At 36.4% G+C, this 53480-nt stretch overlaps 4 protein-coding genes, 1 long non-coding RNA gene and 2 pseudogenes across 6 annotated transcripts; 4 read left to right on the top strand and 3 right to left on the bottom strand.

Annotated features, from left to right (window-relative positions):
• Positions 1-439: 439 nt before the first annotated feature.
• LOC143599328 (putative ascorbate-specific transmembrane electron transporter 1 pseudogene) lies at positions 440-1133 on the bottom strand (annotated as a pseudogene). The gene is made up of 3 exons (XR_013147280.1): positions 906-1133; positions 734-782; positions 440-640 (listed from the first exon to the last, which is right to left on the bottom strand). The product of XR_013147280.1 is annotated as a putative ascorbate-specific transmembrane electron transporter 1 pseudogene (transcript).
• Positions 1134-9301: 8168 nt separating this feature from the next.
• On the top strand, positions 9302-9895 carry LOC143599327 (secreted RxLR effector protein 161 pseudogene; annotated as a pseudogene).
• Positions 9896-17999: 8104 nt separating this feature from the next.
• On the top strand, positions 18000-31151 carry LOC143599325 (uncharacterized). The gene is made up of 2 exons (XR_013147279.1): positions 18000-18098; positions 30717-31151. It is a non-coding gene; the product is annotated as an uncharacterized LOC143599325 (long non-coding RNA).
• Positions 31152-32733: 1582 nt separating this feature from the next.
• On the top strand, positions 32734-34380 carry LOC143599326 (uncharacterized). Its single transcript, XM_077077310.1, has 3 exons — positions 32734-32846; positions 32897-33530; positions 33808-34380. The coding sequence occupies exons 1-3, from the start codon at positions 32734-32736 to the stop codon at positions 34378-34380; spliced, it is 1320 nt and encodes a 439-aa protein (XP_076933425.1).
• Positions 34381-37346: 2966 nt separating this feature from the next.
• LOC143599323 (putative transmembrane ascorbate ferrireductase 3) lies at positions 37347-38662 on the bottom strand. The gene is made up of 4 exons (XM_077077309.1): positions 38436-38662; positions 38305-38353; positions 38026-38225; positions 37347-37721 (listed from the first exon to the last, which is right to left on the bottom strand). The coding sequence occupies exons 1-4, from the start codon at positions 38598-38600 to the stop codon at positions 37452-37454; spliced, it is 684 nt and encodes a 227-aa protein (XP_076933424.1). The 5' UTR covers positions 38601-38662; the 3' UTR covers positions 37347-37451.
• A 5952-nt stretch (positions 38663-44614) lies between these two features.
• LOC143599329 (putative ribose-5-phosphate isomerase 3, chloroplastic) lies at positions 44615-45562 on the top strand. The gene has a single exon (XM_077077312.1). It carries the CDS (start codon positions 44615-44617, stop codon positions 45443-45445), a length of 831 nt encoding a protein of 276 aa, XP_076933427.1. The 3' UTR covers positions 45446-45562.
• LOC143599330 (anthranilate synthase beta subunit 2, chloroplastic-like) lies at positions 45496-48674 on the bottom strand. Its single transcript, XM_077077313.1, has 7 exons — positions 48376-48674; positions 48190-48260; positions 47598-47635; positions 47383-47493; positions 46456-46552; positions 46072-46207; positions 45496-45664 (listed from the first exon to the last, which is right to left on the bottom strand). The coding sequence occupies exons 4-7, from the start codon at positions 47414-47416 to the stop codon at positions 45560-45562; spliced, it is 372 nt and encodes a 123-aa protein (XP_076933428.1). The 5' UTR covers positions 47417-47493; positions 47598-47635; positions 48190-48260; positions 48376-48674; the 3' UTR covers positions 45496-45559.
• Between the last annotated feature and the right edge of the window lie 4806 nt (positions 48675-53480).

Genomic DNA, 53480 nt, shown 5'->3' with positions numbered 1-53480 from the left:
ACTTTTGGTTGGTTGAAACAGTTGTTTATAACTAAAAGCAAGAAAAATCAAATATTTTTTTGTGAGAAAAAATCATGTTAGAAAATATATGTTACTTCCTCAGTCCCTTTGAAAGTGTCCACATTTCCTTTTTAGTCTATCCCATTACAAATGTTCACTTTCAAAATTTATTAATTAATTTCCAAGTTTACCCTTACATAAATGCAACCATTCAAACTTTCTTAAATTTTGTCTTTTTATATATGTCGGGCATTATAGTCATTTGTTATGCAAAAAGTGCAATCATTCCAACTTTTTTAAATTTTGTGTTTTTTAAACCATGAGGGACGGGGGGAGTATAATCCTGATATAGGAATACGATGCCACAATGTTACCATTTTTCTAATGTAATTTACTCTTTTCAAGCAATATAATCGGCATAAAATATGTATTTAAATACCTGTAAACCAAACAAGCAGATGGTTGATAGGCCGATCCAAGAATGTAGGGTGTACATATGTGGGATGTGGAGTTCATGATGGAACTTGAAAACTGCATAAACACCCAAAATTCCAGCAACAAGTGCGATAAAATGCAATATCAAGTGCATTACTTTTTGTGCTTTTCGGTTGGCAGGTATCCGCCTTGTACACGATGATAGCTGATTCAAAGACCATTATCGCTAATTAGCATCCGTGTATAGATTGTTTCAAACAATTAAAACACGAAAACTTGAAACTATAGCATATGTTACCTTCTCCGGAAAATATAAGGAACCCAAGAATCATGAGAAGCGGATGCAACTACAAAACATAGGCAAGGTTTAATTAATCAATTAATTAAACCAATTAACGAAAACCAAAACCAAAACCAAAACCGAAACCCTAAACACAATATTACATATATATTTAGTTATGAAAAGTTACATTGAAAATCTTGGCTTTGACATGGGACTTGAAAGCGAAACCTTCACGGAACTTTAAGAGCCAGACAAGGGTAAGGGTCACAATAGATATCACTAATAAGTGTACGAAAACAGTCACAGGAGCCGCCGACATCTGATAACTATAGCCACCCTTCGCCATGAAAGCAGGACGGGCTGAACCAAAAATATTAGTCTTGTAATTGATCTTATAAGAAGAATTGCAAAGACATATATATGTAGTCATAGAGTTCGATAAGACCAAAACAAATGTTGTATTGTTTTTATCGGTAAAACATTGGGAAATATTAAACTATATAAGTTAACTATTATATATTATTAATTGTTGGTAAGCATTGTGTTGGTACTGGCCACGTACATGGGCAAAGTTCTTATTTGGAAAAAGTTGAGATGGACAAAAACAAGAAATGATAAAATCAATAGATTTATCATTGTTGATTGATAAATCAAGAGAGGGAGAAGTTTTAAACGGGTTGTGAAGAATAACAAGATTCTTAGACCGAATGTTAATATGATATGATCACTACAAATGCTATAATCCAAAGTGCTATTACAAGGAAAAGCAATGACATTATAGTTGATTAACTTTTGTAGGGTACGGACGTCAATTAACTTTTATGTGACTAACATTGAACCAGCTTTAATTGTTTTTTTAGGCTAGCCATATCTTGACCATCTACTAATATTGGTATTTTGTTGAATTGTTTTATATTTTTATTTTTTTATATTTTATAGAAGTGTATCATAAATTATTAAATGATTTTATCATATGTAACACATATTAAACTAAATAGACTAGGATTTTTATTAAGGTTTATTATTATTAGTTAGAATATTTATTATTACTATTATTATTATTAACTTACGAGTTTTGCTATTATAATTATTACGAATATTATCGTTAATTTATGATTTATTATTATTATTTAGGATTTTTATACTAACATATATATTTTATAATTTCATCATCTTATTCATAACCCCCTATTTGAGATAGAGGATTCCATGTGTCCTGTCACCTCATATCTACCGTCATTTGGAAAGGTTATTGTGGTGTCATCTTAATCATCTATCTTAGATAGTAATTTGCCTATAATCACTTAAAATAAAGCCAGCCATCTAAAATCATTCTTTTTTTATTTCAAAACCACATATTTAATAAAAAAAAATCGGTTGTGCGCACATATAAAGTGAACAGTCTTTGACTCAATGAAGCACTTAATGATATCTCTGGCCCTTAATCTAATTAGGTCTTCTCATCTAATACCGGTGGATGTATCTTTACAAGCAAGAATGATCAGAAAACAAGGCAAGCTATGAGGAAGTTGTAGTTGAGTCCTATTTGGTAGTGAACTATCCTGCTATTGCTCCCTATATTTGATCCGCGGATGAAAACAAGACATAATCATGTGTCAAGAAAGTTTGGTTTTGACATCTTTACTACTTTGGCTCATGACGATCGACTAAGCATATTCAATGTCTAGTCAATATTATATGATCAGGGCCGACTTTGAAAATTCACGTGCCTCGGCCGAGCTGAAAAAATATGCCCCTTAAACCTTAACATACTAAATAATGTAAATACATTTTTATACGCCGATTAAAATTATAGCGATTAGCATAAAAATTAGATAATCATGATATTATAATGAGTTTATGACAGAGTTAATAAATTAATAGCTAATTGAGGATTTGTGAAGCTCTCATAACATTATTTATAGCAAATTGGTGAATTAACTCTTCGCAGTTTATACTCACTAATGTTCCGTTCTTGATAACTTTCATCACCAACCCGCTAAAGTCTTTCTTGAGGCATTTTGGGTCGAAAATAGGATTTCAATAACTATAATTTTGAAAAACTCATATTTTCATATGCTACCGTGACTGCTGGTGTTCGAAGTCGACGTGACTGCTGGCCTTCGAAGTCGATTTTGCTATTATCTCGCCAATTCGTTTCTTCTATTTATTTAACATATATTGATTAATTAGAACTACTTGGGCATTTTTCAAATTTTAGTGGGCCTATAAGTCTTTGGTTAATCCAAAAAATGAGGTCTAAAAGGTGTTTGAGTAATATAAAAAATAATGATTATAAACATTCGGGTATTCTACGTATATAACATCAGGAATTTTTAAAAATTTTGTGCCTCCGAAAAAAACGTGCCCCGGCCGGTCGCCCGCTTTGCACACCCAAGAGCCGCCATGTATATGATAATTAAGGCAGGAAACTTAGGAGGCTCAATGATCATGAAATATATAAGATCCACACATACCCTTTCATTACATTGTATGTTAACGTATACCTTACAAATATCCAAATGTTACTAGTGCAAATGTGGATCAAACTAAAGGAAAAAGGGTTTGCTACTTGGTTTACCAAACATGTATCACAATTTCATAAATACAACCCCTAAATTCATGTGTTTTTTAATTTACTTATTGGTGTTTTATTTTATTTCTAGCTTCATCACTAAGTGATCGATCGAATGAAGCTTTAGCAAGCGGTAATGTTAATTTAGATACTATGTCAGCTTCCATAGAAATCCGTAGATAAGCCCTTATTAAATTCCCCGCTGGTAATCCCTCTGTAAATTCACTCTTAATCAAATTACTCGGACCCTTATTGCTGGCAGACTCTCCCCGACGGATACACGTTAGTGATGACTTTTGTTGAAATATTAATTCAAAGTTTATGTCTATATTATTATTGTTATTTAGGGATTATCTTGTTTAGTTTTTTAAATTAGTTTTATATTTATCTTGTTTAGAAGTTTGATAGGGTTAAGTTTTATTTCCTTGTTTGAGTCGGTTTGGGTTTCCTCTCCTATATAAGGAGATTTATGTTTAATGAAAAATATTGTCGTTCTTTGAGTAATCCGACTTGGTTGTTCTTGGTTGCCATATTCCAAACATTGTGGTATCAGAGCAAATCCGGGTTGCGATTCAAGCACTTCGTTCTTTAATCAATAACATGGCCGGAAAAGATTCAATTTCAGCGATCCCTATCCCAGTGTTCAAAGGGGATGGGTATGATTTTTGGCAGATCCGCATGAATACCATCTTAATTGCTCAAGATTTATGGGAGTATGTTGAAACAGGCTTTGATGGGGGTGATGATGACCATGACCGATTAAGGGAGAATAGGAAGAAGGATGCCAAGGCTCTGGCTATTATTCAGCAAGGGGTCCATGATGAGGTGTTTTCTAGAATTGCTGCTACAACCCAATCGAAACAGGCATGGAATCTTCTCAAGAACGAGTACCAAGGTGACACCAAAGTGAAGACAGTAAGACTTCAAGGTCTTCGTCGGGAATTCGAGACGAGTCAGATGAAAGAAGGAGAACTGGTTGCAGATTACCTATAAAAAGTTATGAAGATTGTTAATCAACAACGGGCGTATGGTGATGATGTTACTGATCAAACGGTGGTCGAAAAACGCGGTGTTAACCGTGGTCGTGTTAGAGGTAGAGGACGAGTTTTTGGCAGAGGAAGAGGAGGCGTGCAATGTTACAATTGCAATCGTTTTGGTCATGTTAGATCGGAGTGTTTGGAGTGAACCTCAAGCAAACGCTGCCCTAGAAGGAGAAGATGGTGATGATGAGGGACGACTCTTCATGGCGGTTTCTGGTTGCTATGATCAAAGTGAGGCTTTCATGGCAAATAATAATGAAGGAACATCCACGAGTAATGTATGGTTTTTTGGACAGTGGATGCTCAAATCACATGACGGGTCAAAAGAAATTATTTAAAACCCTAGATGATACTGAAAAGGTAAGGGTTAAAATGGGTAATGGAAAAGGAATACAGGTGGAAGGTCGAGGTGATGTAAAAGTTAAAGTCATCACTGGAAAATATAGGACCATTGAAGGGGTTCAATTTGCTCCAGACCTAAGCTTTAATCTCCTTAGTGTGGGACAATTGATGAGGATTGGTAACTCAATATTGTTTGACAATGGAGTATGCACTATCACAAACAAACGAAGTGGAGAAGTCACATATAAGGTGCCCATTGCAAACAATTATACTTTTCCTCTTGACATCACACAGGTACAATCTGTACTAGCTTCTTTTGATGATCAAGATTCCTTACTATGGCACCTTAGGTATGGGCATCTCAATGGACAAAGTGTAAAAGTACTACGAGATAAAGGTATGGTAAAAGGGTTACCGACAATACAAAATTGGAGTTCGGTGTGCGAAGGGTGTGTTTTTGGAAAACAAACCAGACAAGAGTTTCCTCATAATGCATCGAGGGCAACTCATATCATGCAGCTGATACACACTGATGTTGTTGGACCAATGCCGGTACCATCGTTAGGAGGCAGTAGATATTTCGTGTTAATTTACCGACGATTATAGTCGAATGACTTGGGTATATTTTCTAAGGGAGAAATCAGAATTGTTCAGAAAATTTAAAATTCTCAAGGCTAAGATTGAAAACGAGACGGGAGAGAAGATAAAAGCCATACGATTGGATAATGGTGGAGAGTTTTGCTCAAAAGAATTCAAACATGTTTTGCGATAATGAAGGAATTCGACATAATCTCACTACCCCATACACACCGCAGCAAAATGGTGTGTCAGAAAGAAAGAATCGAACAGTGTACGAGATGGCTATGAGTATGTTGCATGGAAAGGGTCTAAGCAAACAATTTTGGGGAGAAGAAGTAGCCACGGCTGTGTATTTAAGGAACCTATCATCGACTAAGGCTGTTAGTGAGCAAACTCCATATGAGGTGTACTACGGGACGAAGCCCTCAGTGCATCATCTAAAGGTGTTCGGATGCGTGGCCAATGCGTTAACACCTGTACAACAAAGAAGAAAGCTAGACCCTAAATCAGTTAAGTGCATATTCGTTGGATATGCTCCCAACAGCCAAGGCGTATAGGCTGTATGACCCAAGTAAGAGGACCGTAATTACCAGTCGAGACGTTGTATTCGAGGAGATATCGGAATGGCATGCAATCAAGAATAAAAGACATGTTTTACCAGCAGAGTTTGTACAACCAGAACTAATAACTATCGATAATGATCATGAAAGTACTAGTGGGTCAGAGATGATCATGCAAAAAGTATCGAGAATAATAGTGGGCCAGAAGATGATCATGCAACTGATGAGGAAGAAAGTTTAGATACGGCTGCAAATAATCCAGAAACAAGGAAGAGTAGCAGAACAAAAAGACCATCCACACGTCTAAATGACTATGTTGTAGGGTCTACTAGTAGAAAAACTACTGATGATCAAACGGGTGAACTAAATACATGCCAACTAGCTCTTACTTTATTGGAACCCACTAACTTTAATGAAGCAATTCAACATGAAGAGTGGTTAAAAGCAATGAAAGAAGAGTTAAAGTCCTTGGAAAGTCATGAAACATGGACGTTAACAAGTTTACCAAGTAACAAAAAGGCCATTGGGTTGAAGTGGGTTTATAAAATAAAAGGTGGAGCTGATGGAAAGATTCAGAAGTACAAGGCACGTTTGGTTGCTAAAGGGTATTCGCAAGAGTATGGAATTGACTACGAAGAAACTTTTTCACCTGTAGCCCGGTTCGAAACAATTAGAGTTATACTATCTATTGCAGCTCAACAAGGCTAACGTCCAACAACTTGATGTGAAGTTAGCCTTTCTTAATGGCCCCCTTCAAGAAGAGGTATATGTCGTTCAACCCCCAGGATTTGAGATTGAAGATCAAGAAGAAAAGGTGTCACACCCCAACCTACGGCGGAAATGCTGGGGCGCGAACTGATTGTCACAGCTCTCAAGGTTACTATAATGCACAATATAAGTTTCAATATCTATTTAATTATTTCAAACAATATTCATGTACATCAAATTTATAAATAAACAATTACATTAAACATCCAAAATTAAGTTCTTGTATCTTTTCTCTAACATGCATCCTAAATTTCTTCAAACAATCTTGATAATCACGTCACACGATAACCTGCATATGCGTTGAAAATAATATAGTTTGTCAGCACAAGGTTGAGTGAGCAACACACCAGTTTAAATGTACATATAGTATATAACAAAAATATGTAGTTGCAACAAGTCAAATGAGGATAACAAATTAACCAAATGAGCAAGTATAAATGAGCAACTAACGACTGGCGTATGATCATACTAGACTGAGATTATGTTGGACCTCTCCGAATGCGAAAGCATACAAAGCAAATAAGCACATAAACAAGTAAGGTATAAGTTGTTAACACATAAGACAAAGTTGCAGTTTTAAGTATAAGTATGTAATGAGAAATATATTTACGCATATGTCCCCAAAACGTTTATGAAAATCGAGTAAAATAGGGGAATGTGGTACTCACCTCGATAGACGAACAAAAGTGAAAATGGAATATTTAGAGTGATGATCGCGGATCATGCGTTGACGATAAAGCCTAATAAGGATAGAATACAAAGGTACTAAGTTAATGAATCGAATAGGAGAGTCGATAGTTATAATATTTATTAAGTTTACATTGTATTATTAGTTCGTAAAAATCATTTTAAAAATACATCATGAATATATTATAATATTTTATTATACAAAAAAATATTATATAAGTAAAATACATCATTTGAAATTAATTAATTTGCCAAAAATATAAGTATAAGAATTTCCCTTTTTAATATATATTAACCCTACAATCCAATATTACATGGTATTAATTATACATGTCTATACAGATATGTATATCTATATATACATATATATAAAAAACGAATCTTTATTCATAGTCGGTTTTATAAAATACTAAAGTATAATATATATTTTAATTATATTCTTTAAATAAACATCCTTTTTAAATTAAAACCTTTAGCAAACTTTTAATAATCCAACATATATACTTATATGTAAATATATAATTTTAACAAAGGTTCGGAAAAAGAATCAGTTAACATGTCGGTTTTTAAGATAAAATACTGCTAAATTAAATACGAGTATTAATGAAGTTAGTCTTTATTTAAAATAATCTTAATTAGTTAATATTATTATTAATATATTTATTAATTGTTTTTATAAAATAAAAATAACCAACATTATCGAAAATATCGAGGTGCAGGGGTCGAACCCGCGACCTCCACCCCGTAACCCTTGAGTTTTTAACCAAATGGGCTATCAAACACTTGCATCAAAACCCAGTTCTTATTATTTATAAACAATAATAGAAATAAACAGATTTAGAACAAAACCCTGGAATAATCAATCGCGTAAATCCGTAATTGTTAATCGAAATAAGGTTAGGGCTTTTGATATATATGTAAATGCGATTCTACTCATGTGTTTTATTATCTCATATGATGATCAGTGATGGGTTAAAGAAGCTCAACAGGGGACGACTGAGGATGATGATGAACGAAGAGAAATAAGTGTTTATAATCAGATTGGTTGGAGGGGTTTAGATGTCGATGGTTAGGGGATCATGGCTGCAAGTTAAATTGAACAATTATAAACGTTTACATACATATTAAGTTAGGGTTAGGGTCGGCTGGTTGATTTACGAATTGCAGATTCGTTTTGATTTGATTAACATATTAATAACGTCGGTTAGGCCGAGAATGCTAAGTATAACATGTAACGTGATTCAATTACCATAAAAACGACGAGGATTGTGGTCCAAGTTAGGCAGATTTCAATCGGGTATGAACAATGGGTCGTGGGTTGGGGGTTTGGATCAGGATACGGGTAAAAAAATCAGATGGGTAAATAATATTATATAAATTGCACATTAGTTCCTGGATATAGAAGGTGGAAACAAAATTGGACCAAAGTTTAGTGTCGAGTTATATTTGCCAAACCTTGGAAGTTATAAAATATATATATTAAATGAATAATTAACAATAATATTATAATAATGAATTACACTCGAAATATATATATATATATATATATATATATATATATATATATATAAACGTGATAAAACTTCCAAATCATCGAAACGGGTCGAGTATTTAATAATATTTATTTGAAAACTAGAGTTGTTACAAAAGGTGTACAAATTACACAAGGCATTATATGGTTTAAAGCAAGCCCCGCGTGCGTGGTATGAACGAATTGACAAATATCTACAAGAACAAAGGTACTTCAGAACTCAAAGTGAACCAATTGTGTATGTGAAGAAAGCCAACAAAGATATTATAATTGTATGTCTATATGTTGATGACATAATTTATACAAGTTCATCAAAGGAATTATTGTTGGAGTTCAAAACCTTGATGCAAAAGGAGTTTGAGATGTATGATCTAGGAGACTTATCATATTTTCTTGGGTTAGAAGTATTAAATAGGGCTGATGGTATTTTTGTATCACAAAGGAAGTATGCCGGGGATCTGCTAAAAAGGTTTGGAATGAAGTAAGTCCTCTTTGACTCCTATGAATTGTGGAGAAAAATTTATAGTTGATGTAGTCGATGAACTAGCTGATGCCCGTGTCTTCAGAAGTCTTGTCGAAGGTTTATTATATCTTTCACATACGAGGCCTGACCTTGCATATTCAGTAAGTTTGATCTCAAGGTACATGCAAAATCCCACAACATGTCATCTAGGTGCAGCAAAACGAATTCTCAGGTATGTAGCTGGGACAATAGATTACGGTTTGTGGTATGAATATGGAAAGGAGATAAAGTTGGAAGGGTACATAGATAGTGATTGGGCAACATCTGTAGAAGATAGAAAGAGTATCTCGGCGAATGTGTTTTCTTTAGGTTCCGGAGCAGTGTCTTGGAGTTCAAAGAAACAACCAATTGTAGCCTTGTCCTCGACCGAAGCCGAATACGTGGCAACAACTGCGGCAGGATGTCAGGCAGCATGGCTGAGGAAATTGCTAAAAGAATTAGGGTATGAACAAGAGGTACCAACCCCTATATTCTGTGATAATCAATCTGCTGTGTTTCTCTCTAAAAATGCTGCATTGCATAACAAAAGCAAATATAGATATAAAGTATCATTACATAAAGAGTTTGGTTGAAACAAAGCAAGTGGAAATCTTGTCATGCTACACAGAAGATCAAGTGGCAGATGTTCTTACAAAGGCTTTGGGAAGTGAGAAATTTTGCTATTAAGTTTGTTGGGTGTTAAGAGACTTTGAATTAAGTGGGGGTGTTGAAATATTAATTCAAAGTTTACACTACGTGAATATCGACCTTCGGCCACACATGTGGTCTGGGCGATTTGCCACACTTCGGCTTAAATGTGTGGCTAAAAGGTCTTTGACCATGTTTGAAAACCTTCCAGAATGTTTTGGCCACACTTATTATTCTTCACGTGACCATTTTATACCTACTCAGGTACTTTTCGCCACACTTTTAAAAAAAGTGTGACAAAAACTAGCCACATTATAAAAACGTGTGGCGAAATGTAACCTACAGTCATAGTTTGTTTCATCTTTGATACATGTGACTAAAAACACATGCATTAGCCACAAACTGTGACATTTAACTAGCCACATTTTTAAATAGTGTGGCCAAATTTTACAAACGGCTACTGTATTGATAAAAGATGTGTCTAAAAGATAAAAGATATAGCCACTTATATTACGTTGTGTGACCTAATGTCACATTTTCTAGCCACATATTAAATAAAGTGGCGAAATATGACGAACAACCATTGTATTTATTAGTTATGTGGCTAAAACGTTTAATATATATGGCCACTTAGACGAGGTTGTGTGACCAAAGAGTAGTTTACTTTTATTTTTCATAAGTTTTTTATTGTCACGGAAACACATATTATGTGTGGCTATAAGTAATAAATGGTCACACTAAAATATTATTAAGTGTGTCCAAATGTAATTCATGGCCACTTATACGAGGTTGAGTGACCAAAGAGTATCTTAGTTTTGCTTTTTATAAGTTTTTTATTGTCACAGATACACTTATTATGTGTGGCTATAAGTTATAAATTGTCACACTTAAAGGATGTTTTAGTGTGTCCAAATGTAATTAATGGCCACTTATACGAGGTTGTATGACCAAAGAGTATCTTAGTTTTACTTTTTATAAGTTTTTTATTGTCACGGATACACTTATTTTGTGTGGCTATAAGTTATAAATTGTCACACTTAAATGATGTTTTAGTGTGTCCAAATGTAATTAATGACCACATATTCGAGGTTGTGTGACCAAAGAATATCTTAGTTTTATATTTTCTAAGTTTTTTATTGTCACGGATACACTTACAATGTGTGGCTATAAGTTATAAATGGTCACAATATAATATTTTTAAGCGTGTCCAATCGTCATAAATGGCCACACGTTGATTTGACGAATGGCGACGTCATCATTGCCTTTACAGTTTCTTGTGCCGCCAAATTCAAATTGTCAAGGAGATGTACAGGCGGTTTCCGATGGTGTTTAAATACCAGTCACAATCACAATCACAATCCACAATCACAATCACAATCCATAATCAGAATCCACTATCACAATCACAATCTACCTTTCTTCCGATTATAATTTCCGATAATGGCTGCAGCTTGGCTCGAACGTGCACCGGGTGCTCAAGCCCCCATCTACGACGACCCCACATTCTTCACGATACGATTCCACTTTTTTTCCGGCGCCTTCCGGAGGAATCAAAGGGTTAGATATATTGACTATGTCAACCCTCAAACCTTCTCGTACCAACAACTTAACCGAATGGTTAGGTGGCTTGGGTACACGACTCTTGATTATTTCAGCACTGAAATGGTAGTGCCGGGGATCGAGGTGGCATACATTGAGTTGGAAGACTTGGAGCACTTAAGGGCGGTGTCCGTTTATGTGGCATTCCATTCTCAGGTGAACCTTGGCCTCCATAGGCTTAGGGACTCCACCTACACCTCCGATGGCATGTACCAGAGGATCATGCCCTCTCATACTCCAGAGGATTCGGATTCGGATTCGGATACGGAATCTGATGGCAGGACTCCGGATGTAGATATGGATATCGATGTAGATTCCGATTTGGAATCGGATGCTAGGAGTTAATTTTATATGTTTGATTTTGGTTTTCTATATATTAATGTAAAATTTAATATTGTAAATGTTATTATATTTTGGTTTTCTATATATTAATGTAAATTTTAATATTGTAAATGTTATTATTAACTGTAGTGAAAAGATCCAATACACTAATCCTTAACGTACATTAACGTAAACGAATCCATTTTTTCACGAATCGATCCATGAAATCACATCCAAACATCTCGGAATAATCAATATATCATTTGTTCTCCGAAAAAAACAGTTAATCGATCAATTTTTCAATTTGTTCACGAAGACCGTTTTTTGAGCGTTTGCCTTTAATAAAATTTTAATTAGGGAATGACTTCTATGTAAATGTTATTATTATATTTTTGTTGCGTTTTTTAAGCGTAGTTGATGTTGATTTTTTATAAATAACTTTAAAATAGATGTTAGTGTGAGTGAATAACAAAATAGAACTGAAATTTAATTTTTGGGAGTTGAGACAGTAATTTGTTGTAGTTCAGTTGATTTGTAGCGTATCTAGTAAGATAAACTAGTTTTTTTATTTTAATTAACTTGAATGTAGGCTATTATTTCATAAATATATTTCAAAGATTTTCTGACAGGTATTAAAAGCGTAAAAAGCGTGTGATATACTAGTTTTTATTATTTTAATTAACTTGAATGTAGGCTATCATTTCATAAATATATTTTCAAGATTTTGGACAGGTAGTATGTATAAATGTAATTAATTTTCAGGATTAATTAGCTACTGTGCGTTTCCAAAGCGTGTGGAAACTATTTTGACAGGTAGTATGCAGTTATACACTCAATAACCAACTATATAACAACAGAGACTTTAATGACTGCAATAAAACTGGTGACTGAAATTTATTACACTTCTATATATGTTATGTGAATTCCAAACTTGGCCAAGCAGAAAATATCTAAGGTTTCCACATATCTTAAACTTCCCAAAGATGTTAGATTTTGATAAAATCCTTTCCAAAACTCAATGCCATCACCAAATCTTAAATCTAAGGTTACTGGTGATGGCATTGAGTTTGGAAAGGATTTTTCAAAACTGAATTTTATTTGTTCAAAGACTTCTTCAAAGTCTGGAGGGTACAACTTTGGTATGCAGGTTAGTGAAAATAAGGGTATAATGGTCTTTTTTTATAAAATGAGTTGATAATGTTTTGCAAGAAACCAGCTGTTGAAAAGTATGTTGAAACATAACCAAATTGAGGTTGTGCAAGAAACAAAACCATCAGACGAGAAATGATTACTGTCACCGAACACCCTAGACAACATGATGCATTTTTGGGCTTTCTTTGTATTAATGTAACTTTGATATAGCACGAGTCAGTTATGAGTGTAATGACTTTATTGATCTTACTATGGTACACTACAAGTCAATTGTGACTTTTATCGATGTAACATGATGTATGTTTGAACTTGACACCAATTGACCAAAATAGCCAGAAGATTAAATGAATTCAACAAACCGGCCTGTACGTATAAGTAGTAATAGTATTAAAAAAAACCAATATTTCTTTAGTTTGGATTAATAAGTACAAAGTAAAGAAGGAAGATATCATGTATCACAACTATATTTAAACATTATTTACATCTAACTAGCCGAACGAACACAACTGTTGGGTCGATAACCCCGACATCGGTGTCAAACTCCATCACGAATAGTTGTAGGCTTTTTCCCGGGCCGCAAGTAATCATCCGGGGACTCATTACGAAGCAGTTGATTTGGTTGTACAAGTGGCAATGTATTACCCTCATGAGGGAAAGTTACCGTACTAAATTCCTCATTGATCTCGTCATACGAATGCCTATAATTCTTGGGTGGAGTCATGAGGACAACATGCTTTTTTCTATCCAGCTGATCTTGAACATAAAACACCTGGCGTGCTTGTGAGGCCAATATGAACGGATCATCCTTGTGGCCAAATTTGTTTAGGTCGACCGACGTGTAACCAAGAATATCATGTTTGACATGTTTACGGTCAACCCATTGGCACATGAAGACCGGAATTCTTTTAGTATGATAATCTAGGACCCATATCTCTTGCAAAACCCCAAAATAAAAGTTTTGTCCATACGTCACCACGTCTTTTTTGATGTTCATGTCATCCGCCTCTACACCAACCCCGCTGTTCTGGTAAACTCTACCATCATGAGATTTTGTACGAAATTCAAACCGTTGATGTTGTACGAGTCGTATTTGTAAACGTTGCGGTGTGCTCCGTGTGCAATCCACTTTACGGTTTCCGATACAGAACCTGGGGAGCCCGCTAGCTCTCTTTCAACCTGAATTTCATTAAGGATTAGATTCTTCACCTACATTGCAGAAACTATAAAAGAATTTTAAAAATTATAGAAGACTTAATAAATTGATCTACCTTGTCGCGTAACCAGTCACCAAACTTTAAAGTATGCTCCTTCTCCAGCAATGCTTGTCGTTTACCAGGCATTTGGTTTTTCAAAGAGGTCTTGTGTTGTCTGCAAGTAAGAGTATAATATATTGCGAATTAATATATATATATATATATATATATATATGTATGTATATATTAATTTTGTGTGCGTTTGCTTAGCGTTCTAGGTTTTTAGCTTTGTTTTTTGCCTTTGAATGTCTCGCGTAACTACCGTACGTTAGGGCATTAGCGTACAGTAACTGCACCCTATATATATATATATATATATATATATATATATATATATATATAATTTAGAGTATATATGTTAGTAATACTTACTCGATATACGGCGCTATTTCAGGCGCATTCTGCAGCACATAGAAATGTGCTCTCTTGAAAAGATCAGGAGAAACTTCAACTGATTTAACGCCTGTGACAGGAATTGTCTCCCCATTATCATAATGCTTATCATGTGAAATACCAACAGTACTCTTGATGTTTTTTTGGTATTCGCTCAGAAACTCGATTGTTTCTTCCGCAATGTTCTCCTCAGCAATGCACCATTCTGGATAAGTTTTGTTTCGCACATGCCCTTTGATAACCTTCATACACCTTTCAAAGGGATACATCCAACAAAACCATGGTGGCCCACATAATTTTATCTCTCTAACAAGGAGCACGGTTAAGTGAACCATGACATCAAAAAATGATGGCGGAAAGTACTTCTCCAGCAGGCACAGTGTAACTATTTGCTCTTCCTGCATCTTATCAAGCTCTTCTACAATGATTTCTTTGCTACAAATTGACTTGAAAAAAAAACAAAGCCTGATTATAGCATTTCTCATTGGTTCTGGCATGATGGACCGTATTGCAAGGGGCAGAAATTGTTACAAAAGCATGTGATAATCATGTGATTTAAGGCCTTGTAGCTTCCTTTCTTTTAAGATTCACCAAACTAGAGAAGTTAGAACAATACCCTAGTGGAGCCTTCAGTTTATACAATGTTTCAAGAAACATGTCTTTTTCTTGCGCTGATAATGTGAAGCATGCTGCAGGCATTTCTGTATTGTTGCCTTTTGCTTTCGGTTGCAACTCCTTTTTAATCCCTAAAAACTCCAAATCCTTTCTAGCTGCCAATCCGTCTTTTGTCCTACAGGGAATGTTCAGCAACGTCCCGACAATACTTTATGCCACATTCTTTTCAACATGCATCAAATCAATACAATGTTGGACAGGTAAATACTTCCAATAGCTGAGACGTTGGTACCATATGTTGAACTTCTTCCAATATTGGTGCGGCGTTGTGTTATCCCTTTTCCTTTTACTCCCACTTAGGGATTCAGATTCCTTTCCCCATTCATTGTTAATGTTTTTGACCTCGTCGTATATCTCTTCCCCTGTCATAGGCTCTTTAGCGGTTCTCATCTCCTCTTTACCGTTGAACGTCTTTGTTTGTTTTCTGAAAGGGTGGTCATGTGATAAATACCTTCTGTGGGCAGCATAACTCTGCTTCTTTGTGTGATAAAGTCGAACACACTGAGTGTCGCCTCGACACACCACACAACCTTTGAATCCACTGTAAGGGCAACCACATAGTGTACCAAGAGCAGGGTAATTATTAATCGTCCATAACACAACTGCACGTAGTGTAAACATTTCTTGTGTATATGCATCATATGTTGGCTTCCCGACCTCAAATAAAGATGCTAGATCGTCAATTAAAGGCTGTAAAAACACATCAATATTGTTTCCTGGCACTCCGGATATTAATAAGGAAAGCATGATGAATTTTCTTTTCATACACATCCAAGGTGGAAGGTTGTAAATGACTGCTAAAACAGGCCAGACACTGTGGTTTCTGTTGCCTCTATGTATGTCGACCCCATCAGTGCAAATCCCTAGACGAAGATTTCTTGGATCTCTTCCGATGGTATCGGAGTACCTGTCATCTATGGCTTTCCATGCCAGTGAATCTGAATGGTGGCGTAAAACACCGGGTTTATTGGTACTCGTGGCGTGCCATGTTAAATTCTCTGTTGTGGTCTTTGATTGAAAGATGCACTTGAATCGTGGAATAATGGGAAAGTACCACAGTACCTTAGCGGGCGTGTTTATGTAAGTTTTGTTAGTCTTCTCATCCACCTTCCACCTTGACTTGTTACAAACTGGACATGCTTCCAAACCCTTGTAATCCTTATAGTAAATAATGCAGTCATTGATACACACATGTATCTTTTCGTATCCTGAGCCCATTGCCTTCATCATCCTTTTGCCCTCATACATATTATTTACCATTTCGTTATCTGCAGGTAGCATCTTTTTCAACAATTTCAGAAGTTCATCAACGAACTTATGAGATACCCCGTGCTTGCTCTTCAAGATGAGTAGTTGTACTAATGCAGAAAACTTGGTGAAGTCAAGACATCCTTTATATAGGGGCTTCTCAGCGTCAACGAGTAGTTGTAGAAACTCTTGATACTTCTTGTCGCCTTTGAAATTGTCTTTTGTAGCATTTACCATTTATACAGTTTCACAGGCATCTGTTGGAATGTTGGTGTCAACAAACCCATTATTATTATCATAATTAGTTGGAATGCTGGTGCCGGCAAACCCAGTATTATTAACATAATTAGTTGGAATGTTGGTGTCGGCTTCTCCAAGTTTTATCCAAGTAGTATAATTCTTATCAATTCCAAACCTGTACAAGTGATGTTCTACCTCGTCTACACTAAGAGATACGTGGTTCACACACTTAACACATGGACATGAAACATAAATTGGTGGTGATGTCTCCTTGCAATTACGAACTACAAAATGTAGAAATGCCTTATCACCATCTCTATATGATTTACTGCACCTGTCGCCTACTGACATCCAAAACTTATCCATCTTCCAAGAATTTTTTTATTATCTGTGTCATCAACGATATATATATATATATATATATATATATATATATATATACTAATTAACGCCAATAAATGTAACTGACTAAAAGCAAAAATATTTGGTACTCACCTGAGATTAATGAAGCTGTTTGGTAGGATTGAGATTGATGAGAGTTCAATAAATACACTAGCAGATCATTTATTAGGGTTTGGTGAGATTGTGAGATTTTATTTGGTCAATACTAATTGATTTGTGAGTCTTCTAGAAGATAACTCAATTAATTGGCGGGTAAAAATGAAAATTTTAAACTTCTAAATTTCGTTATATAAATATTAGAAGAGGTTCTATTACGTTCTCAGGGTGTAGCTCAAACGGTTGAGGCGCTTGTGATTAAACATAGATTGCAAATATCGCGGGTTCGAAACTCAGGAGGGACATATTTTTATTGATTTTTGATAATAACCTCTTTTTAATGAAATATTATAATAACCTCTTTTTAATGAAGTAAATACACTGTGATTTTGGAAACACTCAAACTAAACTACGGAAACACTCAAACTAAACTACTCATTAAGCCTTTAATTGCGTTCAGAAACATAAAAATACATCATAATAGCTGGTCTAAAATCATAACAAAGTTTCTTAGCTTTTAATTACAAAATTAATTAAAAGCCCTAAAAACAACAATAAGCAAATAAAATACAATAACTTCACTTTTTTTTCTGATTCAATCCTTGAAGCTACACTCCTTGCAAGTTGATCCTCTAATGACTTATTTTCCCTTATCAAGATAGGAATTATGTCTGTACATCTTGTGCACATATCAGATCTTGTGGACGAAGCACAATCAGACCATATAAAGAAATCACATTTTTTGCCCTAAAAGTTGAAAAAATATAGGGTTTATGGTCAACAATTGTAACCTGAGATGAATTCCAACTTTATTTGCAATTTCACTAACCTAAGATGCACAATTGTAGAACCTCCGACCTGGATTTTTGGTGGTGCTTGATGTTCTTTGAATGGCTTCAACTCCACAAAAACAATAAACCTGAGATCGATTGCTTCTGTTACTGGATGTGGTGGTCCTCGATGAGTTTTCTTCCATGGTGAAAAAGGAGTTTTTATTGAAAAAAAAACTAGATATATAAGTGTATATATATATAGGAGGGTTTAGAAAGGAGTTGTTGTACACATGCTTTTTATTACCGTTTTAGGATATTTATATATTTCTTTGTACAGTAGCGGGTTGCAAGCATAACAGACTCTTTTGAACAATTATATTACATATTTTAACCAAATTGATTACATGCATTTTTAACAAAGAAAGATGAGAACCATTAATCCATATTTACCATTCATCAAAAGATGCATCACAAAAATTACCCTTAATTACAATATATAAAACATGTTAAGAAAGCATTTTAAGATAATATATATTTATCATTCATCAAAAGATGTCATACAAAAAGTACCATTAATTACAATTAATACATCATAAAAAAACCAAGACCAGCAAAGCTAACACCACCATCACTCCGCCTTGTCCACAGTCTCCGCCCCCATCTCCTTAAAACTCATGTTGGTTGACACCGTAGTTATTAACTACGGTGTCAACCAGGGTCTCACACACTGAGTCGTAGCATTCAGACTGTTGTTGCTGATAATCAGCAACCATTGCTCGAAACTCAATGTCGTCTTCCCACAACATGAGGTTATAACAGGATTGGAAGGTGTTTGTTTTTTCGGCGGCGAGTGTAGCCCTAATTGCTTCGACTTTCTTCAACAGAGAGTCGTCTTTGTCTTTCTGAAAATCCATCGTTTTTTTCACGATGGCCTTCACGGTTTTCTCTGAAGAATTCATTTTTATTATCTTTCTGAAACTGTTAGTGTGATTGAATAACCAAACTTAATGTAGTTAAGTTTGATTTGTAGTAAGATATAGTAAGATCTAGTAAGATATAACTTAACTTTAATGTAGGCTATCATTACCATAATATTTTTCTTGGCATTTTTGACAGGTGACGTATAATTGTGATCAGTTAATCTGACAGGTGATATAAATGCAAGTAATCTCTAGATTAAACAAAAACACATGAGACAAATTGTTGCGTTTCCCAAGCGCGCGACACCCTTTTGTTTTTTTATTACAGTTACTGTTCGTCTGTGAGCATTTTGTTTATATATACCTACATAATTTTAAATTATTATTTTTAGTTAATAATGGATTGCTCGTCATCATCATCATCATCATCATCATCATCCAGATCCTACAAGGCTGCCCTAAGAAGGCGAATTGAGGCTCAAATCGAGGTAGATAAAGCTTGTCGGGAAACTCTTACTGAAGAATTTGTAAAGACTAGCAACAGCTTGGATGCCAGGGATTTCATTACAAAAGTTCTTACTCGGATGCCCGCTAGTTGTATCCGAGATCTTGCTGTTTTGTTTATGGTTGATGTAGGACAGAGAGAGCTCGAAGAGTTAAAACTTTTGGGCAAGGCAATTCTTGAACTGAATTTCTCAATAGAATTGAAGTTGAAGTTTCTTATGTCACTCAGAGATTAGTATGTGATGGTGTTTCATGGTGTGTTTTTATGTGTGTCACTCAGAGATTAGTAGTAATAAAATTTGTATGTTTGTGATGGTGTGTTTGTATGTGTGTTTTGGTAATAATAAAATTTGTTGGTTATGTGTTAAAACATTGATTCAACATTTAACTATTATCTTAAAGTGGTAATGTACATAGCATAACATAACAAGTATCATAAAGTACATAGCAGTCAGTTTTGAAATCATTCAAATTTGTTGTTGCCTTTTGTTAAGTTCAGCAATCAACTCTTCTCCGGTTAAACGAGTGTCGTCATTTTCATGGAATAGCAGTGCTTTCTTGATAAGAGTATTTCTGTGTTGATTTGTATCCGAGAGGAGGATTTTGCACAAATACTTTAACCCTTTTAGCTTTCTTTGTTGTTCAGGGCCTTTCGTTTGGAGATTACACCACCATGGTCTCTTCCCATTATATTTCTCCATGTGTCTCATAGCAAAAATACCACAATCTATTCCATTACTTTTTGTTCTCCATCTCATCTTCAATCTATTGATTGTTGCTACTTGGATTTGCTGAGTAATGGGGTGTTTGATTATTTTAAGATACATGCAAAAGACGTTTCTCTACACAAAATAGAAAGCAATTTAAGTATTTTGACAATTTTTATAACAGGTATATATGTTTTTTGGGTTAAAGGTATATATGTTTACCAGTATATCAGGAGTCTTTTCGTATCTTTCTTAAAAATTCTCTCTAATTGCTTTTGATTTGTCTTCTAAGCTTTTAAACTTTGCATCAGCTGGTATTTCTTGGTTTGCACTGTTGTCAAGTAAGTCTATCACTCATGTTTGAAGATTGAAGGCAACCACAACGAAATGATCGTGTTGTAGAATTGGCACGAGCACTATAGCAACCTCCTTGAGTGATAGAATTCCAGTCCTTGCCATTTCTATTTCGATGTTGTCTGAAAACACATCCAGTCTTTCTTTGTCTGTGAAACCCTTTGACTCAGAACAATGGTCACTTGTCTGTATAATAATTAAAATGCAGATGATTAAAGCGTTTATTCAGCGTTTTCTAATAGTACAAACAAAATAGATTAATTTGTACCAGCAAATTGCTTGAAGCAAAGAATATGAACGGTGATGCTGCAGATTTTTTCTTTTCTTCATGGTTCATTAATTCACTGAATGCATCCATTGCATTGGCTCCGATATAAATTCTATGAGAGAAGCTTTCAAAGACCACCTTGAAGTTTTCTGTGTGAGTGGACTTGTAGACCTCCTCCCAAATGTCTCCAAGACAAAAAAAATATATACTCTGAAAGTATTTCTTCATCTTCTGTGACACTAGCGGATGTGTCAACCTCTCTCAGAAGATATGGAGAGTTCAGGCTATCACTTGTTGACAATCCGGTGTCAACTGTTAAACATAAAACAACTCACATTAAATTTGACTGAAAATAATTGTAACTATAAGTAAATACCTTATTTCCCCTTTTGGTTTTTATTTATAATTACATACCCACTTTTGCCCACCTAACCACTGTATTAACAACTTTATCAATATCTGCGCACGAGACATTGTTTTCTTGACCTGCATCACCTGCATCATTTTTTATGACAGCCAAAGATGTAATATGTTCAACTGTGATTATAATTAAGCTGGTATATAATTAAGCTGGTACATATATGATATACCTTTCTGAGCAGCCACTAGACCACCAACACCAACATCTGAATCAACTGCACAACACAGATGTAATAAGTTTAAAAGAACATCATAAGTGTTTTAAGAGCGTTTTAATTATACTAATAATTAATTTAACCTAAATACCTTTTAGAGCAGCCACTGGACCACCAACACCAACATCTGAATCTTGTGTTTTAGGGACCACATTGTTAGTGAATCTGTTTTCCCATTCACAACATCTAGCAAAGATATTCTCATTTGATGGATGTCTATCCTTTCCTTGACAGACCAACTCGTTGATCTCGGAGCAAATTTTATCAAATTTCTTCAACTTGTTATCCATTGCTTTATTCCAAGACTGTAAAAAGAAAATATAGTTTGGGTTAATTCAAAAACATTTTCAATTTATCCCAGCCAGTTGTAATAGAGTTAAATAATAGTCAACAAGCACGATAGGCATTTGCAAACTTAAAGGTGAATAATCGCTTACATAATCACCAAATCTTGTTCATCTGTTTGATCGGCATTATCTGTTTCAGATGCACTTTGACCATCTGTTTTTTAATTACATATAATGTTGTATTACATAAAATGCATGTAGAGATAAGAGATATGAGAGTTTTTTACAAGAAAATAACAAGTTTAATACCATGTTCTTGTTTCTCCTCAGCTGCAGTGTTTTCTTCAACTCCAGGCTTACCGGCAGCACTAACCGTCACAGCAGCAGTAGCAGCAGCAGCCGCAGCAGCAGTCTCATCAAGTCTCTTCCCGGCAGCACTAACTGTCAAAGAAGCAGTATCAGCATCAGCAGTCTCATCAAGTCCCTTCCCGGTAGCACTAACGGTCACAGCAGCAGGAGCAGCAGCAGCCGCATCAATCCCTTTCCCGTCAACACTAAACGTCACAGCAGCAGCAACAGCAACCTCAGTAGCATCTTCTTCTAAGGGAGGACCATAATTCTCCAAGTATTTTTCCATCTTATTAAGATTAGTTGTTGTTATGTAGTTGACTACAGGCGTTGTGACGGGAGTCCCAAATGGACCATATTTTTTCTGGTATTCATGCGTGTAAAGCATCACAAGGAAGGTGATCAGACCGTTGTATTGAACGTTAATACCTCTCCATTCTTCCTTTTTCGTTTACAAGTTTTCAATAACATAGCTGCACCAGTCCATATTTGGAATATCGGAGGTTTTATCAATTGCGGCGATGAATCGTTGATTGACTGTTGTTGATTTTGTCACAAATCCTATACATGTGTTGACCAACACAAGGAAACTAATCTTAAACAGTTCACCAAATCCTTGATCCGCGGCCAGTTTGTCTTTCACATGCTTTATACTTATTCTTGCATTTTTCGGGAATTGAGATTTGAACAAATCTGTAGTAACATCTTCCCCCAATCTTGGTCTATTCTTGCCTAAAACAGGAATCTTACCCATTGGTATCCCCAACACTTCATGTACTTTTTGTGGTGTTATCTTAATAACACCGCTCCCAATGTTCAATTCATTTAAACGGTTATTATAGTTCATGAGCAACCAATATCCCAAAGTTGTTGGAGTTTGGGTTACTTGAAGTCTTAACATTGACCCGAAACCCATTTCTTCTACACAAGTTTTTTGGGCAATGGTCATTGCCTTCACTGCATCAACAATATGAATACGTGCACACCTATTCATCAATTTTTTGTCTACAAATTCAACAAAAGGTTGTCCCCTCTCGGCTGGCTTCTTTTCTTTAACGGCTCTCTTTTGTGGACGCTGAAAGTCCAGGCCAGAGGTGCTGGGTTCCACCTGTTTCCGCTTTGACAACAACCTGTCGATTTTTGTGTCAAGGTCTGAATCAGAGTCTGCTTCCACATCATGTTTTGTTTTCCCCACCGGAGCAACTTTTTTAGTCTTCCTTTTATCAGTCTTGGTTTTTTTCAACAACTGTATCACATACATACAATAAAACACGGGGGTAGGGGATAACAACACGAATCACAAGGAAACAGAAAACTCTTATAAAACATCACAGTGATAAATTCTCATACCAAAGCCATAACACGCTAATCATATGCATATAACATGCTCTAATATTATACATAGATTTAAAAAAACAAGGATATGTATTACAACAACAACAACACGCTTATCAAACGTATTATTACATAAGAAGATTCAAACAAATGCTTACATTTTAAGATTAAGTAAACCTAAAATGCTAAAAAAAAATCATAAAGTAACACATGTTCCATCTTCATTCTGAGACCTATCGTGCTTCTGCTTCGTCCTTGGTTCTGTTCCAGAAGTAGATGAGTTAGGGTTCTTCATTTTGGTTCCGTTCCAGAAGTAGATGAGTTAGGGTTCTGAGACCTATCGTGCTTGTACTTGTGCTTGTGCTTCACTGTAGAAACGAATCGTCGACGGTTCCAGAAGTAGATGAGTTACGTGGGTAGTTATTTGACACTTTTAAGAAGGCGCGTGCTTTTAAATTTTAATCGTACGGTAGTTATTTGACCCTTATAAAGAAGGCGTGTGCAAAATATATATATATATATATAATATTAGTGGGTGGTGGTGGGTTCAGGTGGTCATGATGGTGGTGGACGGTAGCGGAGGTGCGGTGGTTCGTGGTGGCGGATGTGTGGTGGTGGGTGGTGGTGGTGGGCAGTGGTTGGTGGTGGCGGAGGTCGGTGGTGGTGGTGGTGGGTGGTGGTGGTGGGCAGTGGTTGGTGGTGGCGGAGGTCGGTGGTGGTGGTGGTGGTTGTGGTGGTGGTGGGTGGTGGTGGGTGGTGGTGGTGGTGGTGGGTAGTGGGTGGTGGTGGTGGATGGGTATAAATAAATGTATATATATTTATATATAATATTAGTGGGTGGTGGTGGTGTGGTGGGTGGTTGTGGAGTGTGGTTAGTGGTTGGTGCTGGGGGTCGTTGTGGCGAATGTGGGCGGTGGTGTGTAGTATGATTGCGGATATGTAATACATGAGACAATGACGGTGCTATCCCGTATGATGACCATGATGATTGGCCCAATTATGACGAGAGGATGCTAATATAACTACCTGGGTTGGTGGTGGTTATCATATTGATGTTGCTAACCTATATATACGGTTTGCTTACACCAACCCATACGATGGCGAATGTAGCTCGTACGACGAGCATGACGTCTATGATGATGATCACACATATATATGATGAGGGCCAATTATATGTACCTATATGACAATACGCCACACAGGCGCGCGCACGCACGCACACACACACACATATGTTGATGATAATGGTGACACCAATGTTTAATGACATGTAACCCGTATGATCGACGACGACCATGATAACGTATGCGATGGTCATACTAGTGGTAGCATGTACGACTAATGATGTCGTTTGATGACGACGACAATTCATAAGATGGTGCCGACAGTGATCGCTACTATTGGGCGTTTTGTTTATGATAACCCATACGATGTTGACTACATCTCGTACATGGCAATCGGATGATGATGATGATGATGCTGATGATGATGATGATAGAGATGTGTGACGATGATGACGACACTGATAGCGAGATATATGTTTGAGCCCTTATGATCAACGCCGACTACGATAGCCTATACAATGACCACGTTGATTATCCGCACGTCTGATGAAGATGCCGTTTCCTGGTGATGGTGATCAATGATTATGATGATGATAACCACTATAATACATGATAACGATGATAACTTTATGATGTTGATCATCATCATAACACATATGGTGATGATGATAACCTAGAAGATGATAATGATACAAAACTACATATTTGAAATGATAACACTAGAATGTTATGAGCCTCTCTATTACGAAGTTGTAAATCTTATCCAGAAAATCTTACTAACGGTTAAGATATTACTTCAATAAAATGGATAAAATTTTAAATTTATTTAAAAAATACGATTTATTAAACGAACTCCTCTTTTAACGAAATTTAATACCGGAATGTTAGTAAAAAAAACTAAAAGTAAATGCTTTTATACTATTTTTAAAAAGTTATAAAACAAAAAACCAAAATATATAAATAATTAAATGTGTAGAAATAAATAAAACCAAAATTCAAAACCCTTTTAACTTCAAAACCCTAAATCGACTTCTACTTCGCTTTACTGTAATTCGAAGACATCGCTTATCGAGTTAAGAACATAAAAATTTAACGTCTCAATAATGGAGTTAAGTTCCTGGTAGATATCGACAGCGATTCCATGAGTAGGATGGTATGTTAATATTGTTATCTGGTTAATTTTTTTTATGAAACATTTTACAGTTTTGCAACAAATACATTCAAAGAGCATTTTTTGTGTTACTTATAGCTCATTCCTAAAGCTGTTCAACCAATGTTTGCTGACATGAAATCGATTACCGGCTGTTGTTTGATTTACGATCAATGTGGTAGAACGTTTTATGTTGTTATAATCAAAGTACTTGATGACTTTTATTTTGGAACCGGTTGGACTGAATTAATCAGAGAATGTTGTATAGAAGCTGGAACATATGTTGTTTTTGAGATTAAACCAAGATCTATGTTGAATATGTTTACTTTCAAAAGAAACATAAATGATCAATCCGGTACTATGATATGTATTCCAGTCAGAAACCGACACGTCCATTACTTGGTAAGTTTTAATTTCTGTTTTTAATGATTGTTTCCAAATTCAAATGTCCTTTAATTAACATGTTTAATAGGATTTCCCTGAGTGGTACGTGACTCAAGAATTTGGTGACAATTACATGACTTCCCTTTTCGAGCTTATTGCTCCAGATAGATATATGTTTAAAGTTTCATGTCTTAGGGATGGAATAGGTTGTAGGCTAGAGGATGGATGGAATGAGGTTTTTAAACAAACCAACGTGAAAGGTGGCTCGTTTGTTGTGTTTGAAATCATATCAGATAAGACATTTCATATTAATGTCTTTCATGAAGATGGCATAGAATTTATCCTTCCTGGTCCAAATCAGCTGTTTCTCAACTATCAATCAAGCAATCAAGGTAGTTCCTCCCAAAACCCAATTCATCTTGATGAGCAAAATGATGACTCTAAAATCGTCTTCCACATGAACGTCACCAAGAAATTGGTAAATTGAATTTTTAAATTTCTTTTTTATTTACAAGTATATTTGAAATTTGCTTTTCACAACGTATTCCGCGTCACATTGCCACCAAGATTGATGCCTATGATGGAATGCCAATCACTTTGGTCAATCCCGAAGGTCGTAAAAAGAAAATGAGACTTGGTGAACTGTCGGACCTGAACTTCAGATATCAGTTACCAAAATGGAAAAATTTCAAGGTGGAAAATGAAATACAGATTGGTGATAAGTGCAGATTTGAATATGACTTCAATGAAGCAACTTTGTTAGTTTCAAAAGTTGATTAGTGATTTGGTGATGTTTGGAACATTTTGGAAATATTTGGTGATGTGTTTAGTGATTTTTGGAACATTTTTGATTTGGTCACTTTGTGTAATATTTGTATGGTTGTATTGTTACACTTTTTAGTTTATTGTGTTGAATGTTGGTTGGTTAATTAGCTTTTAAATGCTTTAATTTTATAGTTTCTTGTATCATCTATTTTTTTATTCACTCTTATTTTTGTTTCATGGAATGTATTGTAATGGTGCCTTTTGTATGAAAACTTTTAATGAATGGTAATTATGGTTAAATCTAAAAATAAAACAAAAAACACTTTGTTAAAAAACACTATTACACTTGTCACGTGCTAATGTACATAAACATATATAAATATCCTAATACGCAATACACGCTTATCCAACCATCTTCTGGCAAAGTGCCTATTTTCAGCCACAGGTTCTCTGCCTTAAAAACTATGCCAATAATTAATTAAAAGGGAGGCAAAACTCAAAAAACTCCAAAATATTGGCTCCAAATATTCAAAAACTCCAAATTACATTTAACACTCCAAAAATCAAGTTACACTCCAAATTATTAAAAATTTTCCACTCCACAAATCAGCCAAATTATTAAAAAAACAATCGAAGATGAAGCTTATAGATGAAAGAATCGAAGAAGAACGCTACTCCGATGAGGAAGCCAACTACGACGACGACGCTCAATCAGACAACACTGAAGGCTACTCCAGCGAGGAAGCCAACGATGACGACGGTCAACCAGACGATGGTTATCGAACCCCTCAACAGTTTGGAGGCTATTGAACCCCTCAACAGTTTTGCTACTACGAAAAAACCTACAAGGGGGTTGAAGAGGTTACCTAAGCTGCGTACCTAATATGCAAACTCTGGTGGTGTCAAACTGGCAGTGGAGTTTGATAATCTGGGTAGGTTCACTGGCCAAAACAGATCAAAGTTTGCAAGTTTTTTAGGGGATGTTGTAAGGTAAATAGTTGGCTTAAGACATTTAAGTTGGAGGGAGGTCACAAAGGAGCTTAGAGATAAACTGTAGGAACAAATAACGGTTATTCTTTATTTCTATTTGTGCATTTTATATTTTGAGATGTAATTTACCTTTACTATATTATATTATGCAGAAATATTTGGAGATTGAGGCTTGTCGCAGGCCTTCAGTGATGAATCGGCTCAGACACCTTCTTCAGGATTTCAGAAGAAAAATGTATGCCAAATACATTATGCCGAACATCGGTAAACCTCTGAAGCTGAAGGCGATACCCAAGGGACACAGGACGATGATCAGGCAAGAAGACTGGGATCACTTCGTTGAGTACACAGAATCAGATAAGTTTCAGGTATAAATCCTCTACTCTGCAAACGTAGATTGATCGACTATATATGGTTTATGTTTTCTGTTTAAATATAATGAAATGATTATAATGTGTGGTTGAAGAAAAAATCGGCTTCATCAAAGGGAGCTCGAGCAAAGAATGTTTTGATCATCACATGGGACGAGGGGGTTATACCTACCTTCGAGAGAAACTGGTAATCACTGTCAGCTGCTTTCTCTCTAGTTCAATGATTTGTTGGTTATGTGTCTAACGCATGACCATCAGCTGCTTTCTCTTGAATATTTTACAAGGTCAAAAAGAAGGAAATTGGACAGGATGAGATCCCCGGCCGTGTATTAATGTGGACGAAAGGAAGGGAGGACAAAGATGGTGCATACAAGAATGCTGTTGTTGAAGGCGTGGAAACCAAATTAGTATGTTTTAGTATTAAACTTTTTAAATCATGTTAAAGTCAATTCATTGCCTTATATTGGTGTCAAAAAAACTTGAGTCTGTATAACTTGTCTCAACATTTTATGTAGATACATAAGCGTGTTACAAGTGTATTAGAACATTTGTTTTCTTGCAGGTTGAGCATGAGGAGCAGATCGCCTCCGGAGCCCTGGCACTTCAACCGTGCACAGATGCCGTCACCTTAGTGCTTGGCAAAGATAAAGGTGGGTTTTTAAAAGGGATTGGGTACGGATTGACAACAGGTAAATATTGGGGTGTGAGTCAGGTAAAAGGCTCGTTTAAGCAACGGATTGCCCAACTTGAGCATGAGGCGGTGCAGAGAGATGTAGTGGTGAACATGTTGACGTCTCTGCTTGAATCCACGAATGCTATGCTAGCAAGCCGTGAGAAGGAACGGTTAGCATTTGAGGCCAGGTTCAGACATCTCGAAGGATTGTTGCCGGAAATGTCGACAAGTCAAGTAAGTGACGTATGCTACATATTAATTAATGCATTCGACATACAATATTGGCACTGTTTTTGTCACAATTTGTAGGTAAATCCTGTTCCCAACCAGGTTGGTTCTAACCAAAGTACTAGTGTTGTGACGCAAAATAAAATACCAGGACCAGTAAGTATCTGACAGATTCTTTGTTTTTTACAACTTTTCATGTGATTTTTCATTTTCCATAACCTAATAAATTGATTTGTAGGTCAGTTCTGTGGGAAACATCTTAACCTTAGGTGAGGCTGTGCAACAAGAATCCGCTTCTCAGGTAACCATTTGACAGTTTGATTGATTTGTTTTAATAATTAACTTTCCATGTGAGTGTGCTGATTTTGCGTAAGTTAATTGTAGCCCAAGTCTGCGGATAAAATAGTTGTCGAAACGCTACCCGCTCCCCATATCGCAACATCAGTAAGTATTTGACAATTTCAGTACTTTTTATAATTCGTTTCCAATGTGAGTGTGCTCATTTTCTATTACCGAATTGCAGGACAAGTCTGTGGAAAAAGTGTTGACCAAACGGTACCCGCTGCCCATATCGCGACATCAATAAGTATTTGACAATTTCAGTACTTTTTATAATTTGTTTCCAATGTGAGTGCTCATTTTCTATTTACCGAATTGCAGGCCAAGTATGTGGAAAACAGTGTTGACCAAACGGTAGTCGATCCCCATAGCGCGACATCAGTAAGTATTTGGCAGTTTCAGTTTTTATATTTTATAACCTAATAAGTCCAAACAATTCCAATTTTTGTTATATTACCAATGAAGCCTGTAGAGAACAATGTTGACCAACAATCAATACAACTACACCACACTCCGGATAGTAACGGCTCGAAAAAACCATCAGTAAGTATCTGGCAACTTCAGTTTTTCCTTTAATTGTTGATTGATTCATTGAATGGTTTTTAGGTAAAACGGAGAAGCCGTAAAAGAAAAGTTGATGTATCTACGGATGAAGCTTCCCAACCTGTTGAAATAAAGGTATGTGCTGCACGAAACATTGTTAATTTCCCACCAACATGGGTATATACTTATATATTGACTTCAACTATGCCATCTTAATTTCACATGCTGGTTTATAGGTGTATGAGTGTCGTTTGTGTGTGCATGACAAGCGTAACAAGGTGGCAAATGGCAAAGTTTATTGGTCACCGGTTCCACAAAAGTTGCATGGAAAAGCAATCCCGGAGGGTTGCTATAAAGTTAGTATTGATGGAGCCATAAAGGAACAAGCAATTATTCCATATGAGGCAGGTGAAATTACGACTGTTGGCAACGCAATTGGTACTTTCATTGCTTGGCAAGAACACCTAATCGTATGTGACGAGGAGGTTTGTTCCCTTTTAACTTAACCAAACAAATATCTATGTCCTTTTTGATTTAGTTTAAAAAATGAACACTTGTGTTCGTTTATGTTCGTTTGTTTATAATCTAAACTAACGTAATTGAACAAAGATAAACGAACTTCCCGCCGAAAGGTTCACGAACAGTTAAACGAACGTTCGGTATGTATGTATGCATACTATTTTGTTCTATTCGATTACAAAATACGACATTAATTATACATATTTGTTTTTCATATTATGTTGTTCCAGCTACCACCACTACCGTCCTCAAAAGAACCAGACAGAGCTGGCAAGAAGGCAAAGGCAAAGTACACAACGATAGACCGGGTGACCAAACAGAAGACAAGGAGCAGTGCCAAGAAAACCGACGCCTAAGCTAGTATATAGGTAGTCGTTATTTCTGTATTTTGTAAGATATTTTGCATATACATTTGCAGTGAATATTATTGTTAATATAATAATTTTGTTTTGTTGCTTATAGCTGTTTTATATTACTGCACAAAAAATAAAAATAATTATATATTGCCTAATTACACACAATTTGGCCACATAGAACACATTAAATAGGTATGGCCAAAAGTAAGACAATAGCCACACCTGAAATTACAAAAATTAAAGTCTATAAATGACCATTAGCCACAACATAAACATTTTTGTGAGACGAAAAGTTTGACAATAGCCACACTTTATATTACAAAATCATTATGTGTGACAAACGGTAAAGACAATGGCCACACCACAAACTACAAAAGAGTGTTTGAGTGGCAACTTCACAGTTTTAGCCACATTAACAACAACCTCCAATGTCTATATGATATTATTAGCCACACAGTATCTAACTATGTGTGACGAAAAGTTTGACAATAGCCAAACTTTAAATTACGAAAAGCATTATGTGTGACAAACGGTAAGACAATGGCCACACCACAAATTACAAAAGAGTGTTTGAGTGGCAACTTCACAGTTTTAGCCACATTGACAACAACCTCCAATGGCTAAAAATGATATTAGTAGCCACACAGTACCTCACTATGTGTGACGAAAAGTTTGACAATAGCCACACTTTAAATTACTAAAAGCATTATGTGTGACAAACGGTAAGACAATGGCCACACCACAAACTACAAAAGAGTTTTTGACTAGCAAGTTCACCTTTTTAGCCACATTGAGAACACCCTCCAGTGTCTATATGATATTTTTAGCCACACAGTACCTCACTATGTGTGACGAATGGTTTGACAATAGCCACACTTTAAATTAGGAAAAGCATTATGTGTGACAAACGGTAAGAAAATGGCCACACCACAAACTACAAAAGAGTTTTTGACTAGCAAGTTCACATTTTTAGCCACATTTACAATAATCTCCAGTGTCTATAAGATATGATTAGCCACTTAGAATTTCAATACGAGTGACGAAAAGTTTTACAATAGCCACACTTTATATTAGGAAAAACATTTTGTGTGACAAACGGTAAGACAATGGCCACACAATAATCTACAAAGGAGATTTTGAGTGGCAAGTAAACATATTTAGCCACTTTGTATGTAATATCTTGTGTCTATATCATACAATTAGCCACGCTATTATTAAATTTAAGTGGCCATTTCTTTGCTATATTCACACTGTATAGATCACAATGTAAGCTTAACACAAACCTATTGGCCACATTAATATAAAATTTATGTGGCTGAAACATAAATTCATGTGGCTATATAGATGAAATGGTCACTCATTGGACATTGATATGTGGCCATTTTCTACCATTTAGCCACACTTATAGGAGAGGATTCTTGATGGCCAACAACTAATGTATGTACCCTTTAGCCACACTTATTACCACATAAGACCACTAAAAACTGTGTGTGGCCATATCATACCCACGGTGTCGCGACCTTTGGCCACATATGACCTGAACCAAATGTGTGTGGCTAAAGGCCTACGGCCACACTTTTTTCGTGTGTCTGAAGGTCAATATTCACGTAGTGTTATGTCTTTATTATTATTGTTATTTAGGGATTATCTTGTTTAGTTTTTTAAATTAGTTTTATATTTATCTTGTTTAGAAGTTTGATAGGGTTAAGTTTTATTTCCTTGTTTGAGTCGGTTTGGGTTTCCTCACCTATATAGGAGATTTATGTTTAATGAAAAATATTGTCGTTCTTTGAGTAATCCGCCTTGGTTGTTCTTGGTTGCCATATTCCAACATTGTGGTATCAGAGCAATCCAGGTTGTGATTCAAGCACTTCATTCTTTAATCAATAACATGGCCAGAAGAGATTCAATTTCCGCGATCCCTATCCCAGTGTTCAAAGGGGATGGATATGATTTTTGGCAGATACGCATGAAGACCATCTTAATTTCTCAAGATTTATGGAAGTATGTTGAAACAGGCTTTGATGGAGTGATGATGACCATGACCGATTAAGGGAGAATCGGAAGAAGGATGCTAAGGCTCTGGCTATTATTCAGCAAGGGGTCCATGATGAGGTGTTTTCTAGAATTGCTGCTGCAACCCAATCGAAAAAGGCATGGAATCTACTCAAGAACGAGTACCAAGGTGACACCAAAATGAAGATAGTAAGACTTCAAGGTCTTCGTCGGGAATTCGAGACGAGTCAGATGAAAGAAGGAGAACAGGTTGCAGATTACCTATCAAAAGTTATGAAGATTATTAATCAACAACGGGCGTATGGTGATGATGTTACTGATCAAACGGTGGTCGAAAAACGTGGTGTTAACCGTGGTCATGTTAGAGGTAGAGGACGAGTTTTTGGCAGAGGAAGAGAAGGCGTGCAATGTTACAATTGCAATCGTTTTGGTCATGTTAGATCGGAGTGTTGGAGTGAACCTCAAGCAAACGCTGCCCTAGAAGGAGAAGATGGTGATAATGAGGGACGACTCTTCATGGCGGTTTCTGGTTGCTATGAACAAAGTGAGGCTTTCATGGCAAATAATAATGAAGGTACATCCACGAGTAATGTATGGTTTTTGGACAGTGGATGCTCAAATCACATGACGGGTCAAAAGAAATTATTTAAAACCCTAGATGATACTGAAAAGGTAAGGGTTAAAATGGGTAATGGAAAAGGAATACAGGTGGAAGGTCAAGGTGATGTAAAAGTTAAAGTCATCACTGGAAAAAATATAGGACCATTGAAGGGGTTCAATTTTCTCCAAACCTAAGCTTTAATCTCCTTAGTGTGGGACAATTGATGAGGAATGGTAACTCAATATTGTTTGACAATGGAGTATGCACTATCACAAACAAACGAAGTGGAGAAGTCACTATAAGGTGCCCATTGCAAACAATAATACTTTTCCTCTTGACATCACACAGGTACAATCTTTACTAGCTTCTGTTGATGATCAAGATTCCTTACTATGGCACCTTAGGTATGGGCATCTCAATGGACAAAGTCTAAAGGTACTACGAGATAAAGGTATGGTAAAAGGGTTACCGACAATACAAAATTGGAGTTCGGTGTGCGAAGGGTGTGTTTTTGGAAAACAAACCAGACAAGAGTTTCCTCATAATGCATCGAGGGCAACTCATATCATGCAGCTGATACACACTGATGTTGTTGGACCAATGCCGGTACCATCGTTAGGAGGCAGTAGATATTTCGTGTTATTTACCGACGATTATAGTCGAATGACTTGGGTATATTTTCTAAGGGAGAAATCAGAAGTGTTCGGAAAGTTTAAAATTCTCAAGGCTAAGATTGAAAACGAGACGGGAGGGAAGATAAAAGCCATACGATCGGATAATGGTGGAGAGTTTTGCTCAAAAGAATTCAACATGTTTTGCGATAATGAAGGAATTCGACATAATCTCACTGCCCCATACACACCACAGCAAAAGGGTGGGTCAGAAAGAAAGAGTGTACGAGATGGCTATGAGTATGTTTAATGGAAAGGGTCTAAGCAAACAATTTTGGGGAGAAGCAGTAGCCACGGCTGTGTATCAAAGGTACCTATCACTAACTAAGGCTGTTAGTGAGTAAACTCCATATGAGGTGTACTACGGGACGAAGCCCTCAGTGCATCATCTAAAGGTGTTCGGATGTGTGGCTTATGCGTTAACACATGTACAACAAAGAAGAAAGCTAGACCCTAAATCAGTTAAGTGCATATTCGTTGGATATGCTCCCAACAGCCAAGGCGTATAGGCTGTATGACCCAAGTAAGAGGACCGTAATTACCAGTCGAGACGTTGTATTCGAGGAGATGGCGGAATGGCATGCAATCAAGAATAAAAGACATGTTTTACCAGCAGAGTTTGTACAACCAGAACTAATAACTATCGATAATGATCATGAAAGTACTGGTGGGTCAGAAGATGATCATGCAAGAAGTATCGAGAATAATAGTGGGCCAGAAGATGATCATGCAACTGATGAGGAAGAAAGTTTAGATACGGCTGCAAATAATCCAGAAACAAGGAAGAGTAGCAGAACAAAAGGACCATCCACACGTCTAAATGACTATGTTGTAGGGTCTACTAGTAGAAAAACTACTGATGATCAAACGGGTGAACTAAATACATGCCAACTAGCTCTTACTTTATTGGAACCCACTAACTTTAATGAAGCAATTCAACATGAAGAGTGGTTAAAAGCAATGAACGAAGAGTTAAAGTCCTTGGAAAGTTATGAAACCTGGACGTTAACAAGTTTACCAAGTAACAAAAGGCCATTGGGTTGAAGTGGGTTTATAAAATAAAAAGTTGGAGCTGATGGAAAGATTCAGAAGTACAAGGCACGTTTGGTTGCTAAAGGGTATTCGCAAGAGTATGGAATTGACTACGAAGAAACTTTTTCACCTGTAGCCCGGTTCGAAACAATTAGAGTTATACTATCTATTGCAGCTCAGCAAGGCTGGAACGTCCAACAACTTGATGTGAAGTCAGCCTTTCTTAATGCCCCCCCCCCCCCCCTTCAAGAAGAGGTATATGTCGTTCAACCCCCAGGTTTGAGATTGAAGATCAAGAAGAAAAGGTGTACAAATTACACAAGGCATTATATGGTTTAAAGCAAGCCCCGCGTGCGTGGTATGAACGAATTGACAAATATCTACAAGAACAAAGGTACTTCAGAACTCAAAGTGAACCAACTGTGTATGTGAAGAAAGCCAAAAAAGATATTATAATTGTATGTCTATATGTTGATGACATAATTTATACAAGTTCATCGAAGGAATTATTGTTGGAGTTCAAAACCTTGATGCAAAAGGAGTTTGAGATGTCTGATCTAGAAGACTTATCATATTTTCTTGGGTTAGAAGTAATAAAAGGGCTGATGGTATTTTTGTATCACAAAGGAAGTATGCTGGGGATCTGCTAAAAAGGTTTGGAATGAAGAACTGTAAGTCCTCTTTGACTCCTATGAATTGTGGAGAAAAATTTAAAGTTGATGTAGTCGATGAACTAGCTGATGCCCGTGTCTTCAGAAGTCTTGTCGGAGGGTTATTATATCTTTCACATACGAGGCCTGAACTTGCATATGCAGTAAGTTTGATCTCAAGGTACATGCAAAATCCCACAACATGTCATCTAAGTGCAGCAAAACGAATTCTCAGGTATGTAGCTGGGACAATAGATTACGGTTTGTGGTATGAATATGGAATGGAGACAAAGTTGGAAGGGTACACAGATAGTGATTGGGCAAGTTCTGTAGAAGATAGAAAGAGTATCTCAGCGAATGTGTTTTCTTTAGGTTCCGGAGCAGTGTCTTGGAGTTCAAATAAACAACCAATTGTAGCCTTGTCCTCGACCGAAGCCGAATATGTGGTAACAACTGCGGCTGGATGGCTGAGGAAATTGCTAAAATAATTAGGGTATGAACAAGAGGTACCAACCCCTATATTCTGTGATAATCAATCTGCTGTGTTTCTCTCTAAAAATGTTGCATTGCATAACAGAAGCAAACATATAGATATAAAGTATCATTACATAAAGAGTTTGGTTGAAACAAAGCAAGTGGAAATCTTGTCATGCTACACAGAAGATCAAGTGGCAGATGTTCTTACAAAGGCTTTCGGAAGTGAGCAATTTTTCTATCTAAGAAGTTTGCTGGGTGTTAAGAGACTTTGAATTAAGTGGGGGTGTTGAAATATTAATTCAAAGTTTATGTCTTTATTATTATTGTTATTTAGGGATTATCTTGTTTAGTTTTTTAAATTAGTTTTATATTTATCTTGTTTAGAAATTTGATAGGGTTAAGTTTTATTTCCTTGTTTGAGTCGGTTTGGGTTTCCTCTCCTATATAAGGAGATTTATGTTTAATGAAAAATATTGTCGTTCTTTGAGTAATCCGCCTTGGTTGTTCTTGGTTGCCATATTCCAACAACTTTCACCAATGGATTTTCAACAGACTTGTCTATCGATGATACTAGATTGTTTAATAGTGAACAAATAAAATATGTAAGACATGGCTTGTTACGTGGATAAAATTAGGGTCTGATTGTTTTTTCCTTGTCGGTGTGGCCCGGTCACAGTATAACTTGTCACCATAGCATGTCGTTGTGCCTCTTGTTGCCACCGTTGTGATATTATTTGCCATCATTTGCTTGCTCTCATAAAATTTTCTTTCTATTAATTTATTTTTCATAATTAGTTGTTTTTCTTACAAAATTTATTTTGTGTTCATTACGGTCTAAACGTTCGATTTTCTCACTACAAAGGTTACTTGATAGAATATGTTAGTTTGGATTTAATTAATTGTGCTGGTTAAATATCTTTTATTCAAATTATATCTTTAGTCCCAAATTAGTTTTTCATCAAGTGGTAAATAGCACTATGTCAATGGCTTATATAATCGTAAATCAACTAAGGTAGTAGTAATATGCAGCTATTAAGCAACAATGACAATCAATTAGTAACACAAAGCCAACCAATTAATTTAATAAATTCTTCACTTCTTACAAATCAAATATATTGAAAACATATTATAATATCCAAGCAAAAGGAAAAGGACACACCATTTAAGTATGCGAAGCGTAACGACCAAGAGAGACCGAAAGATCAACCGCGATACCAAACAAAAGGATTGACAAACCAAGAAAGTTGATCACATAACTTTCTCTATTGTTTGTGAGCTGCATGAATGTGAACTTCTGCATCAGTCCGGTTAGAGCCACACATATCGCCATGTATAACAACATTCTTCCGCCCAACACGTGCCAATGTGATAGCCTTGTTCTTGTCACCACTGATGCTTTTGGAAATACAAACAAACTGAAACCGAATAGCCACTGCCCAAAATATACAATGTCTTAATTCAAAGATATTTAAGTTCTAACAATATTAATATTCAAACACTTGCACAATTAGTCCTAAAAGTCTCATGTTAAACTTGTCACGTTGGATATAAATCTATAAAATATCAATTATTATAAATAAAAAACAAATAAATGTACCCAGTAAAATCAGACTTATAACAAAGTTATTCGTAGGTTCTGGAAGGACCAGGAAAAGTAGTATATCAAGTTTTGTATCAATCTTTCAAAATATGTGAGTAGTATGATAATATTATTAGCTAATAATCTTGTATATTACCTGCAAGATGAAGAGGCAGAAAGTGCCCATACCAATCCAAGAATGCAAGCTATACATATCTAGTATATTCATCTTATTATGGAACTTGAATGTTGCATGAATCCCAACAATGCCCAAAACAAGTGCCGAAAGGTGTAAGAACATGTGTACATACTTCTGGATCCGCCTGTCTGCTCCTACCGTCTTGTATGCCATCATTGCTGTTTCGTTAACACATAAATATTTGCATAATAACCGTTAACATCTCAATCCAAATACATAATACAAGAAAAAACTTACCTTCACCGATGAGAAATATGAACCCAAAGAACATAAGGAAAGGGTGAACCTGAAATGGGATATGAATATGATCACTTAATTAATATAATGAAAATAGAGCATGGTTAAAAGAATGAAGGTAACTATTTTACATTGAATATGCGGTAAGGGTTGGATGAATCAAGGTCGAGTCCTTCACGATAGTGTAACAACCAAATAAGCATAAGGATGTTAGCCAATATACCAAACACGTGTGCGGCTACTGTGAATGTTGAGCCGCTCCTCAAGAAGGACTCTCGGGTAACGGCGTAATCCATTGCAAATGATGATCAGTGGGTGTTTCTGATCACTTATTTTTAAGTTATAGTTGTTATATGGTTTACTTTAGATAATCTGAATATATAGTAAAAAAAGAACATAAATGTGTAAAGGTTGCTTGATATCATAGGTTTGGAATCAAGGTAGAGTTGTGCTTTTGAAAAAGCTTCAATATGAAGAGAACTTAATCCAGCTAAAGGAAATATATTCTAGGACACCCTTCTGGTTAAACAAGGCCCCAGCATGTCTCATCTACATAAAAAAAAATGTTAAAAGAAAATTTTTATGAAAAAAAATAACTTTGATCCACATTGTAGCATAGCATCTTATATATATGATCTTAATTTACATATATTTTTTTGGCATAAATCTTAGCTTCTTTTTAATTACTTTTGGGGAATCGGAAGCAGTGATTCTTCGCTTCGAGTGCCAGTTTAACAAGATTTCTCTAGAAAGGTTTCATTCAAGAACAAAGTGATAGCTTGATCATAGTTATATGCTTCATAAGACGCATTCCAAATTACATGATACTTTGATATGGTGATGTGTTTAATAAAAAAAAAGGTATTGTAATCAAAAGTTAAATTACTAGTGAATTTAGATTTTGGTGAATAACTTTTGATATCTTGATGAAGACGACCCAACAAATAATAAATAAAAGGTGTTATAGATGTCATATTACTAGACAAGATAAGAAGTATTTCAACTTTAATCCGAATAATGGCAGCAATACGTTTCTGAAATGGGGACGAGAGCATCCTTATGGTGGTTAATCTGAAATTATATGTTACTTTTAATTCAATGATCCAACTATTTTTTTATTATTTGTTTTTAATTATTTGTGTGTTTTGTTAAGTCTTGGTTGCAGACTTGATTGGGCTTACCTTGCTTAAAGGAGAGCCTGTTGGATTGGGTTTAGTAGGCTTAGCAAGATGTAGCACAGGTTAAAGTGTGGGCCTGGCCCATTTTATGACATTTGTCAAATTTGAGTCTCGAGTATGTATTCGTTATGTAAACTTTTATTTTATAAAACGACTCAACATTTTTGTTTTCCTTATCTATTTATTATATAATATTATTATATATCTCGATCACCAATAAACCAATGTTTACCTTATTATAGTGACGCTAAGAAAAAAAACATAAGGAATTCAAAATGATTATCGAAAAGTCGTTATGAGTTTTACAAACCTTTAGACTCACATTTTAACTTGATTTAAACTTAAGGGGGTGTTTCTGTAAATATGCAATACATATATAAACTCACAAAACCCTAAACCTCCGATTTTCCGGCGATGATTTCCAGCGTCCGGCGACCACCGGCAACCTCCGCCACTGCCGTCACCACCATTCCAGACATGACCACTCCCCACCTCTCCCTCTGGTCCGTAACACCATCAACCTCAGCCACCTTCCCTCTCTTTCTCCGCTCCGGTGAGCTCGGGTTTCCGGCGATGAGCCGCCGCCTCCGGCCACCACCTCCGACGCAGCACCACCCTCCTCCCTTCTCGCACCTTCAACCTGACACCGCCATTTCCCTTTTTCCCGTTTTTCCGGCGACCTTCGGCCCGCCGTGTCTCTCTCTATCTCTCTCTCTCTCTCTCTCTCTCTCTCTCTCTCTCTCTCTCTCGCGTCGTTTCTCGCTCTCTCTGTTTCTCTCCCTCTGTTTCTCTCTCTCTCTCCCTTGCCGTTGCCCTCGTCTCCGGCAAGTTTAGCTAGGGTTCATTCCCGGTATCGAGCCACGACTCGTGAACATGAAAAAGGTAAAAAATTTGGGTGTTGGTATTATTAAATTTCATATATCGAATTTTAGATTTAAATTGTTCGTAATCGGTTTTATTTATCGGTTATAATTTTTGGAAACGAGTTGGTTTGATTTTGGGTAAAAGACAAACACCCGGGAAATGGATATGCTATTTTCTTATGGGTTTAAGTTAACAATTGATATTTTGTTTCGGTTGGTTAGTACATAAGTTGTTGAACGAAAGGTCTTGGGTTCGGGTCTCATCCTAGATCGGTTTTGGTTCTTTTTATACTTAATAAATTTATTATTTCTATTTAGTATTAACATAAATACATAAAGATTATTATTATTATTATTATTATTATTAACAAGATAATATTTATTATTATTATTAATATTATTATTTTTATTATTAACAAGATAATATTTACTATTATTATTATCACTATTATTATTGTTATTATTATCATTTAACAAAACAATTATTATTATCTATTAAAACCATATTTTATCATTACTTACTATCAATAATATTAGTATAGTTATTTTGCGAACTCGTTTAGAAATCAAACCAACATCGCGTATGGTATCATAATTTACTATCAATATAATTTATTATTATTATTATTATCATTTTTTTTATCAACAAAATTTTAATTAATACTAAGATCTTTATTCTATAACTATTATTATTAGTATTATACTATATTTGTATTATTAATAATAATTATTGTTATTATTACTATTATCTTTATCTTATATCTATATATATATATATATACAATCTATCTTTTTTTGAATTATTACTATCATTACTATCATCATCATTAATAATACTTTTATAAACTTTATTACCAATTCATTTTTATAAAACCCGAACTCTTAAATTAAGCACGTCTTGTTTATATTTTGATATTGTTTTAGTTATTTAAAAGGCCAATAAAATAATAATATTTTATTTTAAATTATCAATTAAGTACGAGTCCTTAATCATTAACAAATTAACCGGTAATCCGATTTACAACCGAACTTTCTCGTCCAATGTTTCCAATATAGTTTCATTATGGTTTCAAGTTCATTAATATATATTACATTATTTATTTTAGCTACGGTGTTTATCGTTTCAAGTTGGATCTGTTCGTTTACCATTCGAGCTTCATTTATTTATCTATTTATTTCTCGGTTCATCAATCGAGGTGAGTACTTTCATACCCATTTTTCCATCTTTCGTTTTGGGGTGACATTTCATACTTATCAAACTAAATGCTTTAATTACTTGCATCTTAAACCCACAAACGTGATTGTATACCTTACTTGAATAATTACTCGATTTGGTGTTCTATGCTTATTTGTCTATGTGTTTATCGCTTTCGGATGGTGGAACTATAAATCCTAGACCATTTGGCAACCCCTCATGACAAGGTGTCGTTAACGTAATGCAATTAACGATAACTATAAAATCCTAGACTACTTGGCAACCCCTTGTAGCTAGGTGGCGCTAACGTAAAACTATTAGCGATTGTCAATTTATCCAAGTTTATAGCTTTTATTTATTGTTTTGTATACAAGTTTGTGGCTTTTTATTACTATATACTTATAGGCTCAAACTTATGAATTGCTCACCAACCTTTGTGTTGACAAACTTTATTTTATGAAATGTTAAAGGTTTGACTTTTGTTGACTCGAGTGCTTGACGGAAATCGTTATCAAGACTATTAGGGTATTAGTGAAATGAACAATATGATTGCTATTTGTTTATATGAACGAGATGTGTTATTAGTGATTTGTTGAAATAAAATGAGTTGAATAAATATTGTCACTTTAAATAGTGTCTTGTGTATTTGTCCAATCACGTTGCACCCCGGTATGTTCCGCCGCCTTTGGTCGGTGTGTTACACATTTTATGGTACGTGATGTTGTGGTTAACCGGTTTCTAACCGGTTTGAACCCGATTTTTTAACCGGTTACTAATCGATCCAATCTTAACCGGTTACTAACCGATTCTAACCGCCGGTTAGTAACCGGTTTGTATTATTGATTTCAAAACCGGTTAACCGAACCAGTTAACTGATTTTTTTAATTATTATTTTATTAAAAACCGGTTATTAACCGGTTAACCAGTCCGGTCAAAACCGGTTACTACCCTACCCGAAAAACCGGTCTAACCGGTTAATTCCCGTCAAAAAAATAACCGTTTAGCAAATTAACCGGTTGATGGTTAACCGGTTAACCGATTTGTGCACCTCTAGGTTTGGCAGTGTATAAATTCTTCAAATATAAAGAAAAATTAGATTTTAATAATCCAAAACTATCACCTGTTAGCCGATAAGGCGATAATAATACATACTTACACTTTGACCAATGATAATCATAACTTTTACTTTTGGTGACAATAACAATCTCGATAGCACAATTATTATAGATTTTACACTCAATTAACATTTTGTTTATACTCCATTTCGCTAGTACGTTTCTCCATTTCATTCGTAATCATTATTTCGATAGAAATCGAATGAGAATTCAAATATAAATCAACTAGTTTTTATCCCCGTGTTACGGGGATTTTTTTATATTGCTTGTTCTAATATTTATTTATTTTTTGAATTTATATATTTTTTATTATATGAAAGTTAATAATATACTTATGATTTGATGATAAATTGTTTCACAAATAAATGAGATATTATAACCCGATTTAAAAGCTATATGGTTTTGATGAGACCCAAGACCCGTTTATTTTTTTTTACTATAAAGTTGATTTTTTAATTATAAATAATAGTTATGAAAGTTAATAACATACTTATGGTTTGATGAGACCCAAGACTTCTTTATATTTTTTTACTATCAAATTTGTTTTTTAATTTAAATAATATTTATATCTTTTTTAAAATAAATAAGATATTAATTTTTATTATATCCTATTTTATAGGATTTTTACATCAATAATTTGGTGAGAATAATTTTTAATTCAATGAGATGTTATAACCCATTTAAGGATATCTGGGTTTGGTAAGACCCATACACATGAATTCGGGTCAAATGCATGAGAATGCTCCATTTAAAAATCAAGCAAATCTGGTTACTCCAAAAATAAGGGGAGCGACCACATCACGACCCGTAGGATTTTTATGTCTTCGTTTATATATATTACTAGTTTTTATCCCCCATATTACGGGGGTTGTTTTATATTGTTTGTTCTAATATTTATTTATTTTTTGAATTTATATATTTTTATTATATGAAAGTTAATAATATACTTATGGTTTGATGATAAATTGTTTCACAAATAAATGAGTTGTTATAAACCGGTTTAAAAGCTATATGGTTTTGATGAGACCCAAGACCCGTTTTTTTTTCACTATAAAAATTGGTTTTTTTAATTATAAATAATATTTATGAAAATTAATAATATATTTATGGTTTGATGAGACCCAATACCCGTTTATTTTCTTTACTATAAAATTGGTTTTTTTAATTATAAATAATATTTATGAAAGTTAATAATATAGTACTTATGGTTTGATGAGACCAATACCCATTTATTTTTTTATTATAAAATTGGTTTTTAATTTAAATAATATATATATATCTTTTTTAAAATAGGTAAGATATTAATTTTAGTATATCCTATTTTATAGGATTTTTACATCAATAATTTAGTGAGAATAATTTTTTTATTTAATGAGATGTTATAACTCGTTTAAGGAATATATGGGTTTGGTAAGATCCATACCCATGAATTCGGGTCAAAATGCATGAGAAGCCTCTATTCAAAAATCAAGCAAATCTGGCGACTCCCAAAAAAGGGGGAGCGACCAATCGCGAAACGTAGGATTTTTATGTTTTCGTTTATATATATTATAGATAGATAGATATAGATGATTATTATATTACCTAAATTGCTTTTACAATTTATAAATAAAACTAAAAGTCAGATTATCATTTACCAAACTATAAATATAAATTATTATCAACCATCAAGCCAATAATTTGATTAATAAAATCCTAAATTTCCATAAAAATTATATAGTATTTGCTAATTGGGTAGGTAGATCCAAAAAGAGTAAAAAAGTTATCACCAAATTAAAAAAAAAAAAAAAAAAAAAAAAAAAAAAAAAAAAAAAAAAAAAATCTTTGAAACCAAGTGGACAACAATAAGTGGCCCCACCCTTTAAAAACCAAACCTCTTTTTTCTCAAACTCATCATAGTCAAACATCAAACACAAACAACAAACACAGAAACACACACACTTGATCCACATCTCCACCATGTCTTCCCTATCTCTCCTCACCCGTCCACCCTTCTCCACCACCACCTTCCACCGTCACACCACCACCTTCCGCCACCGCCACCTCACCATCAAAGCCTTCTCAGCCCCCACCCCAGTCCAACCTCTAACCCAAGACGACCTCAAAAAACTAGCCGCAGACAAAGCCCTAGAGTATGTCAAATCCGACATGATCCTCGGCCTAGGCACCGGCTCCACCGCCGCCTTTGTCGTATCGAAACTAGGCCAACTCTTAGCCTCTGGTGAACTCAAAAACATCATAGGTGTACCCACTTCCAAAAGAACCCAAGAACAAGCTCTTTCACTAGGTATCCCATTATCCGTATTAGACGATCACCCGAAGCTCGATTTAGCCATCGATGGCGCGGACGAAGTCGACCCGAATTTGAATTTAGTTAAAGGGAGAGGGGGGGCATTGTTAAGGGAAAAAATGGTGGAAGCGGCTTCGGATAAGTTTGTCGTCGTGGTCGATGATTCGAAACTGGTGTCGGGGCTCGGTGGGAGCGGTTTGGCAATGCCGGTTGAGGTTGTGCACTTTTGTTGGAAGTATAATTTGGTTAGGCTGCAAGAGTTGTTTAAACAAGAGGGGTGTGATGCTAAGTTGAGGTTGAATGATGATGGGAAGCCGTATGTGACGGATAATTCGAATTACATTGTGGATTTGTATTTCAAGACGCCGATTAAGGATGCGTGGGCGGCTGGGAAGGAGATTTCGGCGTTTGAAGGGGTAGTGGAACATGGGTTGTTTTTGGATATGGCGACCGCGGTTATTATTGCCGGGAAAGATGGAGTTAGTGTTAAGAGTAAGTGATGGTTAAAGTTTGTGTTTTAATAAGGGATGATGTAAGTTTATATCTCATGGTTTTAATGTAACATTAATGTGATAATGTATGATGAATACAAATTGAAATGTTTTGATTTGATTTTAGTTTCCGGAAACGGATTCGTTGTGTTCGATCAGTTTGATGAAGTTTGCGACGATTGTTTTTCCTTCGGTTGTTATGATGCTCTCGGGATGAAACTGCACGCCCTGTGAGACAAGATAATAATGTATTTAGATCAGTTGTTTATAATTAGGCGGTAGCTATACAAACACCACTGACATGTCATCTAGACGCCAGTAACTTGTCATATGACCGGTAATGCGAAAAGTGGTCAAAGAGGTCGTTTATTATAGTCATACGGCACGTTTTATTTTTTGACTGAAAAAGAAATGATTCATGTGACCATTGACAAAATCCATACGGGCCTGTATTTTTTCTCCATATTATACGGCCCATATATCATCATACAGACCGCATGATAGGATGAAAAATGTCGTATGGCCCGTATGATGTGACAGGCAAGATGTACAATTTTTGGGATGCTGTGCCTATAGCATTACCCTAATTATAATTTTTAATAATAAGAATTAAAATAAGGAAATATGAATGGTACCTGCAAATGGGGATAAAGTTTGTGACGAGCAGCCATAACGAGTCCGTCTTCGGTCCATGCTGTTATTTCAAGCGCATCACTCGGAAAGCTTTCCTTCTCTATCACAAGGCTGTGGTATCTACCAACGGTAAACGGGCTGCAATGACAAATAGTGTTTTGGTCAACTCAAAAGTCAAAACTGTCTTGACATGTTACCCAACCTCTACAGTTCACATTTAACAAATAAATGTTGTTGATGCAAGAAAACATTAAAGCTATCTTTTGGTTTTGTATTTCAACATCAAGATTAGGTGGAGTTAAGTTATACTTTTTGTGGACTTAAATATAAGCAAAGAAACTTTGAATATAATCAAAAGATTAGTTGAGTTGAATTTCAGAACATACTTTGATATGCCAGCGAACAAAGACGGGAACTTGCCCTCGTAATAAACCAGTGAACTTTTTCCATGCATAACACCATAAGGCGACCGCACAATTTTCCCTTCAAAGATATTAACTTGTTAAAAAGTAGTAAAAGTCACACAAAGAATCATATAAATGATTAAAAAAATCATTAAAAAGAAAATTGTATAATCCTATGGTAATTCAATCAGGATCCATATAACTAGGGGTGCAAACGAGCCAAGCTGCTCTCGAACTACTCGAGATCACCTCGTGAAAAAGCTCAATCGAGCCGAGCTTAAACGAGCCCGAGCTTCACTTATCGAGCTCGAGCCGGCTCGCGAGCCTAAACGAGCCTGTCATTTATATATTTTTTTATAACTATATATATTAATAGATACATATGTATTTAATAATTATTGATTGATATATATAATTTATGAAAAAAATTAACTAGATAACATATTATTTTATATATAAAGTTATTATGAAAATAAATATACAAATATAATTAGTAATATATAAAAATTAATTAATAAATATTAAACGAGCCGAGCTCAAGCTTGAAAAACTATGAAACGAGCCGAGCTCGAGCTCGAGCTCCGTATAAGTTCAACGAGCCGAGCTCGAGCCTGGTCGGGATTGGCTCGGCTCGTTTGCACCCCTACCTATCTCTAACAGCTAGTTTGCAGCATATGTAACCCATATATCTAAATGAGTCAACCGGGTTGTGAATGAGCTGTAATCAAGTTGTACAACGGTAAATGGGTCATATACATGTGTTGCAGGTTAACCTGATGAACCCTCTTTAATACTAATGTTAAACAGACGATCAACCCGCACACGACTTATTTTCTTAAACCATAATCGTTAGCAATTCTGGTCGACGATAGATGCAAGTATCAAATATATAATGTCAAAAATATTCACCTCCAAAAGCTTCACCAGTGCACTGTAATCCCATGCATACACCAAATAACGGTATATCAGGTCCAAGTTCCAGTACTGTTTGCAATGATATACCCGAATCTTGTGGTGCACCTATATAATAAGAGATTGATATAATTAAGGTAAAAAAATTTTCTTTTTCAAAACGCAATTAAGGTAAAATATTAGAGGTACAATTGCCACAACCATGATCTTACCAGGTCCAGGTGATATAAGAATTCCTCTCGGCTTTTTCCTATAGAACAAAATATTATACATTCAATATCAGTTGCTGGCGTTCGTGTTTGTTTGTCTATCTTTAACCGAACAAACGATCGAACACGAACAGTTTAATAAACGGGGGTTTTCTTGTTCGTGTTCATGTTCTTCAATAAGAAAATGAGTGTGTTTGTTTATGTTTGATAAATGAACAGTTCACGAACGTAAACGAGCGAGCATAACTAAAGATAGATGAACGAACATAACCAATTGAACTTCAGTTAAAAGTTGCAGTGGGTCTCAAAAATTTTTAATGAATATAATAAGTGACGAACTTAAAAGGAACGTAATCGAACGAACATTCACGAACATAAATGGACGAACAAGACATGCATATGTGTTTGTTCATTTAACTAAATGAACAAAAAATTCTATTCATATTCGTTCATTTATTAAATAAACGAGCTTCACACTATATGTTAATTGAGCGTTCGGTTTATTTACATTCCTAGAAAGAGGCGGAAAAATAAAAATAAAAATAACAAAATGATATATAACAAATAAAATCTATTAAAATGAAAGAACAATTACTTTTTCAGTTCATCAACAGTAAGCTCATCGTTTCGGTAAACCTCAAAGTTGCAGCCCAGCTATCCCATATACTAAATATTATAAAGGGGCGTTAGTATAAAGTAAATCAAATCAATATCTAGTAATGCACAACAGAAGATTACATATTTTTAAAAATAATAATAACATGAGTAAAGCGAGGAGAACCTGGCAAAGGTTATAAGTGAAGCTGTCATAATTGTCGATGACGATAACAGGATTGTGATGTTTGCTTACAACACCTCGTGAGTTTAAAGATTCATTCTCGGAAACAGCGTGACATATTATTGGAAAAACTCTAGTTTCCTTTGGTTGCATACAATATAAGTTAACATTGTTTACAGGAAGGAACTGTGGGGCTCGGTTGAGATATCGGGCTTTCTGAGGGATCAATGAAGATCTTACTTGAACTGAAGAGTTCTGAGGTAACGTAAAAGCGACCATCGTTTGTATGATTCTGAAATGAAATAAAGTTTCAATATTAGAACACAACTATTACAGCAATATCTAAAAGCAGATCAATATTAGCAGGTAGTGAAAGAAGATTTTATTTGAATATCTAAAAGGCTACACTAATCACAATTCCACGAACAATTTCTAGACTGAATTAGGTTATATGTGCTATAAAGTCTAAAAATATTAATCCTATTGTGCAGTTAAAGCCCTATAATATATTGTGGGACAGATTAATAAACATTTCCCATGTGCACTTAAAGCCCTATGTTATTTGCAATTTGCATTATTGATCTTTCAACCACGGGCCACTGAATAATGAAAACCAAGCTGTATCAGCTCAACAAACAATATAGGCGAGAATTAAAGAAAAAAGTTAAAACGTTTAACTGAAAACGGTAGAGAAACACGCCTATTGATACAAAAGGATATCTTTATAAGTAAACTTAACATTCGACTACCAGAATATGTCACCGTTTAAGAAGATTATGAGACGAATAAATGAGACAACAAAATGTCAGTTAGGTTCTAGTTTTCTTATCGAAACTTTAGAAGTTGCATGTAGCAGATTGAGTCTTCTAGTTAAGATCTAACATTCTAACTGATGTATAACAAAGAATTCATGAAAATATATAAAACATCACTGGTTCATTAGTCATAAGATTACATCATAAATGCATTCACCTCTAGCAACTGCAAGAAAGCATGCTGAAGAGGTATGTACCCGCCTCAACACCGAGCGAGGCGGGTCAACCCACAAGATAAACACATTATGAAGGCACAAAGCCAAAACCTATGCGCATGGCGCATACAAAACATGCTCAGGCATCATATGCCCAGGCACACATATGCTCGCGCATTACATATGCGCGCGGCGCTTATCACATGCTCGTGCATATCACATCTGCCCAGGCACACATATGCTCGCGCATCACATATGCGCGCGGCGCACCAGCGCGCGGCGCATATCACATGCTCGTGCATATCACATCTGCGCATGAAATATCTGCGCGTGAGAATAAAGAGAAGACCTCGCGCATCCTCAGGATGGGCGCATATCACACATGCACATAATCGACCTCGTCCTTATCCAAATCAGGATTAGGGCAACCTTGATTGTGCACGTCAGACAACCTTCCAGAAGGCATCTTTTTAAGGAATAAGAATATGCTGATGTTGACAGCTGCCAAATGAAAGGTCGACAACTCAGCATGACACATGTGCTACCACGTGATTACAACCAACGAGAAAGCGCCAGGTGTCCCAGAGGACACGTGGCGCAGTGCGATTGGAGGAGGCCAACGAGGTTGAGCCTAATCAGTGGAAACCCTAGCACTATAAATACAGCATCAACTCCACTTTGATGAGGGGATTCATACTCAATCATTGACAGTTACAGGCAGTGATATCACATTCAATCATATTGAATTACATTCACTCACAGTCAGTTACATATAATCACACAGTCTCACAACCAGAGGGTATTGAGCAATTACGCAATACTCTTGAGATTCTCTTACACACATTATCATCTTCTCCACAATATACTGATTCTCACGCCGGAGGGTTACCCCAAAGAGGACCCCTCTGTCCCTTTCTGAGGGGTAAGTAACGGCGCTGTTCATTTTGTAGGTGGAAGAACACTGATCCAGAAGAACCATCGGTGAAATAGTATAATCACACCCGAGGAAAGTAGATCTGCTACCAGTGAGTAGATCCACGTTTCTTCATTGGCGCCATCCACTGTTACGTTCGGCAATCAGATCTAATCAGATCTACAAAAAAAAAAAATCAATCACCATGGTTTCTGGCATTCGTAACGTTGATCAAGCTCTGGAGGATATTGAACGTGAGGGTGTTAACGACGGACAGCAGGTTCTGAGGGTTCCGCGTGATTCTACGCGTACCACCAGCAACCGTCCCTTCGTCACAACCCCTCACGGCCAGACTGAAACTCCTCCAGACGATCTCGCGTTACAAAATATGGCCGGCGCGAAACTGAAAGGACCAATGGGTCCAGAAGAGGAAACAAATGATCCGAATGAATGGCTCATAAACGAGCAGCGGCGTCTGATAGAGAAGTACAACGAAATGGTCAAACAGAAGAAGCTGGCCGACCAAACACAAAGGCAAGCGTTTGATAAGCAGACTACAAAGAGGCCGCGCGCGCCGGAAGAATGACATTCTGTTCACACTGCACACACTGAGTTCAGTGATGAAGAAGTGCATAGCATGAGGAAGACACGGGATACTCATGCAGGAGGCTCACAGCTCCGCGCGCCTGTGAACATGGCGCCTGGAGCCAGAGCAGATCTGGATCTGCACATGCCGTACAGCCCACCGGTCAGAAGGCAAGTGGACGTAACCACACCCTACAGACCAGCCATCTTGGTAAAGCACTCAAAGTTTACTGCGCGCATCGCGCAGGCTCCCATCCAGCACAAGACCAAGATGCCAAGTGGTCTGGGCAAATATGATGGCACAACGGATCCAGATGACTTTTTGCAAGGTTTCTATAACACGGGAAACCTAGAGAGCTGGACGATGCCAACATGGTGTCATATGTTTGCTCGCTGCCTCACAGGCGCAGCGCGGGTATGGTTCGAGAGCTTGCCGACTGGGCAAATTGATGGGTTCGAGGAACTATTAGAAAAGTTCCAAGCCCACTTCGTACAGCAGCGCAGGCACACGAGCGATCCTGATGACATCATGCACTGCGTACGCAGGAATGATGAAACGATTGAAGATTACATCACTCGTTTCAATCAGGAGTCCCTGGCAATCGGGGGTATAACTGAGCAGCTCCTGCGCGTGGCCTTTATACAAGGCGCGCGCAGTGATCAACTCCGCCGAGCTCTCGTAAGCAAAGATGGTATGCCCACCACTTGGGCAAAACTAATGGAAGCCTCGCGAGTCTTCGCGAGAAATGAAAAACAGATTGCCCAAGATAGGGCAAGAGAAAGAGCGCATCAGGCTGAATCACCGCGCAGCAAAGAGAAGAGGGCCAAACAGAACTCTGTATGGTCCAGGTTGCAGCCAACAAGTTTTTCTTCAGCAGAAAAGCAAGCGCAACCAAGCTCACCCCAGCCCCAAAAAGATGTTCGTAATCGTGGGGATGGTGACAAGAGGGAGGGCGGCAGAGATCCTAGCAGACCTCTGCCAAGAATATGGACTCCACTCACTAAAACACCTTCACAGGTGTTAAGTACTGAGAATGTTCAATTCAAGCCCCCCAAGCAACTACACTACAAGGGACCGCAAAACAGTGGCAAATATTGTGAATTTCACAGGTCCCCGGGCCACAACACCGACGCATGCCATCATTTAAAGGATGCGATCGAGAAGGATGTAAAATCAGGCAGGCTGGCTCACTTGGTGAAAAACCAAAGAATAGAAGATGAGCAACCGGAAGGAGCCTCTGCCACCAAGAAATATAAAAGAATCTGTGTGGCTGAGGGGGGACGACAAGGGCAGACGTCAAAAAAGAGAAGCGCGCAAATCCACGGAGATTGGCGCGAGCAGCAAGTCATCTTCCCAAGAATCAGGGGAGGCCCTTCAATAAGCAGTCCTCTCGTCATCACCACACACATTGCTCATTACGAAGTGTCAAAGGTCCTGGTGGACACTGGAAGCGAATCTGACATTATGTATGAGCAATGTTTCAGAAAGTTAGACCCGGCAGACCAAGCGCGGCTCGAAATAGTGAACGCACCAATCTGTGGTGTCTCAAATGAAATCATCCATCCCCTAGGCCAGATTCAGTTTGAACTAACTATGGGGGATGATGAGCACAAGCGAGCCGAAGTGGTCAACTTCTTGGTCTTGCCCACCACGTCATGCCACAATATGATCCTGGGTAGGGGAACGATTGCCCAATTTAATGCTGTACCGTCGCCAGCGCACGGCGCATTGGGGTTCCCTACACCAACAGGCGTAACATTTGTTTACCGCGATCATTTGTGCGCAGTGACAAGCACGCCGCGGGAAGGGAGAATGAAACTTCCAATGGTGGACAATGCGCCAGAGAAGTGGATTTTAAACCAAAAATTCCCAGAGCAAACGGTCACAATTGGCGCTACCATTTCAGACGAAACGAGATTGAGAATGAAAAAGTTGCTCACAAAATACACGTCGGTTTTCGCGTGGCAACACTCCGATATGACGGGGGTCCCGCGAGACTTGGTGCAACATTCTCTTAACACGTTCAAGTCGGTGGAGCCAATTGCTCAGAAAAAGAGAATCATGGGGAATGAAAAGGCGAAGGCCATGAATGAGCAAGTGGAGGACCTGTTGCGCGCAAACATCATCCGCCCGATCCGATACCAGACGTGGGTAGCCAATCCTGTGATGGTAAAGAAAAGCAACGGGTCATGGAGGATGTGTATTGACTTCAAGGACCTCAACAAAGCATGTCCGAAAGACTGTTACCCCCTCCCAAACATCGACGCAAAGGTGGACTCCGTGGCGCCATTCAAGCTCAAATGTTTCCTGGATGCCTACAAAGGCTATCACCAGATTCAAATGGCACCACAGGACGAAGACAAGACTGCCTTCAGAACCGACAAGGGTGTTTTTTGTTACACAAAAATGCCCTTTGGTTTAAAGAATGCGGGCGCAACCTATCAGAGGCTTATGGATTCGGTTTTCAGTGAACAAATCGGAAGAAATCTAGAAGTCTACGTTGATGATTTGGTGATCAAGAGCAGGGAGGAGAGACAAATGCTCAAAGACATCGAGGAAACTCTTCAGCGCCTAACGGAAGTTAACATGAAGCTCAACCCGAGCAAATGTACTTTCGGCGAAGAAGAGGGGAAGTTTCT

This window comes from Bidens hawaiensis, unplaced genomic scaffold (genome assembly GCF_021521415.1).
Source record: "Bidens hawaiensis isolate Kalapana, Puna unplaced genomic scaffold, B.hawaiensis_p1.1 tig00051977_1, whole genome shotgun sequence".
Taxonomy (NCBI): domain Eukaryota; kingdom Viridiplantae; phylum Streptophyta; class Magnoliopsida; order Asterales; family Asteraceae; genus Bidens; species Bidens hawaiensis.
This window is presented reverse-complemented; position numbering and strand designations above follow the sequence as displayed.

Excerpts from the sequence above, each read along its gene's own strand:
- LOC143599326 (XM_077077310.1), top strand. The coding sequence starts at position 32,734 with ATGGCCAGAAGAGATTCAATTTCCGCGATCCCTATCCCAGTGTTCAAA. Across the intron at positions 32,847-32,896 it reads ATTTCTCAAGATTTATGGAA|GGAGAATCGGAAGAAGGATG; the intron begins GTATGTTGAAAC and ends TGACCGATTAAG. Across the intron at positions 33,531-33,807 it reads CCCTAGATGATACTGAAAAG|GTACAATCTTTACTAGCTTC; the intron begins GTAAGGGTTAAA and ends GACATCACACAG.
- LOC143599323 (XM_077077309.1), bottom strand. The coding sequence starts at position 38,600 with ATGGATTACGCCGTTACCCGAGAGTCCTTCTTGAGGAGCGGCTCAACA. Across the intron at positions 38,226-38,304 it reads CATATTTCTCATCGGTGAAG|CAATGATGGCATACAAGACG; the intron begins GTAAGTTTTTTC and ends TTAACGAAACAG. Across the intron at positions 37,722-38,025 it reads TCTGCCTCTTCATCTTGCAG|TGGCTATTCGGTTTCAGTTT; the intron begins GTAATATACAAG and ends TATTTTGGGCAG.
- LOC143599329 (XM_077077312.1), top strand. The coding sequence starts at position 44,615 with ATGTCTTCCCTATCTCTCCTCACCCGTCCACCCTTCTCCACCACCACC.
- LOC143599330 (XM_077077313.1), bottom strand. The coding sequence starts at position 47,416 with ATGGGATTACAGTGCACTGGTGAAGCTTTTGGAG. Across the intron at positions 46,553-47,382 it reads CACTGGTGAAGCTTTTGGAG|GGAAAATTGTGCGGTCGCCT; the intron begins GTGAATATTTTT and ends ATATCTTTGAAG. Across the intron at positions 46,208-46,455 it reads TTGTTCGCTGGCATATCAAA|CCCGTTTACCGTTGGTAGAT; the intron begins GTATGTTCTGAA and ends TTGTCATTGCAG.